The following is a 72089-nucleotide window of genomic DNA, read 5'->3' on the forward strand; positions in this document are numbered from 1 at the left end:
ACGAGGAATTCTGACCATGATAGTTCCTTTCAATTGGGTGAGTAGCTAAGATATATTTATAGAGGTTTCATTTTGTTTGCAAAGTACACCCTGTTGTTGTCTGCAATTAAATCATTGCTTGTTAATTTCTTCTGAAAGTAACAAATTGGATATAATTTGCTAAGGCCTCAAAGCTAAGTATATGCATCAACAATGCTAGCTCATGTGTTATATAAATGTGCTGGTAATACATGCTTCTGTGTTAGGTGTGAAAAGTAATTAAATTGTAATTGTCAGACAAACTAGATATAGTGGTGAACGATGTTTATTGTGTAATTGACATGTCTTAATTGTTGTGTAGTAATAAATTAACAAGGCTACCAATGGCTACATAAATTATTTACTAGTGTCTGTTAATATATAAACTATTTAAAGGTGCAATTTTTGATTCGTGTGATCCAGGTTGCGTTGGGTATTTTAGGCCTAAAAAGCTTGAAGCCAGTTCAGGTCACAGTTTTTGGTTATTTAGAGCAGAAGGATCAATTTGGCAATAATGAAAGAAAAGGAAAAAAAAAAATGTTGATACTAAATCTTCTCTGTAAAAGAAGTTGGGGTTTTCTTTGATTTCAAAGCCATTAAAGGGCACAACATACTAATTCCTTTTCTGTGATTTTGGTCTTTCATTGCCAACTCTGGCAAAGCCAGTAATACACTAATACCTTACAACGTTTTCTGATTGATTTATTTCTTTAATTTATGTGGCAATAGGGATGATGCGTCTTCTCAAGTGTCGAGCAATAACCTTATTAAATCTGGTTTACTATACATGATTTTTTACTTTTTAGTAGTACTTTTGTGTTGTAGTGTCACAAATTTGTGTACTTGCTTTACTTTATGGTTGTACTTGTAGGTGCTTTAAGTCGGGCTTTTACTTAATATCATGCAATTTAGGAATTTGGCTGTTTATAATGCTCTTGCTTGTTACATATTTAGTTTCTATCTTGATATATTGTAATGGTTATGATCACTTTGATGTTTAATTTTCTTTTCTTTTTTTTGGCTATTCTTGCTTGCGGTCGTTATTTTGAGCTTTGATGCAATGAGGTTTTTATGATGACTGGAGTTGAGGTTGTTAGCTAGATGAAGTGAGAATAGCATATAAGATCTGCAGAGAGAATTTTATTAAAATGAAACAAGCACGACTGACTTGTGCACCATAGTTTTTTTTTAGAGGGAAATGAAGGAGATAAGCTGTTGTAATGAAGACACTATAAATCTAATTCATTCTTCAATGTTAAATTTTCGAATCTTCTGAAGACACAATAATCTAATTTATTCTTCGTAAGAGGCTCTTTTAGGAAATTATTCATTGGTTGCAATGAAGTTTGTTGGATTTGACTTGATTGAATGTATAACGCTTGTGGCTCAAAGAGTCCGGTTCCAATAATTTGAGGATCAAGCAGATCAAACCATTTGGTTTGGTACAGTAAATTCACAAATTGGTTTTTAAGTAAAGAAAATAATAAATGCACAACAGAGAGCGCACATAACTTTGGGAAATTGTAGGCTTGTAGCATTTAATTTAAGTGAGGTCAAATATTCAAAGTCCCCAAAAAGGAAAAAAGAAAAGACAAGTAATGCGGCCGGCGCAAGCCCACTGGATTTTCAAGATTTCATAGGAATCTCTTTCTCATCTCATCATGGCCCAATGACACGGCCCATCTCCACTCCTTACCTCTTTGTAGTCCTGCTGATTTTCTCTGGAAGGGAAATTTTCGAAAACAATTCAGTTACCACCTCAGAAAATCAAAATTAATTGATTGTCACTCTAATCAACATATTTTAAAACATATCACCTACGTAGATTCAGTTCACGCATCAAATTGTACTGATGCACAGATTGGAAATGCGCACCGATTTGGTGCGCATACTGAGTTGGCGCATCAAATTGATCACTGCTGCCCAGTATGCGCATAAAAAAACACCAATTCAATATGCACACCAAATCAGTGCGCATCCCCAGTCGGCGCACCAATTCAATTTGGTGTGTGGACTGGGTCCGCATGGATGGTAGGAAATGAAATATGGTCATTAGAGTGGTAATCGATTTATTTTGATTTTCTGAGGTGGTAACTAAAATAATTTCGGAATTTTTTTATAAAATATCTTTCCTTTTTAAATCAACAAATAAAATATTTCTTTCATAAAATTATTAACAAAATTTTCTTGTGGGCCTATCCTTTCCCCCTGTTCCCCTCCCTCCCTCCTCTCCGTTTACTCAACTTATGTCCTTCACTTACAAAAAAAGGATACTTTTTTGGCTTAAGGATACCAAGGCGGTTGTTCTGCAATTTAACTTTTGCATTTTACTTGGTGAATTTTGCTAGAGGCAAGAGGCTAGAGGATCATCCATGTGACATACTCGTTATTTTTCAAAAACAAAGATTGACATTATTTAATTATACCTCCGAGCATTACTATGCAAAAATGGTGATCATGAATAATAATTATCCAGCTAGAAAATTATCCTGTCGTTCCGTACGGATCCACATCTCTAATTTTATTAGACAACTTTTTAATTGTAGTCTTATAAACATACAGATACTTAGAATGAGAAAATTACTTCTATAATATTAAATCAATTTTGGGCATGCATATATTTTTTCAAGTCGTGTAAAATAATAAATAACACGATTAACCATCTTGTAATTCATATAGATGAGCAAAAAATAAATGTATTATTTTAAGGAGTAGGGTTAAAATGCACCATTGGTTTTGTGCTCCAACCATACCCCACGCCTCTATCTCCGTTTACAAAGTTCAAACAAGTAAATCAGGCTTCTGATATATATATTTCTTACAAGAAAAACCAATTGTGCAAAAGTGGCCTGAAAGAACTGTTGCACAAGAATCCCTTTGACAACGCAAGGCAAGCTAATGATATTTTTCTGAGCTTCTTCCTGGCGCATGTGCAGTCGAAATCGCTCTATTTGAGATAACAGTTGGTAAATACCACCGTAAATCCAATAAAGCACGATTGGCTCAAAGGTTCCCATCGTTTCATCCAACGGAGGCATGGAGCGGTGGAGAGAGGAGAGGCACCAAAAATTGTGCTGGAGGCTTACTTGGAGTGGGAAGAAATCGCACTGGAGGTTTGCTTCGGTGGTTAGGAGAGGGAGAGAGGCGTCGTGAGGTCTTGGGGTGCTCAACAATAGTGAAGACGGAGGCGGCAAGGAAGAGAGAGAAGCGAAGGAGAGGAGAGGAGAAGAAGAGTAGGAGTTGTAGACAGGAGGGTAAGAAAATAAGAAATTTACTGACTATTTTACCCTTCTGAAAAAATATTCAGTTTAATTTAACATCAGATAGGATAACAAAAGTTAAATGGACTATGTAATCTGAATTATTCAGACAGATAAAATTAACGACTGTGATTTATTTTGATTTTGTTGCACTATAGCCAAAATCACTTTGTTGCACTGCAGACATCCCCATATAATTAATGACGAGTTATGAGTTAACTACAATTGTTGTGAATTCTTGAATTCACGTAATAAGATATCATGCTCTTGGGCCCAATATGAGTTTTTCTTTCTTTTTGTTCCTTTAAGATTTAATTAGTGAATGCTTGAATACATATTACAAAACTATGTCTATAGATTATATATCACGAGAATTTTGTGATATATAAGCTAAATTCTCTCTAAAAGTGTCAATCCGTATCGGCCTCTCATGCATTGAAATAAAACTAATATATAATGCTACCAAGTGCCTATATAATGATCTCTTTTTCTGGCTTAAATACACATAAAATCAAGATATATATATATATAGAGAGATGGGCTACGGTGAGTTGCGAAGTAAAGCGACTATTTTACTTCATACTCATGTTTTACGATTTTAAAGATCAAAACGTCGATCCGAACCGTTTATCTTGTTCTCCATATTGAATTATGCTTGGAGACAAAATTTTACATTTTTTGGAATTTTTTTACTATTTATTAAGCAATTTTGAAAGTCGCTGATCTGATGGTTCAGAAAATTTTACTGTTTTTTTACTGTTTACAGCAAAACAACAATTTTTAAAAATGCTTAATAAATATTAAAAAAATTCAAAAAAATGTAAAATTTGGTCTCCAAGCACATTTCAATATGGATTAAACATCTAACGGTTCGGATCGGTCGTTTGGACTTTCAAAATAAAAATACGGCGTGAAGTAGAAACGCGTTTTACTGCGCAACTCACCGTAGCCCATCTCTCTCTCTCTCTATATATATATATATATTGTTTTGAAAGTTAGCCGGTTTTATGTCTCTAACAATTTCATTAATTAAGAAAAATATTTACAAAGCAAGATGTAAATTAAGAGTAGACAAGCTTCACCTTACCTCACAACTATAATGCTGACGCCCAAATTGTAAGGATCAAATGGACTCAAAATTGATTAATTAGTTCCTATAAATTGATTGAACTCAGCATGTCAAATTCTAGTCTTGTTACAGTACTATCTAAGCTTGCCACTGAGAATTGACAAATGTAATATTGCGATCCCCACTTTCCCTATGTTTCCTTTGGCTGCTTTGTGATACCCAGCAGCTTGACTCAAAACACGATAGTCAAGCAAGCAATGCTGGCATGCAGCCTTCATGACGGTTGTGGCACTACGAGATGGGCATCGACCAACGACCTCAACTTATATTAAAGACAATTTTCAATTCAAAGTAAAATTAAGTAATTACTGATTACTCCCAATGCTTAATTTCTCTACAAATTTTAAGCTTTCCATAAATTAAGTAATTACTGATTACTCCCATCAGACACAAACCAGAATCCGGAAGATTACTCCTTTCCAGTTTGTCTTCAAATCTACATAACAGTTCTAGAATAATCTATAAAACAATTACCTAGGTTCGTCTCACCATTGGTAGCACATTTCAGAGACAAAGAACAAAGGGAAACAAGTAAATCAGGCTTCTGATATATATATTTCTTACAAGAAAAACCAATTGTGCAAAAGTGGCCTGAAAGAACTGTTGCACAACCAATAGTGCATTTTAACCCTACTCTATTTTAATATACATCAATGTGTATATCACATGTCTTTTAAATCAATTTGTGCTTAACATATGAATGGCTTTTCTCTCTCTTAAGTTTGCATCAATTATTTTTATACAATTTTTTAAGGGAAAGATATATTAGTTCTTTTGCAATCGAAGTTAACCAGGGTTTACTATTTTACGTAATTTCACATCCACATAAACCATAATTTGCATACTGATAAAAAAAAAACTAAGTAAAAACAATGACCACACATACAAACATAATTTTTTAAATAGCTTCCGTATGACTGTTAGATTTAAAACCAGGCTACTGTATCCATTTTTAGTTTTAGCCAAAAATTATATAATTTTACTTTGAATTGAAAATTGTCTTTAATATAAGTTGAGGTCGTTGGTCGATGCCCATCTCGTAGTGCCACAACCGTCATGAAGGCTGCATGCCAGCATTGCTTGCTTGACTACCGTGTTTTGAGTCAAGCTGCTGGGTATCACAAAGCAGCCAAAGGAAACATAGGGAAAGTGGGGATCGCAATATTACATTTGTCAATTCTCAGTGGCAAGCTTAGATAGTACTGTAACAAAACTAGAATTTGACATGCTGAGTTCAATCAATTTATAGGAACTAATTAATCAATTTTGAGTCCATTTGTGATCCTTACAATTTGGGCGTCAGCATTATAGTTGTGAGGTAAGGTGAAGCTTGTCTACTCTTAATTTACATCTTGCTTTGTAAATATTTTTCTTAATTAATGAAATTATTAGAGACATAAAACCGGCTAACTTTCAAAACAATATATATATATATAGAGAGAGAGAGAGATGGGCTACGGTGAGTTGCGAAGTAAAACGCGTTTCTACTTCACGCCGTATTGTTATTTTGAAAGTCCAAACGACCGATCCGAACCGTTAGATATTTAATCCATATTGAAATGTGCTTGGAGACCAAATTTTACATATTTTGGAATTTTTTACTATTTATTAAGCATTTTTAAAAATTGCTGTTTTGCTGTAAACAGTAAAAAACAGTAAAATTTTCTGAACCATCAGATCAGTGACTTTCAAAATTGCACTTCGATAAGCAAATAATATTGTAAGCAATTATTATTGGAATGAATTACTAATTTTCTTTCGATAAGCAAATAATATTGTTTCTTGCTCATTGCACTTCCTCTATTACGTTTAATTCAGAAAAGATTAACTCAGCAACCAACTTATTTCAAAATAAATCCACATCGGCCTATAAAGTAAGCCACACAAGTTAAAGTTCTCATAACGTGAAATTATACTGGCATTTGAAGAACATACTCGTTCAAGAAAAAAACAAATCAATATACATGTGAAAATGATATTTTAATGTTATCTCGATCCCAAAGCTGCATATATTTCAAACAAAAAATGCCACACGAAATCTTGATGGATACGATCACAAATATGAGGTATATATAATTTAGAATCAAGTTAATTTAAAAAATTGAAATATAACTTGTTAATCATACCCATCGTCTTGTTAACTTTTCTGGTGTCAACTTGCCTTTTAACAACAAAGGTTAAAGATGGTGAGTTTCATTTATTTGGATAATTAGCATGCTTGTTCAATTTTGCATATTTTAATAACAATATGAGTAGATAACACAATCTCTCTCCACAGGCTCTGAACAACTGTATTCAGTTTTCAAAATTGCTCAACTATTTATCAGATCATCAAAAAGAATGTATAGAGAATTTAGGTTTAGGTTCAATACTAAAAGTACCAGCCATACCGACATTCCGTGTGTTGATTATCGAGTTGGAAAAATTCTATTGCCCTACAACTCGTTCCTTTCTAATCCGGGATCAACATATCCTACTTACAACTAGAGATGTCCATTGCATCATGGGTTTGAAGGATGAAGGAATAATTATAAATAAATACATTCACAATAAGATCCCTAAGAGTCATCTGCAAAATCAATTTGAGGATCAAAAACTTTTCAAAATCACCTTGGACAACCTCAAAGCTATGATTAAGAGAATAAAGGACAATGACAAAAACTTCATTCGTTCTTTTGTACCGATGATGATTGGAGCCGTCATAGCAACAAATTGTGAGAGGACTGTTAAATACGAGTACTTGAATGTAGTGGAATTCATACCACTCATACAGAAATTCAATTAGGCTTAGTTCACAATTTCATTACTACACAACAGTCTCTCAGAATTTAGAAAGTCAGGAAGCATGAAACTCATTGAAGGCAGCCTAGGCTTTCTTATAATAAGTAAATCAACTCGGACTTAGTATGTTCAAATGCTTAACATTAAAATTCCTTAACTCAATTTTAAAAATAATAATTTACGGGATTTTTCAATTTTTCTATATGGAGCACTTTCGCATAGACCACCTTAACTATGAGATGACACATATTCATCCTCTAATGCCCAATTGGGACGAGGACAAGATTCGGAGGACAATGTCATAAGACTGCAGTCATCGTCATTTCATTGGAAAATTATTGCAGTTTTTAGGATGTCCAGATTTGGAAACATCCAAAAATACGGAAAAAGAAGAAATTAAATGTACACCCAAATCCAAAGTCAAGGTGTGATTAGAAATATTTATATTAGTTTTTATTTTATTTCAGAATTTTCTGAGTCATTATTATTCCAATCTTCATCTAACAATTTTATTTGTAAATTAAAATTGACATGATGTTGGAATTGTTGAAATATATGGTGTCAAATGTCCATCAATTTGCTGAAAAGTGCAGCAACAATATCTCCTTATCCGAGCAAAAGATTGTGGTAATTTAGGCCTCCTAATTTTGTAAAATATCTATAAAAAAATTCTTAAAGTTTACATCTAAATAATCTAAACTATCAGGATGATGCATAGACTGAAGATGCAGTCAAGGCCAATTCTCCAACACATGAAGGGTGTATCTTCAATGAACCGCCAGAAGTTGATCTCACTCATAGTGCTTCTACAAAAACCCCCAAACAGGTAAACTGAACAAGTAGTTGTATGCTTACTAAAATTCAATTTATCATTTTATACCATTACAATATGTACTATTTTTTGTAGGTGAAAAAGAGAGATTTCTCCAAGGAAGGGAGAAATGAAAAATAAAGCAAACAAAGTAACAGTTGAACAAACCAAGAGTGTTAGAGTGTTGAAACAACCCTGGATGATGTCCGAATTCTCCTCATTCCTTTATGGAAATGATTCAAGGAAAAGACAGAAAACTACAATAAGTGTGGGTGCACAACCATTACAAGCACTGGGTATGCAAATTCTTACATAGTAGTTGAAGCTTTAATGTTTCAATCAAATTCTTACAGCAGCCCATTTCTTAAGCTAAAATATTTTACAGTATCGTAATGTTGTATTATGAATTATTTTAGGATTAACTTTTGGTATGTCCTCCAAGAATTTTTCTAATTTCTTATATAGCCCTCCACACTTCAATTTATGTAATTTATCCCGTAACTCCTGAAGCTATTTTATAATATTTGTTAGATGCTATCGAAATTGCCGTCGTGCGATATGTGAGGAACAACATGCCTTACAACAGAGAGTTGGTGAGAATTATGAGTTGTAACATTTTTTATGACGGTTGTTAGGACGAGGATGTGGCTTCTGTTGATTTTATCACGTTGACTGCTGTCACACCCCGGAAGAGGGGGTCGCGCAGTTTTGTTTTAAAATGCGGTTTTGTTCATGCATGCGGATTTATATTTATATTATTATATTTTTATGTGGGTGGGCCTGATTCTATTAGTATGCGGGGGGTGGCAGGGGGGCGGCAGCCCCCTACGAGCGTTGTTTGAGGTTACGAAGCACCGCTCAATAGAGCACGGAAAATTTTATTTTGGAGAAGTCAAATGGTATGAAAATCCTTTAACCGACGACCCAAATTAGTCAAATTATCATATGATTTGAATTAAAACAAGTTTGGTTCAAAACCGATTTAATTTGACTAAGTTATACCCTAAAACAGCATTTTTCAGAACCCATTGCGGCCCGTAATAGGGCTGTTGCGGCCCGCAACACTTCCCAAAATTTCCAGCCTTTGAAATTTGCCTCTGTCTCCATTCATTGCGGCCCGCAATGAATTTATTGCGGCCCGCAACAAATTCCAAAATTCCCAGCCTCTGCACAACACTTCTGCCTCCATTCATTGCGGCCCGCAATGACCTGGTTGGCTTTTTAAGCTGCGAATTTTTCTCTGTCTACTCTCATTGCGGCCCGCAATAGGGTTATTGCGGCCCGCAATAAGGGTACTGTTTTTCATCCCTTTGCCCATTTTCGTGGAATTTCACCTCGTTTTCAAACCCGATCAAATCCCCGTATAACTAAACAATTATTCCCCATTCACTAGAAATTTTAATGACGTTTAACATGCAATTTCAACATTTAAATCATAACAACCATTTAAAACATACCGTTAGGGTTTTATAACATAATACGGTTCGATAATAACCTATACATCAAAATAACCGACTACGGGTTCAACTACACATTCAAAATGGCATAAAAAGGGTTTGGCATAACCTATTAGCCCGGCCTATACTCACGTGTCGAGCCCGAGTCCCACTTTACTCGCGTTTACCTGCACATATCAGTTCAAAGGGAAAAATTCCCCAAGGGGAGGGGGTGAGAAAACCTGTCATCCGTTTTCTCAGTGCGGAATTTAAAGGGCTACTGGATTTGTGAGAAATCCATCACCAGAACTAAATACACTAGCAATAGGGCATCTATTTACTTATTCACCAATAATAATAAATGCACATGTACCGGGAATAGATTCAAACGGATTTCAATTCACATAAAATCAACATCAATCAACGAATTTCCAGAAAGATTTGGTTTCATAGATATAATATATATAAGTCTGGTTATGAGGTACAGATATCAACTATCGGTCACCTCCGGCTTAACAGTTCTATTTTCTGGTTTCAAGTCATACAATCTCATCAATTCATCACTTAAAATATACACGGGCATATTCCGCGAATATGCAACAGAATATCACTTTTCTCAAAAAGAAATCACTGATACTTTCACTGAATCACTGAACCACTGAACCACAGTTCTACCTAAAATTACACTGCACTTCCCTTACCCAACCGGTACTGGGTTCACTAGGGCCATTCTCCAGATGCGCATAAGGGTCCTGGATGAAAGTCTAGTAGCTAGCTAGACTTTCCACTATGATACACTGTTCACTTCACACAATCAATCCAAGTCATACTGTGGTTCCACTCACTTATTCAAAACGACAGATCAACAATTGATAAACCGTACCAACATGAGAATCATAACAGTTATACAATTCAATTTCACTAATATCACAATTAATGCAATGCGGCAACAAATGCTTTCAATCAGAGATTCAACATGCTATGCACAGTTTATTTAAATCAAGCAATCAACATAAATATAATAATATACACCGTTATTTAGTTCTACGAATAAACCCCAAAACAGATCCCGTGAACCCCCGCACCTGGTTATGTAGGGCACGTAGAGGGTCCGTGATCTCGTGACTCGGTAAGCTCGTCAATCCCGCTAGCCGTGCTCGTTAGGATCTATCCATAGGTCAATTTATTAAATTCCGACACTTTTACAATTTAAACCCTAATCAATTTTTTTTTTGGGAAAATCCGTAATTTGGAAATTTGGTTGCACTTTGGAACACGAAATCAATCAATTTACACTTTAGAAACAACAAAGGCACGGAATAATCAATTTGGTACGATTCTACGGGTTTTCACCGAAACCCTAAAAACACGGAATCGAGAAATTTGGGAAAATCCGTAAATTGGAAATTTAGTGGCACTTTGGAACACGGAATCAGTCAATTTACACTATAGAAACAACAAAGGCACGGAATAATAAGTTTGGTACGATTCTACGGGTTTTCACCGAAACCCTAAAAACAAGGAATCACGAAATGAGAGAGAAATAGAAAGGGGAATTACCGATGGAACGGATGGATGTACGAGATTTGAGCTCCTCTTCCTAAATCTCCGTTTTCGTGAAATACGGTCACCGGGGGGTTTAGATCTCTCTCTCACTCTCTCGTTCTCTGTCTCTCTTGGCGGAAGCAAAGGAAAAGGGAGGGGGCGCAGGAAAAGAAAGGAAGGAGGGGAAGAGAGAAGAATGACAAGGGGCCCCCACTTGTAAGTGGTCTTTTTGCAAAATAAACCCTCCACTTGTTCGATATTGTTTAAATGATTTATATAACACCTATTGTTCCTCTTTCTTAACACAATTAATCGTATAATTATTGTTCACCATCCACGTCACTAATTTCGTATATACGTATATATATATATAATTCGATTTAACCACTTATTATTTTAATTAAATCTGAATTTTAAAAGTTCACAGTGTTACAACTGCAAAACAAATGGTGTCTCTTACTTCTCAATATAGGACAAATACCATCGATAATTGGCTAATAGATGATGTAAGTTTAATATACATTTTATTCTAATTTTTGAAGTAAAAGTAACAAATCTTATTCATTTGCAATCATTTTGACCAATCATATTATTAATTGCTACATGATGATTATGAGTGAGGGGAAAAATAAGAGGCAACATATACATACGATGGATATACTGGTGGTTTTTTGGTTGAAACAACATGGCAATTCATACTACGAGGACTTCAAAACAGATAATACATGGAAGAGAATTGCAAGGACGGGGGACATATATCGTCTATGCGAAATGGTAACATCTTTTATTCTTGATTCAAATTCTATATTTTTTTTCAACTTCTTAATTATTGTAGTCTGACAATCTTCTTTGTAAAGATATTTTTTTCCTATCAACATGGCTAATGCTCATTGGTACACCGATGTATTAAATTTTAGAAGAAAAGAACTTCAAATATTATATTCTATGAAAGGCAAAAGCGATCGTACGGAATATGAAAAAAGATACAATAGATTTGATAATGAATAATAGTAATTTCCATTAAAAAGATTATTACTATGATAACTTTGTTTGCGAATCTATAACATATTATTTTATTGCACAGATCTACGGAATTCAAACGTGTTTGGGTTCAAATTTTAAAGAAAAAAGATTGGAAGACAAACTAGAAGATATATTAAGTTGGCTCATCAAAATAATCGACAATATTCCAAAACAAGACGATGGATATGATTAATAAGTTATATTTCAATTTTTGAAATTAACTTGATAAATTATATATTTCTCACATTTGTAATCGTATCCATTAGGATTTCGTGTGGCCTTTTTTGTTTGAAATATATGCAGTTTTGGATGGAGATAACATTAAAATACCATTTTCACAGGTATATTGATTTTTTTTTCTTGAACGAGTATGTTTTACAAATGCCAGTATAATTCGAAGTTATGGAAACTTTAACTTGTGTTGCTTACTTTGTAGACCGATGTCGATTTATTTCGAAATAAGTTGGTTGTTGAGTTAATCTTTTCTGAATTAAACGTGATAGAGGAAATGCAACGAGCAAGAGACAATATTATTCGCTTATCGGAAGAAAATTAGTAATTTATTCCAATAATAGTTGGTTTTTGAAGCTTCTTGTTATTTTTCAATTTGTGTTTAGTTTAGGATGATAATTTATGTTTACTATGTGTTACTTTTAATTTATGTTTCGTTGTAGTTAGATGATTACCAAAAATTTTAAAACATAATTTTGAGTTGCTTTTTGAATCACAACAATAGTACAGAAGTTAAATATTGATTTTATCTTGAATGAAAATTTACGTACTTATTTATAAATTTTTGTCGATGGTTTTAGCTAAGACCAAAATGGGGGAATTTACTGTTATATAACGAGAATATGTAACTGCTGCTACTTTCTTAATGGAATATACAGTAATATGCCTTATTTTCAAAAAAAAAAAACATTACATTTTGTTTGGAATGTTCTCCATACATTAGTCAGCTTTTGATTGAAAAATCATGAAAATATTAAAGATGATGAATCTGTAGCTTGTTACATCAGAAACAAACAAAATGAACTCCAAAATCTAGTGAAAAATTTATACTTTGGTTAAATTTGTGTCAATATAATGCCAAAAAACTGGCCAGTAAATTGAGAGTGCAATGTCTTTCTGTTCTGGCAACTAATTAAAAAGAAGATTAAAAAGTAATAAAAAGAACAATAAGAACATTTTGCCAAATATAACCCTGTAATTGATAATCAATCATGTCTTCATCTCCCAGACTGCGTAATCTCTTCCATGAGCAACTAATTTGAAATTGTGAGGAACAAGATTGCCGACATTGTATCTTGGTCCAATCTTTACAATGATCTTTTCATCGATAAATCCAACGTATATATTAGACTCAACAGCTATTATGCATAGAACACTAGCCGAGTGAATCATGTTTCGTCTCCAGATCATTACCAGGTCGCGAATCTCGTCTCTCAAAACCCAATCAAAGTAATGATCATAAAACTTAAAAAAAATTAAAAATTAAGAGTGAATTATAAAGTATTATAATTTTGAATTTCAATACTGGTTTGGATCAGGTGTTGGTTCTAGAACAAATGAGCTGATTAAGGTGCTGGTACATGGGTTTTGTACCAATGATTGAGTACCAATAAGCAATAAATATTAAAAAGCTAATTTAGTTCTTGACTACTAATTTAATTATCAGATGTATTCAAATAAACTGTGAAGTTGTGTGGACAAAAAATGAACAGGGGCTTATAAATTTATAATTGCTGCAAATCAACAATAGCTAAATCAGTCTCATGTTAACCATCAACAAACCTGAACCACGTCAATTTCATCAGGTATTATGGTAGTCCTCATTATCAGTTATTACACAATCTTCACTATGGTACATACAACTAAGGATTAAACTAAGAAAGTTCTAATATTGCTTTCTCATATAGTGATAAAAAAATCCGATATTTATCTTATTGGAATTAAACTTACTATGTATGGAATCCCTAGATGTGTGAGAATATATGCATAACCTTGCATGACCTTATCAGCAGGAAACGGCCACAACTTCTATGTCCAGTATGGTGATTATCAACAAAACTAACTACCTTCTATGACCACAAACCTGACATTGCAGTGGCTGAGATATGGAGACCACAAACCTGACATTGCTCGGCGATGACCTTTCTAGTGTATTTTAAAAGCATCTTAGATTCCCTTTGAATATTTATTCTCCTTTGCTACTTCAGTCTTTCTCAGCACCAAATCAGTGTTAGCCACAATAAAGCTATACATATATGAAAAATTTAGACAAATCAGATCCTTCAACTATAAAGTTGAAAGCTTGGACCACAAACTTGTAAATGTAAATTTAAAATTAATAGGATTTAGAAATTGCTTAATTTCTCTACAAATTTTAGGCTTTCCATAAATTAAGTAATTACTGATTATTCCCATCAAACACAGACTAGAATTCGGAAGATTACTCCTTTCCAGTTTGTCTCCAAATCTACATAACAGTTCTAGAATAATCTATAAAACAGTTACCTAGGTTCGTCTCACCATTGGCAGCACATTTCAGAGATAAAGAACAAATGGGAACAAGTAAATTAGGCTTCTAATATATATATTGTTAGTGTAATAATCTAGAAGTCAATAATACGATAATTTATCATAAAGCTTTGTTCATGAATTAGATGATTAATATCATTTTGTTGCCTTGAGTATTATTGAATTTATGGATCATTTTGAGTTCATGACTGAAATTGTGAAATTCCATAATATAGATAATATATACTCTTAAAAAGTCACTGACCAAGGAAATTAGCAGGAACACTAATTACCGCGATAAGGTTAGTATGTGGATTAAAATATGGTTAAGTTTTACAAACCACCTGACACGAGATGTCATTTTAATCACATAGATACATGTTCTAGGAACATGGTATTTGACAGACCCCGAATGAAACATTAAATAGAATTGTGTTCGTGTCATTTATGTTTTCATTCAGTGTCAAGTTCTACAGTATGAGGTATTCATCTTTCCTACTAAGAAATGTATATGTGTGATTGTTATCAAACGCTGTCGGTAAAATGCAGTTATAACGGTAGCTCTTCGGTATACATGGCTTAGCTGAGGTAGTGATGGTTTACCAAGAATACTATTTGTCTCTCGTATCTCTATACGAGCTATAGCATCACTGGGCCCCTTAATAGAGTAAGATTATCTGCTAGCGGTATAATTACAAGAGTAATTATATTTGATAATTTGCTCAAGATCAAGAAAAGATTCAGTTAGCAAGGATGACACACATCTACCTTGAAACTGATCTGATAGCTATGAGACAGAAGAACAGACACAAGTAAATTGTTTACTGGATCGTGATATTGTACTGTACAGCATCATCTGTGTAATTGGATGGTCATGATGTGTTGCCAGATGCCGCTCATGATTATAGAAGTTAAAACAGTTTTAACTCTGTTTACCAACATAACACAGATCCTATTGGGTCACACCATATAGGAGTTAATCGGAGAATCTTATTGTGATTGATTATAAATTGGTTATGATCAATAGTAAGATGGTTATAATTAATTATACGTGTTATAATTAAATTATAAATGTTATGTAAAAAATAACAAGCAAAAACATTGGTTAATTTATAAACGTGTGTGACACGTTGTATAAAAGTTAACCGGTTAATTTATAAATGTGCAGGACATATTGTATAAATTACCGAAACAACAACCGCAAGAAATATATATATAATTGTTCAGAATAATTATACGAATATTATTTGTATTCGAGCCGAGGGCATTCGGGTCTTTTCAGATTCGTGCTTATCCGCATGACATGTCATTGATCCTATCCAGATGACACGTCATCGATCTTATCCACATTACATGTCATCCTTATCCATTCAATGGCATATCTTGTAAATAGGCCGAACTTGGAGGGCATTTTGGTCTTTTGGCAACCGACCCTAAACCCTATAAATAGGGGTGGAGGGGTAGAGAGAAATTTGCTAATTCACTCATACCGTTTCGTGTCGAAACGGATCGGTATTTTCTCTCTTTCTCGGTTTCTCTCCCAAATAGTGTTTCGGTTGAGAAAAGAAAGTTATACGTAGTTGACGTATAATCTTGCGAGTTGTTGTGAAGTATATTTACGGGATCGATGAATAGTGTTTTACCGAATTTCGCGGTATGTCAGTTTTGCATATTGATAAAACTGAGCAACCGAAAATTCGTGTTTACGGGTTTTCGTCCTTTCCCCGTGAATAGTGTTTTTGCAGAATTCCGCGGTTTACGATATTTCGGGCAGAAGAAATAAACTGCTCTCCGGTTAGTCCTGGTGGATAACCGATAGAGGTATCACACGTGTGATACTCCGAGTCGATTCCTTCCCTGGTGAGGCTCTACTCACTCGGTCTGCATTCCAACTGTGATTTGGAAACAAGGTATAAATATGCTATATTAATCTATTTAATTGGTAAGTAGATTAAAGTTTTAGAAATCAATCATGGAGTAAATCTGTAAAAGGATTAAATTGGGTTTTGATGCCAAAGGAATACTGAAGGTGGACCGCCTTGGAAAGTTTCCTGACATACCCCGTTTAATCATGAGCTTAAGTTGGCCGTAGAAATTTTGTTCTACGGTCATTCCGCAACTTAAGCCTAAATGGGTTTTTGGTTATAGCACCGTTAAATCCCAACATATATTTCTTACTAGAAAGAATTGTTGCAAAAGAATCCCTTTGACAATGCAAGGCAAGCTACTGATATTTTTCTGAGCTTCTTCCCGGCGCGTGTGCAGTCAAAATCGCTCCATTTGAGGTAATAGTTGGTAAATGCCACCGTAAATCCAATAAAGCACGATCGGCTTGAAAGTTCCCATCGTTTCATCCAACAGAGGCGCGAAGTGGTGGAGGGAGGAAAGGCGCCAGAAATTGCGCTGGAGGCTTGGTTGGAGTGGGAAGAAATCGTGCTGGCGGCTTGCTTGGGTGGTCAGGAGAGGAAGAGAGGCGTCGTGAGAACTTGGGGTGCTCAACAATGGTGAAGGTGGAGATGGCAAGGAAGAGAGAGAAGCAGAGGAGAAGAGCAGGAGACGTAGACGGGAGGGTCAGAAAATAAGAAATTTATTGACTATTTCACCCTTCCGAAAAATTATTCAGTAAAACATCAGATAGGATAACAAAAGTTAAATGGACTATCTAATTTGAATCATTCAGACAAATAAAATTAATGACTATGATTTATTTTAATTTTGCTGCATTACAGCTAAAATCACTTTGCTACACTGTAGACATCCCCTAATTATATACCAAAAAATTGAAGGAGAGTAACTGGAGAGGAGTAGGAGGGAAAGAGAAAAAAATAGAAGTCACGGAGATATTTTGTTAATAAATTTTTTTTTGATATTCAGGTAGCAACTACCGGATGTTATTTTGTTAATAATTTTTAAGGGTGTATTTTATTTGTTAATTTGATGAGAAAAGCTGTCTGATCTAAAACGAACGGTTCAAGATCTGGTGACATCGAACTGTGAGTTCGTAGAAATCTGATTTAGTGTTCATAGTTCAGAGTCAGACCAATACATACAAAATACAATGAATTCACTGGACGCCTGATCTGAGATTCGCACGATTCGCTCTGAAGGCGGGGCCCGCGTCTTCTTCACTGCTCTCTCCTCCATGCTCTTACTCCGGCGAACCGGGGTCCACATCTACCTCAGCCGGAGTCGATGCGCCGGCCTGGAACTAACACAAACCGTAGCTCCAAAACCCTCGTTCTCTTCTCTAGCGTCGACTCCGAACCTGTCGATATGGCGGAGGAAGAAGGAGATGGGGAAGGAGGGAATCTTCGTCGTGCAACAGATGAAGCGCCTCGCCTCGTTGCCTTCAGCCTGCGCCTCCGCTCGCCTCGACCAATTTGTGCGCTCCCATGTTTCCCGCCTCCTTCGCACCGACCTCCTCGCCGTGCTCGCCGAGTTTCAGCGCCAGGATCTCATCGTCCTCTCCATGAAGGTCAGAATTAGAAACCCTATTCTTGCTTTTTGTTCTAATATGTGATGTATATGCAGCTGCCAACTGGTAGTAATTATTGGGGCAGTGATGTCACGGAGTTATTACGACGTGGTGTATTTCTGTTTTGAATTATTGTTTCTAATTCAAAAATAATTACAATGACTGATCTTTCTGTTAGGATTAGATGTTGTTCAAAGTTCATTTCCTTGGTTGTAATGCAAATTGGTGGTCTGCAGAAATAAAAATTTAATTGGGCATCATTTATCATGCAATTGGTGGTCTGTAAATAGAAATTTTTAATTTGCATCAGTATCATGCACATTGGTGTTTTGAAAATAGGAAAAATGAAATTGGCATCATTTATCAGTGGATACTTCTGTTTTGTATATCACTAACTCAGCCTCTATTGTAGATATATGGCGTAGTGAGGAAAGAAATATGGTACCGGCCTGACATGTACTTTTACAGAGACATGCTCTTCACATTAGCACGAAACAAGAAGCTAGAAGAGGCACGGCGGGTCTGGTCTGATCTGAAATCAGAAGAGGTTCAATTGGACAAGCACACGTATGGTGACTTGGTAAGGGCATTTTGTGACAGTGGTTTAATTGATTTTGCGATGGAGTTGTATGACGACATGAGGGGCTCGCCTGATCCACCTCTGTCGCTTCCTTTTAGGGTTATTTTAAAGGGGCTTGTGCCTTATCCTGAAATTAGAGAAAGAGTGAAGCAAGAGTTCTTAGATTTGTTTCCTCATATGGTTATTTATGACTCACCAGAGGATTTGTTGGATGATGATGATGATGAACGGATATGATTTGATTTTTTTTTTAATTATCATAGAATATTACAAATAGATTACTTATTTTCTTAGAGTTCTCTTTGCAAGGGGCAAGTGCATTTAATTTAATTATTTTCATGTTGGTACTAATGTCTTATGTGTTTTATAACGAGTGTGTATTTTGCATCTGCTCAATTGTGGGGTGCTGCTTTTACATGTTCCTCTAGTTTCTTGAACTTTCTGCAACTAGTGAAGAAATTTTAGAGGATTATGTAAGAGACTAAGAGTAAGGCTACGGTGCTATGGGTTGCATAGAGGGTTACGGTGCTATGGCTCAATATTCGAGTTTTTACAATTCTAATGGTCTATCCGAACTGTTCATCTTGTAATGTGTTTGGAGACCAAATTTTATATATTTTTTTAAAATTTTATTATTATTTTTGATAGGTAGAAAATCAAATATCTGAATGGTGCATAATTTTTCAGATCAAGTGATTTTCTACCTATAAAAAAAATAGTAAAAAATGTTTTCAAAAAATGTAAAATTTGGTCTCCAAACACATTAATATGGAGAACAAGATGAACGATTCGGATCGACCGTAAGAATTTTAAAAACTCGAATATTGAGCCGTAGCACCGTAACCCTCTATACAACCCATAGCACCATAGCCTTACTCATAATGTAAAATCTTGTTCTCCATGCTGAGTACTGGTTACTGTGGAGGCTAATTTTTTGTGCTTATTTCCTATTGGGACTCATGCCACAGCCACACATAGTTTGCTAATTCCGTGCTTTTCCATGTGGACTGCGTGCCCAGTTTAGTTTATAATTAACATGGGGGTTTAAAATACCTTTTTTCTTTGCCTCCATTATGTCTCTACTTCCGAAACTGCAATAATTCAAATTCTAAATTTAAATATTCTAATGAAACCATTCGATATGATTTATATTACCTATTAATTAGTCAAACACAAAAAAAATTATGACATTTTACTTTTAATTTGATTGGCATTTAACACTTGCATAAATAAAAATTCCACTGTTTTAGATAATTTTTTAACGTTATTTTTAATTCTTCATTTTCAAAAAGTAAAATTAAAATATAATGATTTCAATTTTTTAAATTTTCAAAATGAAGGCATATAATGAGGCACAATGGAAGCATTGGACCCTCTAATTAATATTTCTAAATGACTGAATCATGGAAGTTCATTTGAACTCAAACGAAATGAAAGACAAGTAACAAAAGAAGAAGAGTGAGTTATGTAACTATGCATATTACGATTTGTTACCGTGCTACGGCTCTATATTCGAGTTTTTAAATCCTAACGGTCGATCCGAATCGTTCATCTTGTTCTCAATATTAATATGTGTTTGGAGACCAAATTTTACATTTTTTGAAATTTTTTTACTATTTTTTTAGATTTATTGAAAATCACTGTTTTTGAATGGTCCAAAATTTTCAGATCAAGTGATTTTCTAAATATCTAAAAAAATAGTAAAAAATTTCAAAAAATGTAAAATTTGGTCTCCAAACACATATTAATATGGAGAACAAGATGAACGGTTCGGATCGACCGTTAGGATTTGAAAACTCAAATATAGAGCCGTAGTACAGTAACAACCCGTGATACGCATAGTACCATAGACTCACTCAAATAAGAAAACTAGAAGGGTGATAATGCTGTATTAATTTTTCTATTTCAAGGCTTGAGGATACTGCTGTCAAAAGGGAAAAATATATATATATATATATAGAGTGGCTAATATGCATTCAGTTGCATATGGACCGAAGTGCTTACGGTTCAAATTTGATTTTTGAAAATCCAAACGGTCGATCTGAACCGTTCATCTTGTTCTCCATATTAATATGTGCTTGGAGACCAAATTTTATATTTTTCTGAATTTTTTTACTATTTATTAAGTATTTTACCAAATTGTTGATCCAACGGTAGCTGCTGATTTTACTGTTTTGTTAAGCTACCGTTGGATCAATAATTTTGTAAAATACTTAATAAATAGTAAAAAAAATTCAGAAAAATATAAAATTTGGTCTCCAAGCACATATTAATATGGAGAACAAGATGAACGGTTCAGATCGACCGTTTGGATTTTGAAACATCAAATTTGGACCGTAAGCACTTCGGTCCATATGCAACCGAATGCATATTAGCCACTCTCTCTCTCTCTATATATATATATATATGGAATATGCTAGCATGCTATGCATAGCATAGAGCCCCTTCATGCAACGCCTTGGATTTCAACTTTTTAAAATCCTAACGGTCGATCCAAACCATTCATCTTGTTCTCTATATTAATAAGTATTTGGGGACCAAATTTTACATTTTTTGAAATTTGTTTACTATTTCTTTAGATTTATTGAAAATCGCTGTTTTCAGCAAATCTGGACCATAAAAAAACAGCGATTTTCAATAAATCTAAAGAAATAATAAAAAAATTCCAAAAAATGTAAAATTTGGTCTCCAAATACATATTAATATGGAGAACAAGATGAACGGTTCGGATCGACCGTTAGGATTTTGAAAAGTCAAAATTCAAGGCGTTGCATGGAGGGACTCTATGCTATGCATAGCATGCTAGCATATTCCTATATATATATATATAGAGAGAGAGAGAGAGAAGAAAGGGGAGGTAGCACAATTGGCTAGAAAAATGTTCTAGAGTTGTTATACCCAAAGGTCGAGAGTTCGATTCCCCCTCACGAACCTTGGTAGCTACTACCAAGTTTTCAAAAAGAGAGAGAGAGAATGGAGTTTGTGTTATACTATGCGCGAGCAACATTGCATTGGCGCATTGCTCATGAAAAGTTCATTAAACCTGATCTTATTAGTTTCTTATCAAAACCTGAAATTGCTGGTTTATCCAGGTCTACAAATTAAATAATAGAATGAAAAAAAAATCCAACTCTTTTCATTTTTTTTTAATAATAATAACTCCAATAAAAAAATGTATAATACGGTGACTTTGTTATTGTTGTGCCGCACAAAACGGTCCTCGTCTCCCCCCCCCCCCACCGGCACCCGACAGTAGAGGGAAAAAAAGGTGTTGTGTCATGCCGTGCCATTGTTAACACGTGACTTTGGTTTCGTGTCATGCCATATTGTGAACAAGTTAATTTTTCATGTGCCGTACTGTGACTAAAATATCAACGGGTGATATCGGCATGCATGCAAATGTCATGCCATGTGAGTCACGCCGTGCCCAAACGTGTCTCAACTCGCATGACCATTTAATCATAATAAAAGTTAGTTTATTCAAGATTCACCATTTAATCATTATCTAATGGTCCTAATTACACGTAACTCGCGTGACTAAAACTTTAAATAGTTGACAAGATTTGCAAGACAATATGATAATTGTGTTTTTAAAAAAAATTTTAGTAATGTGACTTTTTTTTTTTTTAATTTGATGTTTACTAAACAAGAGCTGAAATACTGAATATGGTTGCATGAACTTGGTGTATATGAATTGGTTTGTATGAACTTAATTCACATTAATTTTAACTTAGACTTTTCATTGTATTTCATGAACTGCTCTATTTTGAATTTTTTATGTATTACATGTGATGTACATGTGTGAATAAGTTGTGCTGACTTGTCATAACTTTAAGTGATGTCAATTTGTGATGATTAAGTTTGTTTCCCAGTTTAGCAACTGTCAATGCATATGAATTTTGACTTGAAATTTGAAGCCCTGAACTACACAATTTTGCTTGCAACCTACACTTGGTTTCACGAGTTGGAGCTATTAATCCAGTCAGCACACAAGCTAAAGTTTTTTAGTTGACAAGTTAAATCGAGCTAGCTCGACTTGTAACAAGTCAAATTCAAGCCAGGCTTTTTAATTAGTTGAGGCTACAATCAATTTCTCGCTGGCTCAATTCATCACAATTTATAAGTCTAAATCTAGTTAGGTCTAACTCATTTGTATTCGGAGCGGAATCAGAAAATTGAAATATAAAGATCGGATGAATAAGTGTTATGTAATTTTTTGTTACAAAGCAGATCATGTAATAATAATTTTTACAATAAGAACTAACAATTTTAAAGGATACAATTAAAAAGTTTCAATTCATAGAGGAGCTAAGCTCTCTTTTCCTAGTACATGCTTCTGCCTCTATTCATACCGGGTTTGTTTGCAATCTTGTAAGGAAATAAATTTATGTACGAATTTCAATGAAATTTTTTTCATATACGAATCTCAAAAAAGATCAACAGTTAAGATCAGAATGACAGATTCCTGCTATTCTAAAAAAATAACGGCAGATTTATTTCCATCCAGTAAAGTACATGTTTTTTTTCAAATTCATACACAAATTTAATAAATTATTAAGTATATTTTAATGAGTTTTTATTGAAACTAATAAGCATTAATACAATATTAATAATTGTAAATTTATTTAAGTCTTGAATTAATGTTTCATATTTTACAGATAAAAAATCAAAGATTATAATGATAAAAGTTATCATAAATAAATATGTTTTTTTAAAGAAAAATATGAATTCATTTTCGTAATGCACGTGCGGCTCGGAGGTGAATTGGATCATGAAATTACGGATATCCATTTACCCCCGCTCTGTATGCCTAAGGGCTTCAACTGTCAAAAAAAAATACCCCCGCTCTGAACTCTGACCTTGCTGTCTTGGGATTAAGTTCTTATTTAAGACGCCACGTGCTCCCCATCTCGTGCTTCCAGGTTCCTTAATGCTGCTCATCCAGTTACTCTCTCATTGGTCGAACACGTAGGTGGTGGGCCCCACGAAAACTTAGCCGTTGGAGAACGTGAAAATTTCACCTAGACTTGGATCAAAAGATTTCCTCGTTTTAAATGCTCTCGAATAACTTGGTCTATCACGAACCGGGTGTTGTTTCTTATTTCTAGTGGGGTTTCTATATACCACCTGCAGCTTGGAGTTTGTCTTGGAATCGGAATCCATACGGCTCATTCTCTTCAATCTTAATCTGGCAGGTACGAAATATACTGTTTATAAATTCGCTACACAAAGGACAATAGTGAAAAAGAAATGTAGGGGAATCTGCGACAAGGAGAGGTCGTCTCGTTCTTTAACTCACTTCCCCATCAGTTACTGATATAGGAGCACTGAATGAGAAAACTAGCCGTTAGTTAGCATCTTAATTCTACCTCTGACCAATACCGTTCCTGTCTCCGAGTTTGTCTCCCCAAATATTTAACAAAGTCAGAAATCCCATCTCACTGCTCTTCTTAAACCCTTTGACACCTCCTCCCTTCTCTTTCAAGCCTCTCCTTCGCTCCTCTCTCTCTCTCACTCGCTCCCTTCTCTCCTCTAATCACCAGTTTGTAACACTTTCTCTACGCATAAAGGAGAAAGGAAAGAATTTCTCTCTCTTTCCAACCTCCACCCATGGCTAACCACCATCAATTTCGAAAGAAACACAAAAGCATAAACAAATGCTCCAGCCTTTTCTTTCTATTCCTCCTGCTACTACTCCAGTTGACCAATGTTTCGTCCCAATCTTGGGATGGGGTTGTGATTACACAAGCTGACTTTCAAGGCCTCCAAGCGTTCAAGCAGGGGTTAGTTGATCCATTTAATTACCTTCAGAGCTGGAATGGCACGGGTCTTGATGCGTGCTCTGGCGCATGGACCGGTATCAAGTGCGTACTGGGGAAGGTGATTGCGATTCAATTGCCATGGAAGGGGCTAGGCGGCCACATTACAGAAAAAGTCGGTCAATTGACTGCTTTGCGCAAGCTCAGTTTACACGACAATTCAATTGGTGGTCAGATTCCTCAGTCCCTTGGCTTTTTGCGTGATTTAAGAGGTATTAATTTGTTCAATAACCGGTTCTCCGGTTCAATCCCGGCTTCTATTGGTAACTGCGTGTTGCTCCAGACCCTCGATTTAAGCAATAATTTGCTCACCGGTTCAATTCCCTCCTTTTCAAACAACACAAAGCTCTATAGGATTAATCTTAGCTACAATAATCTTTCTGGTGAGATTCCTGTTGGGTTAACCATCTTTCCTCCCCTTACATTTTTGTTTCTTAATAATAACAACCTATCTGGCTCAATTCCCGATTCGTGGGGAGAGGCAAACAAGTCATATCATCTCAATACTCTGTATTTGGATCATAATTCCCTTTTGGGTAGTATACCCGCATCCATTAGCAACCTACATTCGCTCGAACAGTTGTCGCTTAACAACAACGGGCTAAATGGTACTATTCCTTCAGAAATTGGGAACCTCTCTAAGCTCCAAACCTTGGATCTTTCTAAAAACTTCATTACCGGTGATATACCAGCAACAATTGGAAATATCTCAAGCCTTTTCCAGCTTGATTTGTCAGGGAATAACCTAACTGGAGAGATTCCTTTATCCTTCGATAACTTAGCCAACCTTACCTCTCTCAATGTCTCTTACAATAACCTCTCAGGCCCTGTTTCTCCTCTCCTCTCCAGGAAATTCAATTCCAGCTCTTTTGCTGGAAACCTCCAGTTGTGTGGTTATAGTGCCTCAGTTCCATGTCCTTTAGCCCCTTCTCCTACTGTTATCCCTTCTCCTTCAACACCTAGTAAACCGGCAACTCGAAAACTAAACACCAAAGAATTGATTCTAACCATTGTCGGCATTTCACTTCTGTTCTTGCTCCTATTATTCTGTGCTCTCATCTCATTCTCGTTCAAAAAGAAAAGTAGTAGTGATAAGAAAGGCACTGATTCAGTTAAGAAGAGCACCGCAGTTGCTGGAACCACAGCAAAGGGTGGTAAAGCTGGTTCCACAACAGGGAGTGATGTTACCTCAAGTGGCGATACCGGGGGTAAACTGGTACATTTTGATGGGCAGTTAGCCTTTACGGCTGACGACTTATTGTGTGCAACTGCTGAGATAATGGGTAAGAGCACTTATGGGACGGTTTACAAGGCAACCTTGGAGGATGGAAGCCAGGTCGCGGTAAAGCGGTTGAGAGAGAAGATTACAAAGAGCCAAAAGGAGTTTGAGACAGAGGTGAATGCTCTTGGTAAAATACGGCATCCGAATTTACTTGCACTTCGGGCCTATTATGTGGGACCTAAAGGCGAAAAACTCCTTGTGTTCGATTATTTGCCCAAGGGAAGCCTTGCTTCTTTCCTCCATGGTATGTTGTTATCTTCCTCTGATTTTGATTTACCTGTTACAGTTGCTATCATTGAAGTTCTTATTATTGCTTTCAGTCCTTGATTGGTATAGTTGGTATTAATATTATAAGGGATAATTTCACTCAATTGTTTGAATAAATTTCAAATTGAATATATATTTCACTTGATTCTGTTAAACTTGTATAGTTAGAATCACTAAATATTGCAGGAGTTATTTAGTGAGCTCTAAAACAAATCCCCATAAGCTACTGTTTGACATAATGCTTAAACCAAATCTACTGTATCTAACATACCAATTGTTGCCCTTCCCTTTCAACTTCAGCCCGTGCACCAGATACCCCAGTAGACTGGCCGACAAGGATGAAGATAGCCATAGGCGTCGCCCGCGGTCTACTCCACCTCCACTCTCAGGTGAGCATGGTCCATGGCAACTTAACGAGCGCCAACATTCTTCTAGATGACAAATCAACTATCAAAATCTCAGATTATGGCCTCTCCCGTCTCATGAGTGCTGCTGCAAACTCAAACATGATTGCAACAGCTGGTGCCTTGGGCTATCGTGCCCCCGAGCTCTCCAAACTAAAGAAAGCCAACCCCAAAACCGACGTGTATAGCCTCGGTGTGGTTATTCTTGAGCTCTTGACAGGTAAATCGCCAAGTGACACTACCAATGGTTTGGATTTGCCACAGTGGGTTGCATCTGTGGTGGAGGAGGAATGGACAAATGAAGTTTTTGATCTAGAATTGATGAAAGATGCCGCAGCCGGGAGTGCTACTGGGGACGAGTTGGTCAACACATTGAAGATTGCATTGCACTGTGTTGACCCGTCACCAGCAGCAAGGCCGGATATGCAGCAGATTCTTAAGCAATTAGAGGAAATCAAACCAGAGGTGGTAGAATCTAATGAAGGTCCGTCGTCCACCGGTGAAGCCGGTGATGTCGATGATACCGGGGGCGATGAGGAGGAAAATTAAGGAGAAAAATTGAGTGATAATTTTGGTAGTTATGTGGTAGGTTCCTAGTTCTAGTTTTTCATGTTGCTTTTATTTATTTATTTATTTATGATTTATTTATTGTTTTTCATTTTGTACATAGTGTAGTAGGGTCGTATGGATAGCTTTGCTATCTAGTTATGATGTTCTTTGTTTTCTAATTTCATGTGTAACTCTCTTTGTTATCGCAAGATGATATAGCTGAAATTCGAACAATTTTTATCTTAAGAATTCGGACTAAACTATGTTTTTTTTTATTGAGAAATGTTTAAATCCACTTCTTCAATGTCTGTCTCTGAATTGCATTAGTATACTTGGTCTTTTTAACATGTATACAGTACATTTAGATATTTTATTATTTGTTTTTAACGATGTAGCTAGTTGATTTCAACATATAATGATAAAAAAGATCAGATAATTATGTGTCACGGGTTGTTACCATGCTATGGCTCTATATTTGAGTTTTCAAATCCTAACGGTCGATCCGAACCGTTCATCTTGTTCTGCATATTAATATGTGTTTGGAGACCAAATTTTACATTTTTTGAAAAAAATTTACTATTTTTTTAGATATTTAGAAAATCACTTGATCTGAAAATTCTGGACCATCCAAAAACAGTGATTTTCAATAAATCTAAAAAAATAGTAAAAAAATTTCAAAAAATGTAAAATTTGGTCTCCAAACACATATTAATATGGAGAACAAGATGAACTCAAATATAGAGCCGTAGCACAGTAACAAATCGTAATATGCATAGTACCATAGACTCGCTCTTAAATTATTTACTTCTAATGTAAATATTGTTCTTACAAACAATTAGCTAATTCTTTTAAACATTTCTTTAACCACTCATGTGCTTTAAGAATTGTAACTATGTGTGTTAAAATAAACTAAAAATGTTAAAAGGACTGGAACTTGTTTACAAAAATAATATTTTTGTCAAAACTAACTCAGTCAATATTTAAAAAAAAATACACAGCCACACGGTCATATTTTTCATGAATTACATGTTAAAAATAATTTGTTTTGTGTTAAATCTAACTATCTAATATTTAAAAGAAATTTGAACTAGATACATTTAGGAGGTAGCACAATTAGCTAGAAAGATGTCCTAGAGTTGTTATACCCAAAGGTCGAGAGTTCGATATCCCTCACGAACCTTGGTAGCTACTACCAAGTTTTCAAAAAAAAGACTCCTCTCTCATGGCTTTTTTTTTTTGCTTATTTATTTTTCCTTCATGCAGTACCGTTTGTCAAATTGTTTCATCTACATATTTGTATACTACATCATTGGATTTTGGTATGAACTCCAATTAGCAAAAGGGAAATTGTCTAGAAATTAGGACATTGTCCTGGTAACCCCCTTTTTACAATCTAGTACCTGTAATTTCAATTTTCTGAAAGTGAAGTAACTTTGCCTTTCAATCTTGCTTTTGGTCAAGCATAAATCAAGTTAGTTGAATGTAGAGAATTGCCACTTAATAGAGAAATTCTATGAGGCCAGAACAGAGAATACCGCCAATAAATCAATTCCTCCTTAAAATTAAGGACTTCCCTAGAAGAGATAAATTGCCAAAGAGATAGATTGAGCTATTAGCTATACAGTGCAATTGGCTTTAGTCACGCCTTAATTAATTACTGACAATTACAGAAAATATTTGTCGGCCAAGCTTGTTATTCACAGGAAATCTAATCTTTTGATGTTAAAAGGTGATGTAGCCACAAATTAAATAGCCAATTCAACTTGTAAAGAGTCTTGTTATGGAAGAATGACTACTGTTGGCTGCTGCATGTCACATTGCTAATCAGTACTCAGAAATCATATACAGGCTAGTAGTCGGTGCACCAAATGGTAAGCTTGACCAGATTAGAAAAAAGAAAGAAAAAAAAACAGATCTATGCTCAAAAATCAAAACCTAATCTTCCAAACCACCTCAACCGACTCTCTTCTACCTATAAATAATATTATTCACCATCTGAGCTTCAATTCTTTACTAATTCATTTTGCTTAGCTACAAAGAGGTCCATGCACTTAACACTGTCATGTTCAGCTCATTTTTATCAAGTCTGCTCCTGTTGTTGCTTGCCGTTGTCTACGCAAATGCAGAGATACAATATCAAGACTTTGTGGTGAGTGTCCTTTGTCCAATATTTGAATGACATAGCACTTATGTCCAATTTTCCATGAACTCTTTTTCATTGGTTTATAGGTTAAAGAAATTTCAGTGAAGAGGCTGTGCAAGACGCATCAGGTAATTACAGTGAATGGTCAATATCCAGGACCGACTCTGACGGCAACCGATGGGGACACATTGGTAATTAAAGTGACCAACTTGGCGAGATATAACATAACTCTTCACTGGTATTCGCCCCCTTTTGCCTTAGTTATTCCCATTTAATGAAGCATTTGTTTTACAAAAAAAAAAATGTTGCTTCAAACATGGTCAAAGTGTGAGATAGTGTGAGATTATTTTTTCTTTTGATGCCATATCCAGTTGTTTATGGCTCAAAAGAGATCTTCATATGCATTGGTTCATCTAATCTAAACAATTCGACAAAAATATATCATTTAAAATGAACAAAACAAATGTTTCCATGGTCTATTCCATAGTGTAAAATGAACAAACACTTTATTTTTGCTTATTTCTTGACTTGATGATTTAAAGATCGATGTAGCAAATTCTCCTTTTGATGATTTCAATTTTGATCAGGCACGGAATCCAGCAGATTAGAAATGGCTGGGCAGACGGGCCGGACTACATAACGCAATGTCCTATTGTACCAGGAGCTACCTATGTGTACAAGTTTACAATTATAAATCAAGAAGGTACACTCTGGTGGCACGCACACGCATTGTGGCTTCGAGCTACCGTGCATGGCGCACTGATCGTCTACCCAAAATTGGGGAAGCCATACCCGTTCGATAAGCCACAGAGGGAATATCCAATTATACTTGGTAACAAAGCCGGCCTCTAATGTGCTTCGGTTTCTTCTTTTCTTACCTAAATTCAAATATTTTATCACAAATTGACAAGTATGTGCTAAAGTTACACTAGTTGAATTAGCTCTTAGCATTTGTCCACATGTTGATGTTTTTTTCTTTTCTAAATTTAAGTGCGTGTTATTTTTGGTCACATAATGATCAGTAGGTGAGAAATTAGTAGTCGTTGAAGGGGAAAAAAGAAGGTGGTTAAGAAAGTTCACATATATTTCTTCTTTCTACAACTTGTTTGTGATGTCTGAAAAGTAGATTATAACAGCCCATGGGCCTTTCATGAAAAGAAAAGGAAATACTAATTAAGTAGACATTTCGCTCGTACAACCTTTTTTATTGGTCAACAAGTCTTAACTATATTTCTGATATTAGTGATGCAAATTACGCACCTCTACTTTATTATTATAGCTTCTTCTTTTCCCTAACCAAAAAAGTTTGCTTAATTTTCAAGTTCCTTTTTATAGAACGTCATAGTTTACTTGAAGATGGCCATGATTTGGATATTATACATTTATTAAGTTCAAAGCAAAAATTAGTTATGACTGCGGTGCAGTTAAATTCACTACCCCATGCAAACCTATTTTGATCAGACACAATTCGGATCAGTTCAAGCACAGCGAAATATATCAAAAATTAGGAGGGGAAATTGTATTATTATATAAATGAAATATGGAAAAGATAAACCGTAGTATAAAGCAACACATATACAGTTTACAAGGGGTTTATGTGTACCCAAATTCCAATTCAAATTAAATAACCAAGAACATTATGATTTGCAATTGTTACATGGGGAGCAGGAGAATGGTGGAACCGAGATCCAAATGAGGTGCTAAGACAAGCAACCATCACCGGAGCGGGTCCTAATGTATCCGATGCATACACAATCAATGGCCGTCCTGGTGATCTCTTCCCATGCTCCAACCAAGGTATACTCCCTGACTCCCATGCATTGTAAAAATAAATATATATTTTTTTTTTCCTGTCCATGAGGCATAACCAAAAGTATTAATTATTAGGTACATCAATTTTTCCTGTGGTATCTGGCGAAACCACATTATTTCGTATCATCAACGCGGCGATGAATACGGAGCTTTTTGTCTCAATTGCGGGCCACCACATGACTGTTGTAGCAGCCGATTCTGCCTACACAAAACCCTTCACAACAACAGTCATATTGCTGGGCCCCGGGCAGACCACTGATGTTTTGGTCACAGCAGATCAACCGGCAGGCCGTTACTACATAGCTGCACGTGCTTACGCAAGTGCACAGGGTGTCCCCTTCGATAACACCACCGTCACTGCTATTTTAGAGTACAAATTTTCCAGTTGCACGGCAATTCATGGTGTACAAACCATGCCTCCCCCTCTTGTACCGCTTTTACCAGCTTATAATGATACTTCCACAGCAACCGCATTTTCAGCCGCTTTACATAGCCCTGGCCCGGTTAACGTCCCTGACCCAGTCAATGAAACTTTGTTTTTCACGGTTGGATTGGGCCTGCTCGGCTGTCCACCAGGTATGGTTTGTGGTGGACCCAATGGGAACCGATTCGCTGCTAGCATAAACAATGCTTCTTTCGTCCTGCCAAGTACTTTGTCCATGCTACAAGCATATTATTTCAATGTTCCTGGGGTATACACTGAGGATTTTCCACCGGAGCCGCCTATCATGTTTGACTTTACCGCGAATAACATCAGCCTGTCGCTACTACAACCCGTGCAGGGAACAAAGGTATACAGACTCAAATATGGCTCGGCAGTGCAGATAGTTTTTCAAGGCACAAATATTATTTCAGGGGAAGAACACCCCATGCATCTACATGGGTACCAATTCTATGTTCTAGCGACCGGGTTCGGGAATTTTAATCCAGATGTCGATACAGAGAAATTCAACATGGTCGACCCACCAGAGAGGAACACAATTGGCGTGCCGGTTAACGGGTGGGCGGTGATAAGGTTTATAGCCGACAATCCAGGTGTGTGGCTTTTGCATTGCCACATTGACGCGCATCTTATGTGGGGCCTCGCAATGGCATTTATTGTAGAGAATGGAGAAGGGGATGATCAGAGCTTGTTGCCTCCTCCGTTGGACCTGCCCGTTTGCTGAAACTAGTAAGTGCCGACCACGCGTTGCCGTGAGAATAAAAATTATGTTTTAATCACTTTTTTTTAAATATGATTAATTTAAGGATTAATTGTATAATTATGTATTAGTCAATAATGAGAGTAAATGAGAATCTTAGTATTTGATTCTAAAAATATGTCAAGAATGATTACACATTTTTAAAAGAAATACGATGAACTTTGTAATAGTAGAAAAGAGATTCAAATGAATTCGAAAACAAAAGAAATTGTTGGGAATGAAGGCAGTCGATTGGCTCAGTAAATGGAGAAGAAATGAGCAGCGAAATAATAGAAAATGAGTACCTAAAAGGTAAAAGAATCTACATCCGGGAAACTTAAAAGAAATTAAATACAGTTGTCTTGGTAATAATAGTAACTAATTCAATTTTTATTACTTAATTAACTACTCTATTTGTGAAATTAGTTTTAATTTTTAGCTCGGGTTACGAACCAATCAGAGAAAGACGATTTCTGAAATTAGTATTTGTGAAACCATTTCTTCACTTTTTTTCTTTTATCAAATTTATCTTTTCTTCTTTCTAGTTTCTTAGCTATGAAACTTCAACTAAAACAAGAAATTATTTGAAAGTAAAATAAATAGAAAAGACGACTTAAAAAACATGAATATTGCATTGTAAAATTGACAGAAAAATTAGTTGCCCCTCTGTTCATTGTATACGGCCACCAAAAAATATTACAAATAGAAAACTATTGTTCTTTTCACAAAATAAAAAACTTTATTTAATAAATTATTCAAATCAATTATTCAAAAATGCTATAAAAATCAAATACTTAATAAAGTTGAAGTAATACAGATGCTTACTTCCCACCTAATGTAACTACGATGAAGTGGATCTCTAGCATCAAAGACTCATTTCATAACAAAAGATGTTCCTTCCACCTAATCTCAATGTTCACTTGAGACATAACTCGATTATTGATGAAAGTTCTTCCGAGACATACCGATTGTCTCAAAGTTCACCTAAAACTCGGTTGGTTTTTATTATGTTTATTGTCTTTTATGTAGTACTCGATTAGCTGTAACCTTTCTCTTGAGTCAATATACATGTGGGCCAAAACAAAAAAAAACACCATTTTTAATCGAAAAGTAGAACAAAAATGTAATATTTGCAAATCTAATCAAAATTTTACTACTTAGCAAACAACATATAGCATTCGTGGTAATTCCAATTAATAACAAATATTTTTTGGCCATTTGCATATTATTCTCAACAGTTAACATCAAGATCAAGTTAGGATTATATCATGTTTATTAGTGGAAAGTTTTCCCCATTCCTATTCTTAATTTGTCTTTTAGATTTTCGCAAAATTTTATAAACAAAATAAGTACCTCATTCAAGACAATCATGTTAAAGTTCTTGCGAACACAAATGCCTTTCTTGGTGAGGTCTATATAATTAATAATTGGTATTTGCAGTTAATTTTGACAGCATTGACATTCCTGCCCCTGGCAACAGATCCTTTGGTGCTTACATTGCACCAGTTCAATGAAGCTCAGGTGAATAGCTCAAATCTTTCTTGTAAATCTTATGAGAGAAGTACCTGATACTTTCATAATTTGACGCAATGGATAAGAATTAGCGAAATCAGCTAACTTCTCTAATGATGCATCAATTATTCATTATAATGACGTATTACAGTACAAGTTTGAATATCCATTTTCTTTTTTTGGGATAATCAGACCAAGGAAATGGAAACAACTTGATCCTTTTACTTTTACTTTTTGTTGTACCACTATCAAAAATGCATCAGTTTTTCTATTCATTTTTGTTGGATTTTGCTGGTCATGTGTCCGATGTTTCACAGATAAACAAAAGGATATGGATAAGTTAATGGAAGAGGTACTACAGCAAATGAAGTATTATAACAGCACAATGACTCATGGAAGGCAACAACCACATGTGAAAAACAGTGGGACTGGTACTAAAACTAATACCGGTACTGGTACAGAACTAAGGAGGCTGAGAGAAGTTACTACAACAAGGACACATATCGAGATAGATACTGACATGGAACTTGGGGGTTTGGGGACAAACATTTCTTAGAAATTAAATTATTCCAATCTTTCTTAGAAACCCTTGGCCTTGACATTTATTTTCAGTAGTTTCAAGCAATTAGCATATAACAAGGTTTTGATCAAGTTTGGATTAAAATTACCGTTTTGTCCAGAAACGATAAAATTATCGACATAGCAGTGGACGGAAAGCCAAAATGCAAGTATTAGAAGCCCAAAGGAAATCCCTGCTGTGACATCTATAAGGCTTGTGCATCCCAAGGTATATTCTCCCTAATACAAAAAATTGTATTCAGTTATAATTATGCTCTTTATTGATTTACATAAAGCTTGAATAAATTATTTTAAATTAAAGCCCACAAGCAATCCTACATTTCCTCTATTTTTCCTATCCGACCATCCCTTATTCCTTTCTGATTTTTTCCAAGGCTACTTTTTGAAATGCAGCCAAAACCCAAGATATTTATGCGGACTAAATTGTAACAATCTTCGGCCATCAGCAGATTTGTTTCCCCCTAACTATAGTTTCCCCAATCAGATTCTCAATCTAATTTTCATCCACAAATTTATTCTAGCACCAAAGCATTAACGCTTATTCAATATAACTTTCCAAAATTAACACCACGGTTCAGTTCAGATTTATCAATTATGATACACAGCTTATGTAACAAGAAATTTAGCACATTTACCAAACCAAAATCTAAAAAATGCAACGAACCTCGTCATAATCCTCTAGAATCTGAAGAATCTTTAGCTCGAGTGTTGTATCGTGCCTCTGCACAAACTTCCAGCCATCTAATTCCTGCACGGCCAAGAAATCCTTCGCCATCTGCTGCATGCATCGCTGGTAGAGCCTTGGTGCGTCACACAATTCCGTAAGCTTCAACACATCAACTGCTTGTCCGGTGTCAGTTGCACAGCCACTGCTGCTTCATAGCTTCTTTTGAGCCACGGTACACGGTATTTGTGTGACATGGCGAGGAGCTAGAGGCAGTGCTGAGACCTTCTCTCTGTCCTTCGTCATTTCAAATTGGGGAGAAAGCAAATGGAGGAGAGGTGGAACGGAAGAGAGGAAAGCAAAAGGAGAAACGTGTATTGGTGGAAGGGAAGAGAGGAAAGCAAAAGGAGACGGGCATTCTGGAGAAGAGGTGGAACGGAAGAAAGGAAAGACGCGTATTCAGTGCGTTGGGAAAGGAAAACGGTGGGGAAAAAAGCAGAAAGAGATACAATTTTCATGTGACTTAGTATGTGGCGAGTCAGTTTATAATTAATTTCAAACTTATACACAAATTGATACATAACATGCATGTATAATATTTTATATTCAACATAATGGTCTAGGACTGTTGGATTTGCTCAATGGAAGGCTGAGATTCTCTCTGGACAGATACACCATTCAGTCCCCTTTATTCCAACGTGCTATTATAGGAGTTCTGATTTTAGATGATTTTTACATTTGATATTTTTGTAAATGAACTTACGATGGCATTATTAACTTCCGATTATATATTTTTTTTTAAATGAACTTTCTTTTCCTGGACTGCATGTAATAAAATAGGGCATATAATAGAAAATTTAAATTAACCCATTATGAGAGAGAAAATAGTCAAATTGGAAAGAAAATGGAAATTAAATAAAAACTAATTCTTTCAAGAAAAAATAATAATTTAAATTAAGTAAAAGAGGCCGTAGCATTTTTCAAGTATTCTTTATAGGGGTGTCAATGGTTACAGTACGGGTCGGGTGGTGGCATTTTCATATCCATACCCATTAAAATTGACTTTATCCATACCCTACCCATACCCATTAAAAATTGACTTTACCCTACCCTATCATTACCCGTTAATATTATAGGTTAACGAAACGGTAGCGGGTAATAACGGATATTACTAATATAATAATTAGTTTTATAATATTTTACAAATTAAACATCAAAAACTAGGGGTGAAAACGGAGCCGGATTATCCGGCGGATATCCGCTCCGTATCCGGATAATTTTCGAAAATCCATAAAAGATCCGGATTCGGATACGGAGTCCTAAACGGAGCGGATATCCGGATTATCCGGATTCGGATAGTTTGGCCAAACCCATATAAAAGAGGAATAAATATTTGCTATAGGTGGGATTTGAACCCATGTCCTCCCATCTCAATGCCTTAAGACTAAGCTTCAAACCACTACACCACAACATCTTTTGTTACCATACACTTATTTGATATATATATATTATATGAATAGATTATCTTTCATCTCTTATAAGTTCATTAATATTTATATTTAATGTTTTAATTAATATTTGTATTTTAGAAGTTCATATATCTTAATTATCCGACCATTATTCGTTTTATATCCGTATTCGAATCCGTATCCGTGGACTATCCGTTCCGTATCCGTATCCGTTTAAGGCGGATTTGGTTTTGAATTTTGATATCCGTTTACTATCCGTATCCGTATTCGTATCCGCTCATTATCCGACGGATGCGGATATGGTATTAGCATTATCCGCTCCGTATCCGCTCCGTTTTCACCCCTATCAAAAACTCATTAATTTCACATATATGTAATTGTATTTTTAATAAAAAATAAAAATAAATATGCAATCAATTCCAACTAAATTGTTTTTCATAAAATTGAATTGAATATATATATTTAGGGGTTTGAAAATTGAATTGAATATATATATTTAGATTTTATAATTACCCTATAGGGTAATGGGTACGAAATAGTTATTACCCATATCCTTACTCATTTGGTTAAAGAAAAAAATTTCTTATCCATACCCATATCCGATAAGCTAACGAAAAAAAAAAATTACCAATACCCACCTTATCGAATACGAAACGGTCGGGTAAACAGCTAAAAAGGTGCCATTGACACCCCTAATTCTTTAGATCTCTCCGCTATCATTGGAGATGTGATATCGTGCCATTTCAAATGGATTTCATTTCTTTATTTGGGCTTATAAAAAGCCGTCGTGCACTTGCATCTGTGGTGGGCCGATCAAATTTTTATATTGATCGCTCTTTGCAACTTTCACACACGCAACCAACCTTTATCTCTTCAAAATTCAAAATAAAATTAAAAAAAACTTAAGAAACGTTTTTATTTCTCCCCTTAATTTGCGCATCTCTAATTCTCTTTCATTCTATATGTACCAGCTTTGTATCAGAAATAGAAAATAAGAAATACTATTTTTTTTTTCCTTTTTCCACAGAGAAATGAAAGACCGTCTCTCTCATCTCGCTTGTATTCAAGAAAATGAAAATCATTTTCCATTTTCTCTCAATTTAATTAAACAAGGGAACATAAATCTAATAATTTGAACAAGGGAACAGAAATCTAACACAGCTGGAGCTGCGTGCGTCTCACTTATCCTATCTTTAATTTATCTTTCATTTACAGGAGAAAGTGGGAACTAAACTTGGGTTCTTAAAATCAGGAATAACAGAAAACGCTTCTTCAATTTTTTAGTTTGATTAGATATGAAATTTTATTAGTCTTCGAGTTTACAAATATTACAAATAAAGATTTTAAGCAAATATATTAAAAGGAAATTTTTTGGCTTTACAAACTTAAGTTTCAACATTATGGAATATTGTAATTTGACAAAAGTCACAAAACAACCTCTTGTGTAGTATAAACTATAAACCAGCGACTTGTTATTATTTTGTTTGTTTGTTTGTTTGTTTGTTTGTTTGGTTTCTGTCAGAAATTTGATTTCTGGTGTTATATCATATGCGTTGGTTAAATTGTATATATAAGATTTTTTTTTTTTTTTAAAGCATTACCTAAGTCTATCATCAAATTCTGAAAAATTATGACACCATCGTAATTACAACTTTTTTTTTTAAATCATCTTCACCGAAGATAATCCTCGGTATTAGATTTTGAAAACCAGACTCCATAATCGGTGTTGAATTTGAACATATTTGAACCTCTTTTCTTCTTATTATGCCACAGAAAATCCAATAAAAAAAACCAGACATGATAATCGGTTTGTAGAATTAAAAACCAAAAATCATTCTCGGTTTGAGAAAATTAAAAAACCGGAAACGTACTCGGTTTGATGAGAGAATAAAACCGACTTCCATGTTCAATTTTGATTTTGAGGTCCTACTCTCTCATAATTAAAATACTTTAATTATTTTAATGTTTTGAAGTTCCCATCTCTACCTTTCATTTTTTTTTTTTTATCTTTTATGTTTCTTCAATACAACTAGAATGAAATCTAGTTCCTTGTTTGAAGAAAAAGAGAACCTTTCCCGATTTTTTTATTTATATCAAAAAAAAATATAAATTTAAAAAACTAATCAAATCTCACGTTAATTTCAAAAACTAACCAAACTGGAAAAAAAAATTCCGGTAAATGAATATTAAAACCGGAATAATTTTTTCTGGTTTTAGGATTTTTTTTTTTTTAAAAAACCGGAATATTTGTTTCCAGTTTTAGGATTTTTTTTTAAAACCGGAATAATTTTTTCCGGTTTTAGGATTTTTTTTTTTTTTAGGAAACTTTTTTTTCCGAAAATTTTGTTTTAGGAAATTTTTTTTTTTGAATTTTTTTTGTTCATTTTTCAGTTTTTATAATTTATTTATTTTTTGTATTGAAGTATTACAAATATTTAATATATTTTTTTTAAAATAGATGGAATACTATATAATTTGATTTATTCAAAAGACTGCTACAAATAATCCGGATCAACATTTTTTATGCCGGATTTTTTACGGCCGTAAGAAAAATTAATATAATATAATATATGTATATGTATATGTATATATAATATAATATATGTATATGTATATATAATATAATATAATATATATGTTAAAATGTGCTTGCATATCAAATTTTATATTTTTTTGAATTTTTTTACTATTTATTAAGTATTTAACAAAATCGCTATATTCAGACCATTGAATTTTTGTACCCATCTTAATAAATAGTAAAAAAATTTAGAAAAATGTAAAATTTGATCTGCAAGCACATTTTAAAATATCCATCATGTTGAACGGTTTGGATCGAATGTTTGGACTTTGAAAACTTTGAAAATACCGATCGTTAAATGCCTACCGTTGAACGAAAACTTAAACTGAATTTTGAGGCACTAAATGAGAGTTCACTAAACGAGAGTTCCAATGTCTCATTTTTTTTATACCTCATCATACCTCTTATTTTATATCTTCATTTTCTTCATATTCAAAGTCTAAATTGTCGATCCGAACCGTTCAACATGATATCTATACTAAAATATGGTTAGGGATGAAATTTTATAATTTTTGAAATTGTTTTACTATTTTTTAAGATGGGTAGAAAATCACTGTTTTTTGAACGGTTCAAAAACAGTGATTTTTTATCTATATTAAAAAATAGCAAAAAAATTCCAAAAAATATAAATTTCATCTCCATGCATATTTTAGTATAAATATTTTGTTGAACGGTTCGGATTGACAATTTGGACTTTGAAAACGAAAATATAAAATATGAGGTATGATAAGGTATGAAAAAAATGAGGCATCAGAATTTCAAAAAAACGTCGTTTAGTGTCTTAAAAATTCAGTTTAAGTTTTCGTTCAACGGTAGGCATTCAACGATCGGTATTTTCAAATTATTTTCAAATCCGACATGAAAAATGTTGATCCGGATTATTTGTAGTAGTCTTTCGAATAAATCAAATTATATAGTATTCCATCTATTTAAAAAAAATATATTAAATATTTGTAATACTTCAATACAAAAAATAAATAAATTATAAAAACTGAAAAATTAAAAAAAAATCCGAAAAAAAAAATCCGAAAAAAAAACTCCTAAAAAAAATTTCGGAAAAACATTTTTCCTACAAAAAAAAAATCCTAAAACCGGAAAAAATTATTCCGGTTTTATTATCCATTTACCGGAAAAAAATTTTCCAGAAATTGGTTTTGAAACCGGAAATTTTTTTTCCGGTTTGGGTAGTTTTCGAAATTGACGCGAGATTTGATTAGTTTTTTAAATTTATATTTTTTTAATATAAATAAAAAAATCAGGAACCTTCCTCTCTCTCTCTCTCTCTCCTACTCTTTTTTTTTTGAAAAATACTTGACAGTGGCTACCAAGTTCTCTCTCTCCTTTTTTTTTTCTCTCTATCACTCTCTAAATGAAGGACCCTTCTTTTTTGAGAAAATGAACAGATTCTCATCCAACACAGTCATGTAATTTTTTATTTCAACCTCTCCACTCTTTTTTTTCAATTAGATTAAAAAAAGTCTCATATCTATAAATTTCGTTGAGTATGTTTTTATTTTAAATAAAAAACAAAAACAAATGGAAGTAAGAAACCATCCTTGCTATCTAGTTTGACAAATTGGAAAAGGCAAAAAAAAAAATGAAAAATCGGCCATTATGTTCGGTTTGACAAAAAAAAAACAATCATCATGTTCAGTTTGACAAAAAAAAAACCAGCCACCATTTTTAGTATGATTTTAAATTTAGAATGGATTGTGTTCTTTGTAATCTTGTGTAGCATTCACTATCAAGTATTATATTTGTTTTTAAGATTTTCATACCGAGAATTATCTACGGTAGTGATGGTTTTTTGTAAGTAATTCTAATCAAGTTGGTTTCAAAACTTTTGATGATTCGGTGATATATTTTTTTTAAATCTATATATAATTGTCTTTTCTAGCAGGTTAAAGTGCATAAAATATTAACCTAAAGAAGCAAAACTATTTGGGGCATATTACATCCAAGTTTTCTTTTTTGAACATACTCAAAACAAACAATTCAACCATGGAAGTTTTTTTGAGAAAAAATAAGGATCTAGCCCTAATTTGCTTTATTGATCATAAAAGGTTTCAACATGAAACCAAGTACAAAAACACAGTGTTATTCAACTTAGTTGAATATGAAGAAAACCAAAAATTGAAAGATAAAAATAGAAAAAACAAAAACAACAAATTGTCAAAAAGCAGGGTTTAAAGTGCAAAAATTGCAAAACTCTTCTTGTCAGTGAAGAGATTTCTTCCATCAAAAAGGCATTGCTAACAATGATACCTTCTTTCACTCTACACCGTCCGTTTCTGCATTCCAAACTGGTTGTAGCTTTCTTCGTCAATTTCTGTTTAGACTTTCCGGCTTGTAATTGTTACTGGTACCGACCCTTGTACCAGTACCCAGTGGTGTTCATCTACTACAGCACCATTCCACCAATTGCAAAACCAGCCCACAACCAGTAAAGGATGTAAGTCAATCTTCATTTTGTTTGTCTTCTCTTGTACCAGTAAAGGATGCAAGTTAATCTTCATTTTGTTTCTCCTTCCTCTCTTCTTCCTCAATCAATGAAGGAACCTCCATTGATCTTGCACTTCTTCCATTAGCTCTTGTACTCCTTTGGATTGATCTCTAAAGATTCTAGCACAACGCTCTCTCCAACAAATGAAAATTGCCAATAAGAGAACTTCTTTGGATTTACCATCTTTGTGCTTTTTCACAATCCATCTGTGTGCACTTTCTTCATCGAATTCCCTTGACCAATTCCTTATTGGTAACTGAAATCTATGAATCAGCATTGTATAAACCATTAAAGAAAAGGGGCAATCAGAGAATAAATGTCTGATAGTTTCTTCACTAACTCTGCACAGTATGCACATGCTCGGTAGATTCCATCCTCTCTTTTTTAAGTTTTCTGCCGTCAATATCTTTTCATGATATGCCAACCAAGCAAACACTTTTATTCTTGGCGGCACCTTCATTTTCCATACCTTGTGTATTCGAATTGTATTATCAACTTCGCCCTTTAATCCTCTGTACAAAGATTTGACCGTGAATTCCTTTGTGCTTGTCAGAGACCATTCTACCACATCTTGTGCACCTGACAAAGGAAGGTGATTTCTAAGAATATCTTGCATCTGTTGAATTTGCACCAGTAAAGTTTGTTGATGCGTCATTCCTGTTATGATACACAGATTTTCAAAATTCTGGTTATACGCTTGCTGTACTGTCAAATTCCGATCAGCTGCCTGTTCATATAAAAGTGGAAATCTTGTGGAAAGAAAACCATGTCCCCAGTTATTATCCCAGAACCTTATCCTTGCACTATTTCCTACTACTCTTATCATGAATCTTTCACAAGCTTCCTGTGCCGATTTTAAAGTTTGTTGAAAGAACTTGCAATTAGGAATATCAGTTTGCCTTTCCATCTCAAAGCAGGTTATAAAAAAGGATTTCCATAACCTTGTCTCCGGTTTTGCCCAATACCAACACCATTTAGCTAGAAGTGCCTCATTAAAAGTTCTTAGATCAATAATTCCTAAACCACCTATTTCCTTTGGTGTACACACTAAGTCCCAATTCGCCAGTGGTATCCCTCTATCATCATTTGAATTTTTCTTCCAAAGGAATTTTCTTCTTGTCTTGTCAATTTCGTGAATCACCCAAACCGGCAATTTAAAAACCGACATAAAATATGTCGGAATGGAAGACAGCACAGCATTTATTAGAACCAATCTTCCTGCAATTGATAAATTCCTAGCAGCCCATCCTTGTAGCCGATTATTTATTTTTTGGAGTAAGGGAACATAGGCCGTTTTTGGAAGTGATTTGTCAGACAGTGGCAACCCAAGATAGTTAAAAGGAAAGCTTCCCTTTTTGCAGCCCAACACATCTGTCAATTGTTGTGTTAAATGAGGATTGTCGAAAGTAACCAGTAGTTCAGATTTCTCCATACTCACTGCCAAACCAGAAATTTGCTTGAAGACCATTAAAAGAATCTTCATTGCTTGTGCTTGCCTTATATCTGGTTTCATGAAAAATAAAGAATCGTCTGCATACAACAGACAAGGCCGCAATTCCAGAAAAGGGAGCTGCCATGCACCTTCTTGTACCAATTTTCAAGTCATCTCGGGATGAAGCCCATTGCTAGTATAAATAAGAGAGGGGATAGAGGGTCTCCTTGACGTACGCCTCTCTTCAATTGAATTTTTTTCCCTAATAATCCATTGATTACTATCTGTGAGCTTCCTCTTAACACACAATTTTCCATCCAGAGGATCCATTTTGGTGGAAAGCCAAGTCCCTCCAAGACTTTGATTAAAAATTTCCAATTCACCGTATCAAATGCCTTATGAATGTCCGCTTTAAATAAGGCTATTGGAATTTTATTTTCCTTTGCTATCTGAATCACTTGCTGTGCATAGAGAAACCCTTCAGTAATTTGTCTCCCTTTGACAAATCCCGTCTGATTGTCCTTGACTAAGTGTTGTATGTACGGCTGAAGTCTGTTAGCCAAGATTTTAGAAACCATTTTTTGTATCCCATGCAGTAGACTGATAGGTCTAAAATCTTGCGGTTTCCTTGCTTCTTCTTTCTTTGGGATTAACACAATATATGAAGAATTAAGAGAATCCAAAGTTAAACCTTGCTCCAGTGTTGTATTGATCACCCTATGTATGTCCAGTATGAGAACATCCTTGAACTCTTTGTAAAATTCCCTTGTAAAACCCTCTGGACCAGGGCTTTTATTGGACGACCAAGTATTGATGACAGCAAGCACTTCCTCCATTGTTACCGGCTCAGTCAGGTCTTGTAGATTGTGATTTGCACTGTACAGATTATTCCAATTAATTCGTGGCATTTCTTCTGATTCACTCCCCATCAATTTGACATATAAATCCCAGAAAATTTGTGCTTTCATAGCTTGAGTTTTATGTAGCTGTCCATCATGCTCGATTGCTTGAATTGTATTTGCCCTTTTTGAGGATGTGGCAAGGGAATGAAAATATCTGGTATTACGATCTCCATTCAATTCCCATCTTGCCTTAGCTCTCTGTTTCCACATTTCTTCTTCCATTATAGAGAGTTGAGCAAATCTTCTTTTGAGTGTTATATGAACCCATTTCTCCAATTGCGTGATTCTCCTGACTTCTTGAACTTTGCCAATCCAGTCCATAAAATTCCTGCAAATTAATATCTGTTCCTTGATGCTTCCGATTCTATCCCTTGTCCAGTTCTTTATCTGAAATTGCAGATTGCTGAATTTTGTGTGTAGATCAGAGGGAGAAGATGCCAATTTCATTTCCTGCCAAGTGTTTCTGAAAAATTCTCTAAAGGAAGCTGATTTTAGCCAAATATTTTCAAATCTGAAAAATATTGACCTTTTGAACTGTGTGGAAGCTGTGTATATTAGAGGTGTGTGATCAGAAGAGGTATTTGCAACAGCCTCTTGTCTTGAGTTTGGAAAAGAATTGCTCCAACTTGGTGAAATTAGGAATCTGTCCAGCCGAGCCATAGTTGGATTTTCTCTAGTATTTGACCAGGTATAGCTTCTTCCTCTTAAGGGCAAATCGATAAGGTCCAATTCCAGTAATAAATCATTGAACTTGATTGATTCTCTCCAGTTGTTGTTATTTAGGTTGGTCCTGTCTCCACTTAATAAGGTGACATTAAAGTCTCCACATAACAACCAAGGCTTTCCATCAGGCGGTTGAATATCTTGAATTTCTTGGAAAAAATCTCTTCTTAATTGGATAGATGTGGGGCCATATACTGCTGAAATTTGAAACTCATCTCCATTGTGTTCTAGCTTTGTTGTGACAGTATAAACCCCCTTAGAAGATTGAACTAGTTTGTATTTTTTAGCATTCCATGCCAATAAAATACCCCCCCCCCCCTTGTACCCTCTGCCTCCAAGCATACAAACTCCTTAAATCTCCTTCCACACACTTGTGAGACAATCGTGTTGTTGATAACATTCAATTTTGTTTCTTGCAAACAAATCACATCCGGTTTCTCAAGAAGAATTGTTTGCCTCACCGCTAGTCTTTTATCCTTTTCGTTTAAGCCTCTAACATTCCAAGTTAAAACCTTGATTTTTGATGCACAATCCATTAAAAACTGATAACTTCTTCATTAAAGAAAAAGGGGTCAACAGACTCCTTTACAAAACTTTCCTTCCTTCCTTTGACAGAACAAAATAAAACTTCTCCTTCTTCTACCAGAGACCACCCCTTCTTTAAACCAGAATTCATACTAAGAAAAGAAAACATCTTCATCTTGCATATCTCATTTCCCTTATCTAAAATACCCAAAATCTGTCTCTGACATTTGACAGATACACTAAACACTAAACAGTAAAATTTAAAGAAACCCAACATATTAAAAGATAAAAACTTCATCAAAACAACTGACTTCAACTTCCAGAACTTCTTCTGTTTTTCAGCCGATGACTATCTTAGCCACCTCTTCATCAATCCCTCCTTGTATCTCTATTCCTGCCATTTGCACCAGAACTTCAGCCATGGAAGTTACTTGTAGTTTTATGGGTTTTAACCTTGATGGCATTATCTATATTATTTTAAGATGAAATGACTAATTTACCTTTCTTTTCAAACGAACACATTCTTACTGTTCAACTACGATCAATATTATTTTGTATTATACTCAGTCAAATGTTGAATGCTAATGTACAAATTTAGCTACGTACAGAATATGTATTGATGGAAAAACTAAGTAAAAAGCTCAAAAGTTTAAATTATCTATATAATCTGTGATCTTTTGAAATTTTCAAATTCGGAAAATTCATTTACATTGTCTATATTATATGGGCCAAAATATTGTCGTTAGAAACTCTATAAATTCTCAACAAAATAATTTAATTATGCATCATCATAATCATCATGTGATCTTACAAACTAACTCAATTTATCTAAGCACCTCGTAAATCTAATTTTGAATTATGTTCAATAGTTGTTTGCTACAAATATATAGTTGTATTATTAGGTTTGCTTAATGAGTTTACAATGTCATGCCTTTGACACTTATGTAAATACTATTGTTATCTTCTAATTAATGAATGCCTCTAATTTATGTAGTTAATGAGGAAATAAATTTTCATTCTGACACAGTATTCATATTCACTTCATTATACATTATGCAATTTTATCTCTCCGACCGCAAGTTCCGCAACACGTGGCACTTGAGTACTAGTTGAAATTCATTGTAGAAAATTAAAATTGCAGTATGAATGTATGTATATTTTCTTTTCTTTTTTTAATGAAAGAGAGGTCTAGCCTCTAATGAAAGAGATGTAATTTTCTATTATCAATATATTGTCATGGCTTTCGCCGTGACCTTCAAAAAAAAATGTTCTGGTACACAAGGGATGTTACAAAACAGGATATCAAAAGGTAAGAAAAATAGTCTAAGATGAAGCTCAAGATAAGCATTCATAGGGTGCCTAAAAACAGAAGTAAATAAGACATAAAACAGAATAATAAAAGTAAACTAGAAAACACTAAAGGAAAAACGCCATTGGTCCCTTAACTGCATCATAAGGTCCGGTATTGTATTTTCAGAGTTTCTGAAAATTCGTGCACATATTGTATTTTCAGAATGTATATTTTCTTAGATGCTTCGTCTCCACTCTCTGTTTGTGCACCAACAGAAACAAGTTGTTATCAGAACTTCTTCAAACATATTTTTCAGATTGATTCATACTTCATCTGAAATGCCTAGTTTAGATTGGAATTATTATGGTATTTTATTGAAATGAAATTTCGTACAAAGGATGAATTGACAAGCGAATTGACAAAATTCTTCTCAATTAAAATATATGCTTATTTTTTCCGATTTCAATTACTTTTCATTATAAATCTCATTGTAAATCCTAACAATTTATCTGTATTTTTTACCTTTTCTTACCTGTATTTTTCCGTATATCAATTTGTAAAATCTCAAAATCATGAGATTCCAAAGAAGAAAAAATATGCATTGTTCCAATCGTCAATTAAAATTATTGCCAAATTTTAAACGTGCCAACGAAAACAGAGACCCGATTGCGAATCCGATACCGATTTCTGGGAACCAAATCGTCTGCCCCCCTTTGGGCAGGATTTTCCTGCCCCCAAGTATAAGATGGAATCTGAGCTGTTGGATTTTATCAAAATTCGTGTTGAGAGATGTCCTGATTAGCGACTCCGTTAATTAATCAATCAGGGACTCCGTTAATTTTCCTCCTCTTTGCTTTCTCCGTCTCTCTTCGCTTGAGTCTCTCCTGATTCTCAGAAAACCCAAGCGTTTCAACAGTTTCGCTTTTCTCCCGGCAACCCATGGATAAGCTCCATGTCTGAATCGATTTTCACCAAGACGAAAAGGTATCTCTCTCTTTTATCCTACTCCCCTCTCTCTCTTTGGTACATGATTTGTATATCAATGTTTCTGTAATAAAACAGGCGCAAAGCCTTTTATCCAAAAAATAAGCTATAGTAGGTCAAAAAATGACAGTGTATCATTTTCGATAGAAGATTTATCAAGTTCATTGCTTGAGATTAGTTCATCAGATGTGGAGGTACCACAACTTCGTAGGCGAAACTCAGAATTCAACTTTCTTATGCAATATATGGATTAAATAAGAGTTTGCTCGATTGAAGAGCTAGTTTATGCAAAATTGAAGCAAAATGTATGTAAATTTGAACTTGTTAATTTTTTTATTATTTTTTGTGAAGACATGGCTGCATAGGCCAAGTGTGCTTGAAAGGTTCAAAGGTCTTGTGATATTTTGCCCAATTATGATGATATAGTTAAAAGCTTGATCATTTTGTTCGATAATTATATGGGTTTGATGTGAATCAAATATTATCTGGACCATCTGATCTGCTATGATCAGCCTCAGTCAAACACAACCAGAGAAATTCTCATTGATCACAAGACAATAATTTTATGAGCAAGAAATAACTATTAATTTGTGTTTTGCTTGATATATAATTTGTAGTCGACAAAGACAATATGGTATAAGGTGTGACCCTTTTCTTTCATTGACTGTGTTTTTCTTGATATTTTGAAGTTTGTAATTTTAAATATATGAGAAAATAGGTGTGATTTTTTCTTAAAAATGAGATTTGTGTTGTTTGGAGAAGATACAGAAGGCTCTCCTTCACATAACAACTTGATCATATATAATAAAAAAAATTATGCTCCTTCAAATAACAACTTAGATCATATATAATTAAAAAAAAATATGCTCCTTAAAAGGCTCTTCTCACAGTTCCTGATATGCTCCTCAAATCAATAATTTTTTCAGCGACTTGTATTTCACAGCTCCTGATTTGCATAATGGATTAGCAATCAGTTCATCTAACTTGTATTTCGTACCAGTACCAACTGATCTTGATCTGTATCAATTGGTCTATACCAATATCAATTAAAAAGCGTTAAACTTGAATGTAAACAAAAAGAGATATGAGATATTAAATTTCAAGATTGAAGAACCAATTTTTTTTGAAGGTCAGTGAGCTAGAATAAAAGTCATGTACAACTCAAGATTGAAGAACCAATTTTTCTATCTGACATTTTGTATTAAGAATAAAAGACATGTACAACTCTGAGCTAACCAGTAACCCTCAAATTCAGTAAATTATATACAACATCACTAAGGCAACTAGAAAAAATAAATTACAAAAGAACTCTCCTGTGTTTCCATGTCCCTTGTACTCATAACAGCGTCATCCACAAATGCTTGTTCTCTCATACCAGCAATGCCGCCGGTTTGCTTTCATTTGAAAATAAACGACTGTTTCTCTCACGCCACAAGGTCCAAGCTCCTACTGCCAAGGTGATCTCCAATGGGCGCTTGACATCTGCCGAGACTGTTGTTGGATGTGAGTACCATGTTGTAAAAGAAGCAGATCGCAGCGTTCAATATAGGCAATATGATTTTTTTAACTAACAAACTTTTCACTGTGATAATAACCTAAGAACACAAAGTCTAGACTTTACACCAAAATAACACTATAATTTCTTTGGGTTATCTTTACCTTTTGACTAAGCTGATGACTCAACATAATCTAATTAACTTTGAAGGTCTGACAAGGCATAAATTTAACCTTGACAATGAACTAACAATTGGATCAATACCAACCCAAAATTCAATCCATTTTTACCTGATAGCTAAACCTAACCAATCACACAGCTTCAAACTACTCAATAGAGTGTATGACTGAGATTGAAAACTGTATAATCCAATATCAGTCAGAGGAGTTGCTAATCAAAAACCAACACATAGAGGTAATGAGCCACAAATCGATCTGACTTAAAATTCCCAATCGAAGCAAAATAAATCCAGTTCCCTTTGAAAAACCTCGGCATTTTACGGGAGGAGGGGAGTGGGGTGAGAGAGAAAGAGAGAGATAAATACCTTCTCGTCTTGGTGAAGAGAGATCCAGACATGGATTGTTAGAAGAGAAACGCGCCGAAGCTATTGGAACGCTAGGGTTTTCTTTCTCAGGAGAGACTCAAGCGAAGAGAGAGAGAGATAACAGGAGGAAAATTAACGGAGTCATTAATTAACAGAGTTGTTGATCCAGAGGATCTCTCATCACGAATTTTGATAAAATTCAACAGATCAGATTCCATCTTAAATTTGGGGGCAGGAAAATCCTGCCCACTGGGAGGCAGAGGATTCGGTTCCCGATTTCTGTATTTCAATTTCATTTCTTACCACTTTCCAAAAAAATGTTCTCTTTCTTTCCAACGAGTCAACACGCCCCCAACACGTGACAAGTGACAACGCACGTGCTAACATTGGATGAAATCATGAAATGAAACAAGGAAGCTTCATAGAAAGAGTCCCGTGTAAAACTTGGGATCTTTTGCAGCGGAGATTAAACGCCACAAATGTTGTACCAATGACTGGTGGGTCCACAAACCTCTAAACCATGTAGTTGTGTATTCGATAAAATGGAGGGTGGCAACACTGAACCGCTCGTGAAAATGGGTAGGTGTGTGTGAATTCAATCTGAAGCTGGAGGCGTTAAAATAGATTTTTACTCTAATCTCAACAACAATGAAAAAGTAAAAAGAAAGAAGACTTGAACTCAAGTTTCCAGGTTTGATTCGTCGGATTGCTCTGTTTTTCTGGTACGTAAATCCAAATGGACCACACGAGGGTCTTCAAATTACGAGCCCGCCATGGCAGTTTAATCCTAATTCTGACGCGGAGAGAATTTCGGGAGATGCTCTGTTTTAAAATATATATATATATATATGAGTACGGCTAACGCGCTTCCTCAAGCATATGGACCGAAATATTTTCGGTGGAAATTTAAAATTTCAAAATCCAAAAAGTCGATCTGAACCGTTCATCTCCTTCTCCGTATTAATATCTGCTTGGAGACCAAATTTTACATTTTTCTGAAATTTTTTACTATTTATTAAGCCACTTTGAAAATCACTGATCCAACGGTGGCTTAACAAAACAGTAAAACCTTTGGATCAGCGATTTTCAAAGTGGCTTAATAAATAGTAAAAAATTTCAGAAAAATGTAAAATTTGGTCTCCAAGCAGATATTAATATGGAGAAGAAGATGAACGGTTCAGATCGACTTTTTGGATTTTGAAATTTCAAATTTCCACCGGAAGCATTTCAGCCCATATGCTAGAGGAAGCGCGTTAGCCGTACTCTATATATATATATATATATATATATATATATATAGGCTACTTTGCTATAGGAAGCACTTCGACCGAGGTGCTTACGGGGCTATATTTTATTATGTGATGTTCAAATAACAAATCCAAACCGTTAGATGTTTAATTTATATTAAAAATCTACTTGGAAACCAAATTTTACATTTTTTGAAATTTTTTTACTATTTATTAAGCTAGTTTGAAAACTGTTGTTTTCAATGCTGCAGAAATTTACTGAAAACAGCGGTTTTCAAACCAGCTTAATAAATAGTAAAATAATTTCAAAAAATGTAAAATTTGGTTTCCAAGCAGATTTTAATATAGATTGAACATCTAACGGTTTGGATTTGTTGTTTGAACATCAAATACACTAATATGACCCCGTAAGCACCTCGCCGAAGTGCTGCCGACAGCAAATTAGACAGTCTCTATATATATTATCTAAATTCGTAGGATGATTTAATTAAAGATTTTAAATAATTAAATGATCAGGAAGATCTCAAATTAAGACCAAGCTAAGCAAAAAAATCTCATGAAATCTCAAAATCTTACAATATCATCTTTTATTATTATTGAGATGAAAGTATGCTTCGTAAGTTGAATTTATTTTTGTTAAGATTGTGTGGATCCCTTGCAAAATGATTTTCTCAAACTTTTACATGCAATGAAATCCTATAAAGTATTATCTTGTCATTGTACATGATGTTGTCCTCATTATTTTTCACCGAAATCTCTAACATCCTATAAAGCCTCTCAACTTTTCCTCCATTTTATATTTACCAATAAACTTCGGTTAAGTTGTTTTGTCTTGTAAATTAACTCCAGGTTTCAATCTAATTGAACGGGCATTTTATATGCCTTTTATAAAAAAAATATATATTTACCAATAAACGGTTCAGTTTATCTTATACATCCTTTAAATTTAATTATCTCAAATTTAATATGAAGTAGAATTCAGTATTAGTTCATTTAGTTAATATACATCAAACTTATGGTATATGAATTATTTGAAAATAAAATTGACATAATTATCCTCTTCCTTCAACCAAAATTAATTTTCTCTAATATTTTTTTGTTTAGAAAATACCTTTAAAAATGGGCAACTAGTCGAGAACAGAAATTCGTTTTCAAGAAGATAATATAATAAGGTCTTAAAAAAATGTTTAGTTAGAAAATAAAATTAATTTGTCAATTTATTTTTAAAGTATATGTTTGATGTCATTGCACATATTTATTAATGAATAAACCCAACACGGGTCCTGGCAACCAAAATCATTCCTAAAAAATAGTTTTCTCTAGCGATGTTTATCAATATGAAACATATGCAAAGTTCATCCGAAGAAAGAATTTGCTTAGCCGTTAAAAAAAATTAAATGCGAGCAATGGTTGGATATAATTTAAGAACTGTCTATGGTGAGTGGTGACTAGGGGTGGCAACGAATTGAACCGAACCGAACTTATCTTAGGTTTGAGTTTGGTTTGAATTAATTTCGAACCGAACCTGGTTTGATTCGTTTCGAACCGAATCCATTTCGAATCGAATTAATTGCGAACTACACATTTTTCGAATCGAACCTGAATCGAATCACGAACTAAATTATTTTTTAGCAGTCCTAGTTATACCGATAGTTTATACATTAATTTTTTCTCGCGGGACAATTCACATGGCTTCCTTTTACCGGTATAAACTATGAAATGAGTGTTTTGAAGTTGAAAAATTGTTATTGAAAAAATACATCAGAGACGGCTTTCCTGGTATAAACTATGAGAGACGACCGAAGAGAGAGGAGTGACAATCATCTAGGCCGGAGAGAGGAATGACAGCCGGAGAGACAGCCAATCGCCGAGAGCGTCGGCTAGATTTTAGAGCTAGAGGGAGAGTGAGTTAGGGAGAGGTGGAAAGAGAACTAGGTTATTGAGATTTGAGAGCGAGGGAGTGTCGGCTAAGTTAAATTATGACTCTCTATCTTGGATTTTAATTTCATCAGGTAAATGGACGGCCGATGTTATTATGAGATTCGAACCATAAAAATGATCAAACTCATTTCGATCGAACCAGGCTAGGTTTGGATTTGGTTTGAATTAATTCCGAACCGAACCTGGTTTGGTTCGTTTCAATTCGAACTCATTTCAAATCGAATTAAACTCAAATCAAATAACCCGAATCAAACCCGAATCGAATCACGAACCTCGAATTTTTTTGCCAGCCCTAGTGGTGACCATTTAAATAAATCTGGCCTCTCTTATTTATACATGTAAATTGTAACATACCTCAACTGCTTTTATCTATCAGTCAATAAAATCCATAGATTTGTTTTCACTTTTTTGTTGGGACAGCTGTCAAGTAATTAGTTTTTACAAGTTGGATGCACACCAAAGTTGACTGCCCTTGCATTATAATATTATTACTTATTAGAGATACTAATTATCGTTAATCAATTCCTATGTGGAACAAAATCATCCTTACTTCAGGGAAACCGGTTATTGAAAATGTGAATAATGTCTCTCCAATTGTAAATCGTTAAACTGCGATCTGACGACTGAGAATGATTTTATAGTCCTGTAAAGGAATTCCTGTTGTATATAATGGTGGCATGCATAAAATGTGGGACCTCATGCTCTCATAGTGTCATTATGTATGTTTTTAATCCTAGATAACTATCAGTATCATGGCCTTATAATTTTGTAGTGAGATTCCAAGTTTCTGGGTTCCATTGAGGGATACCCCATTGGCTGCACCCGGTGTATGGACCCGGTGGCGAAACTAGGAATGAAAATTAGGGGGCCTAATTAGTTTCTCTTACTCTTAGGATATCAATTTTAGTTTCATGTTACACGATTAAATGATAAAAAAAAATTCAGCAATTATCGATTGTCATAATCTTAATTTTACTTTTAAAATAAAATATTTAATAAAAATAAATGTTAGATTAAGTAACAAAGCACCTATTTGATAAATCGTTCTTCATGTCTTGAAGTCAAAACAAAATATCAAAACAACCTACATAGAAAAAATTAAAGAAACAATCTTATAATGAACCTATCTCACAATCATAATGATTTTAAATTTTCAATTCGAAAACGTACCACTAATTACTAATTTGAGATAGTTGAATTTTTCGAGTCTTCATGTTTTGAAAACGCTGCAAAATCCTTTCATCATGAATAGCAGCAAAAATCTCTCGCTCAATGTAGCAAACTATGTTGTCATTCATCCATTCATCGGCCATCTTATTGCGCAATTCGGTCTTAATGATTTTCATTGCTGAGAATGTCGTTTCAACTGTTGTTGTTGCTGTTGCCACAGGTAAGATCAAGACCAACTCAATGAGGCGATATACCAAGGGATAGCACAAATGTCTTTCGGTTTGAACCATTAGGATAGCAAAAGTTGAAAGATCATGACAAGCTGAAAATTATGTACTATTTCTCACATCAGAAATGAATGTGCCGAGTTCACTTCTTAAAAATGTACAGTCAAAGGGTGAGAAGTCCACAGGATAAATACTAGCAAGTTCAAGAAGTTTGTCATGATCAAATTTAGAGAAAGAGTCATTCGGATCAAGACAAGCAATGCATTTCAACAAATTAGTAGATGCTTCACTAAATCGTTCATTCATCTCAAAAAGAAGAGAGTCAAGCACAACCAAGAAAATATCAACGTGGTAGCGATGTGAATACTTTACCATTTGACCATCACGCCTTGAATGACCTCTTGCTGGTATCTTATCATCCATATTGGGCACAGGAATTTCCATCTTCATACAAAAACCCTTAACTTCTTCCAATAGTTCATCATATCCATTGTCTTTCATATGTTGCAAATTTTGCTTTGTAACCACAATCAAATTAACTGCCTGAACGATATTCTGATCTTTCCTTTGCAATGCTCGTGATAACTCATTAGTACAACCCAAAACTTTTAGCATTAGATGCATTATAAATGCAAATTCAAAGCTTTCCATTTTCTCTATCAAACCTGCAGCTGTGGTTTTTGTGTCTGATTAGTTGCATCATCACTCACATTCTCCAATACCTTCAATACTGAATCCCACATTGTAAAGAGGCAAACCAAAGTTGTGTGATGTGAACCCCACCGGGTATCATCTGGTCTTGCAAGACTAGTTTCTTGATTTTTTTTCCTCTTCCTGTAAAAATATCACCACTCTCTAATTTCATCACAATCCTGTCATGATGATCTTGAAGTAATTGATCCCTTCTTTTGCAAGAGGCGCCTACAGTATTGACAATTAAAGTGCTATAGTTAAAGAAATCAGCTACAGATGAACTACACTTTGCAACAGCAACTACCACCAATTGCAACTGATGAGCAAAACAATAGATATAAAAGGCATAAGGATTTTCATTCAAAATTCGTCTTTGCAGTCCATTGAATTCTCCTCTCATGTTTGAGGCGCCATCATACCCCTGCCCTTGTAGTCTAGAGATGTATAAACTATGACGAGCAAACAAATCCTCTAATGCTACTTTTAATGAAGACGCAGTAGTATCAGAAACATGCTCAATACCAAGAAATCTCTCAATCACATGCCCAGTCTGGTTCACAAACCTACATACAACAACAATAAAGTTAAGAATGTTACTAACAATAATAATAATTAAACTTGAAGCATTAGTTACTAACCTCACAACCACAACCATTTGCTTCTTTATCGATGCATCACGAGACTCATCAATAAGTACAGAAAACAACTTATCTCCAAGCTCATCAAGAATGACAAGTGAGGTCTCTTGTGCACAAGCCTTCACCATCTCTTTCTGTGTGAGCGGGGAAGTCATCTGATTATTTTCAAGAGCATTTTCATAAAGCACTCTAGCAACTTCGGGATTTTTTTCTTTATACCATCTTAGTAACTCCAAAAAGTTTCCTCTGTTGCTAGAACTAGAAGTCTCATTGTGTCCACGAAAAGCAAGAGCTTGCAATAAGAGAAATCTTGTAACATGTAAAATAGAAGTGAGGCAAACTCTATATGCAATCTCGGCTTCCTTGCTATGTGAAGTGAACACGTGTGACACACTCTGTCTCTGATTTTTGAAATCTTGACAATGTCGTCTTGCATTATTGTGGCAAAAATTTACTCCACCAACATGTTTCTTGAAGGCGTCCAATGCTTTCCTCCAATTGTTAAACCCTTGTCGTGTGAAGATTTCATATCCAAATTTATCACTCCTTACTAGTTGCTTAAAAAGATAACAATAAAAGCAATAGGCTGAATCATTTTGTACACTATATTCTAATCAATCAAACTTCTTGAACCATGATTCTTGAAAACTCCTGAAATGATCTCCTTGTTTTTTACGAGGAAAAGTATGGCCAATTGGTTGAGTTGGATTATTCAACAAGTATGCTCTTCTAACTTGATCTCTAATTTCATTGTCATACTCGTCAATTGGTTTGCGAAGTCCTAGATCGGCAATTATATCACTTGGACTCAACTCGACACGTACTTTCTTTTGCGAACTACTTTCAGTTTCACTGCTTCTTGACGTAGGTTTGTAATACTTCTCCATTCCTACAGTTTTACAAAAAAAAATGACAATGAATAAACAAGAATCGTACAATTCAACAGATAAAAATAAAACCATTAATGACATATGTAAGTCATAAAAACAAATATGAGACTTTATTGTAGATCGGCAAGATTGATTTCAACCAAAGTACGGCTTAATCTTAATTTCAATCTTCAGTTCTCTCTCACAGATTTCAGTCAGTTCATATATAATTCACAATTTAATTCAAGCACAATTCAATGCTTTCAACATTTCAATTCTCAATTCAACAATTCAAGAATGAAATTGAGAAAATGAGTAAGGAGTGAAATTCAAGAATTCAAGCAATAATTCACCAAATCATTTCAATTCTACATGAATTATGCAAACATTAATTCAATTGATTAATTACAACTAGAAATTGAGATCTTACCCCAAAAAAAAAAAAAAAAAAACGAAAGAAGAGGAGAAGGGGCTACTGTGGTGCTGCCTACTGGTTCGTGTGTTGAGTCGAAGGAATGAGGCTCTTCTTTCTCCAGTGAAGAAGCGAACTTTCAGCTTGATCCCAAGCTCCCACCGGCTCAACCAAATGAAGAAGCGAAATAGGCAAATAGCGAATGAGGGTTTTTTTTTTTGTTTTGCTCTCTGAGTCTCTAACCCCAGCGGAAACAACCAAATGAAATGAAGCCCTTTTTTTTTTACTCCTTTGTCCCAGGGGCTCAACAAAAAGAAAATATTTTTTAATTAGCCAAGATGACAAGATGCGAACTGCAGTCGAAGATGCGGCAGCAAAAATTTTTCTCTCCGGCGCAACGGGCTGAGGGTGCCAAGAGCCCATAAATAATTTAGGGGGTGCCAGGCCCTGGTTCCACCCCTAATGGACCAATAATTAAGATGTACATGCATGTTGGGTCCCATTTGATGATGTTGTCAAACTGGAATTTAAGATGAATTCCATTATGTTTGCTCTATTTACTCTTTTTACAATTTACATCCAATTATTATGGAAAAATATCAAAATCGCCACCTTTCTTTTTAATTAATTACTCGCATGCCTCTAGCCTTCTAAATCACCTGACAGGCTGACACCGCCACCAAATCATTTTTCATCCTTTATATTTTCCAACAAGTACTAATTAATTATCTCAGAGCTCTAAAAGAATCTTTCAAGCATTCAAACAAAATCATCGATCTCTCCTAGAAAGACAGTTTCGACTTTCGACCTTTATATTATTGGGAGATTTAACAAGATTTTTTGGAAAAATCTGAAAGGTACCAAATTTAAGATACTTTTAAAATGTAATAGTACTTTTTATTTGTTGATGCAAAATCTGATGTCTAATACTAATAGTGACCCTCGAATCTCACTCTATTATTCGTCACAAGTGCTAATAACAATAATTGCAAAGTTTTTTTCTCTCTGTTTTTTTATAAAAGCCACCGTACTTTTCTTCAGAGGACTCAAAAAAAAAAATTATTATTATTATTATTGTTGTTGTTGTTGTTGTTGTTGTTGTTGTTGTTGTTGTTGTTCTTGTTGTTCTTATTATTATTATTATTATTATTATTATTATTATTATTATTATTATCTAACATTTTTAGAACATTACATGTCTTTCTCACCTTAAAAATATTCATTTAATACAGTCCTCATATATCATAATCATATATTTGAAAGTATATGAAAAAAAAAAAACTGCGATCAAATCGGATCGATCAGTAAATTACGAACTGACCCGAAGTTTTACCAAATTGATATCTTATTATGTTCTCATAACATTATTTAGTTAATTATTGTAACCACTAAACACCTCAAATATTGATTGGAGAGTTTGGCTAGTATAACGTTAGTGTTATTTTAACGATTTACAATTGGGGAGACATTATTCATAAGGTAATTATTATACAGATTGGAGAGTTTGGAACTACTAATTAAGAGAAGAGGAGGGTTCAAATGCCCCCATATTTTGTGCCTCCATCATGCCTCCATTTTTAAAAACTTTAATAACTCAAAATTTAAATCTTAAAATTCAAAATAAAACCGTTAGATATGAACTATATCATTTTATCTATGCACATGTAAAAAATTATGGCATTTCAACTTTGTTTTGATTGTCATCTTGAGCTTGTAAAAATGTATACAAATGTGGATAATTTCTAGACGTTGATTTTTCAACTTATTGATTCATATAAAAGCAAAATCAAAATGTGATAATTTTTTATGGGCACATAGAGAAAATAACATAGATTACATCTAACGGTTTTATTTTGACGTTTAAGTTTTAAACTTTGAGTTATTTAAGTTTTTAAAAATGGAGGCATGATGGAGACACAAAAAATGGAGGCATTTGAACCCTCATCTTAAGAGAAATATAAAAATATAAAAAAAATTGTGTGTAAACGCATCACTCATAAACTAAATCGGTTTAAACAGTTTGGATTAATTATTTGGAGTCTATTTAATCAATTTTTAAGTTAGTGTCATATGACACCGATGTTATACTAACCGGACTCTTGATTGAAACTACTAATTAAGATAGTATTTCTACCATTGAACTATATATTTACTGTGTTTTATTTTCTAAAAGCCCCTTCTAAATATACGTATTTACAACATACCATGTAGCCTATTGATTAAAAGTTGGTGTTGTAAAGCTCAAGCAAATACTTATTAAATATTATACTAACTTTGATTATAAGCTTATTTAATTGGGAACGCCAGTTTATGCATGCCCGCCTTTTAATAGGGAGCAGCTTGGGTCCCATGCACATCGGACCCAAATTGAGTTTGATGCCTTGCGCTGCCGTTCGATTAAATTTCAACCTATTTCGCTTGATTAGTGGATCCGAATCTCACACCCGTTTTTAAACCCGTTTTTTATTTTCTCCAGTCTCTTCGACTCTTCGTCTCCTCCGTTTTTTTTTTTGCATATAAGGCATGTAGGCCAGTACAAAGTCATTACATTGATTTCTATTCTAAATTACCAAGCATATTAAAAGCACCTAACGTGGGGAAAAAAGAAAATGAAATACCAGTATAACAACAACTCTCAATTCTATTCTTGCTTCCTTTTGAAAAAAATAAGAAAAACATCAAAATTAGGAATAAAGGAAATGTAAAACCAGTATAACTATAATCGAAATAATTATTATAGTTCCAAGTAACTATAATCAAACAAAGGCTATTTTGAAATTGAGGTTATGTATATTAACAAACAAGACCGTAATAAGCAATTTAACAGAGTTGAGATCTAGAAATCTGAAACTGGAATCTTGTGTACAATTTGCCCAATGGAGGAGAACATTAGACTAAAGTCTAAATCTCTAAAAAAAATTATTGTCAGCCAATTGAACTCCAAATAAACAAAAACAGATGCACGAGTGATAGTCAGGAGTTACAAGTGTTGTGAATGGAGGCTGCACGGTGTAGCCATGATAGAGGAGGAGCTTGGCGAGCTACGATAGAGGCGCACATGGTGGAGCCACGATCGTGGAGAAGTTTGATGCGCACGGAGGCTCCAGTCAGTCAGAGGCGCTCGAGAAGGGCGACGGATATCAATCTTCTTTGATTCTGAAGCGGGCCAGGAGAAAAGAAAAAACGGAGGAGACGAAGAGGACGAAGAGTCGAAAAGACTGGAGAAAATAGAAAACGGGTTTAAAAGCGGGTGTGAGATTCGGATCCACTAATCAAGCAAAATAGATTGAAATTTAATCAAACGGCAGAGCAGGGCATCGAACTCAATTTGGGTCCGATGGGCATCGGACCCAAGCTGCTCCCCTTTTAATATAGGATTAGAATACCATCGATGGAAGCAACAGCGCGTCAAATTAAACATTTCTACGGCTAACAACATGCATTCTAAAATATATTCCACTGCTTTAGGATATATGTAATAGAAAAAAGACAAAAGCAGCATTTCCTCGCACTAGACTATAGAATACTACCATCTTTATATAAACTGCATCAAGAGCATGATGAAACTAAACCTTTGAGACATTGCAAGAGACACCATAGAGAGAGATTAGAAATGGGCAACACATTTAGGTGCTGCCTTGCTTGTGTACTTCCCTGCACTGCCTTCGACTTGATTCGAATTGTACACCTAAATGGCCAAGTGGACGAGTATGTACATTCAATCACGGTTCGTGAAATCTTAGCCGCTAATCCAAACCATGTATTATCATGGCCATGCTCACAAGGCGGGATTCGTCGAATCATGATAGTCTCGCCAGAATCGGAGCTGAAGCGAGGGCAAATATATTTCCTGATTCCTGCTTCGACAGTGCCGGAGAAGAAAGGAAAGAAGCACAAGAAAAGGAGCCTCTCAAGATGTGGCTCGGTCGCTTATAATAATGTGTCAAGTGGAGATAATTACTTGGCCGAGATTCTGTCAGAGAATAAGCGGGCCTACTGCCACCGCCGAAGGAGCGTCAGAGGTGCCGTCTGGCGGCCAAATCTCGAGAGCATACCTGAGGAAAGTTGAGAGATTGTCACTCCATTATTTCTTTTTTTATCTTTTAGTTTTTATTTTGTACATATTTAGGAAGTATGTGTTTGGGATTGAATGCAGGAATTGAACCTGCTTAAATTTAGAGGAACCAAATTTTGTTGATGGATATCATTACCTCTTAATTGACCTAAGGTTATTCTAAAATTTTATTGATATATAGAGTATAAAGAGAGAATTTTTTGGTAGGTTCATTAAAACATTCGAAATTGTCTATTTTCTTATCATAATACTTAAATTTTTGTATTTTTCATTTTAAATTGAGAATTGTTGGCATATCTAGGGCTGCAAACGAATCGAACCGAATCGAATTTACCCTAGTTTGAGTTTGAGTTTGAATAAGATTTGAATCGAATTGGTTTGATTTATTTTAGAATGAACTAATTTTGAATCGAATTAATTACGAACTACAAATTTTCGAATCGAAGTCAATTGAAGTACGAACTACAAATTTTTTTTGGCATCTCTAGTTATATTGGTAGTTTATGCATTAGTTTTCTTCACACGAAACAAAATTCAGACAGTTTGCTTTACCTTTCACGAATTCACACTGATTAATTATGGAACAGCTCAAGATTCCCCTACCTTTTACGCTGTTGGATTGATTAAAATCACGGCATGGATCTAGTCGAATAGAACTTATTCCATTGTTAATTTGTTATGCTGCTGAAACATTTTCTTATTATAAGTTACCATTATATTAACAATTTTAAGCTCTAATATAAATTTGGTTCATACATTATTAAATATTGATGGTTGAATCCATTAGTTGCATTATTTGAGATTCGAATCTAAATAGTTTGTGAATCAATTTCGAACGAAGTATATCCAATTTGAGTTTGATTTGAATAAGATTTGAACCGAACTAGTTTGATTTGTTTTGGAACGAACTAATTTCGAATCGAATTAATTGCGAATTTTTTTGAATCGAACTCAAATCAAATTAACTACGAAGTTTTTTGCATCCCTAGGCATATCCATTCAAAATATTCTAAATTTGTCTATTTTTCTATATAAAAAATAAATCTTAGAAAGAGATAAGAGTCTTGCAAGTCAAATGGGCGTGTCTATCTAAAAATAGACAAAACATGTATTTCAACTATTAAATAGAACTAAATAATTAATTATTATTTTCTAGATTTAGAGAAATAAAAAGTCTTTCATTTTAAAATGGGAAATAAATAATTTAATATTTTGACGGAGGAATAGATAATTTAGAATATTAAAATGGGTATATCAGTATTGATATATAGTTGAAGCCAAATTTAATGAAACAGTAAATCAGTCACTGTTGTACCTTCAGTCATAGCTGAAAAAAATTAAAACAGAAAAGGTTCGAAACAATTTAAAAAATCGGACTAGAAAATGTACTTGTAATCGTTAGTTTTAAAATGCGCACATTGAGATATGCGAGTCTGGAATTTTTGTATGAAACTTAGCATGGGGAAAGCAGATGAATCGGCTCGAGGAGCAGGAAAGAAGCGAAATTATATTAAAAATGTAATATCGTTTGTAATGATATGGATTAGGTACTTAAACCAATGCAATTGTGTTTCCTCTTGTCTTATTTTGATGCAGTCAAAGTTCTATTTGAATGTTATTTACTCAAGCAACTAGTATTTTTATATTATTTTTAAAAAGTAAAGGAATATAAATCCATCACCATTTTATTGTTCGTTTGATGTAGGGGTACGTTTTCAAAAATAACGTGTTAATTTCAAATTCAGAATAGTTGCTAATTTAATATTTTAATGGGTCAGTGAAATAGCGGTTAATTAAATATTGAGAATAACTATTTTTTTCACCTAAATGTGAAATAGTCGCTAACTTTAATTTGAAATAGTCTCTAATTCAACTTTTTCTTTAGCACCCAAATGCACCCATATTGTAAATCAGTTTATATTAATTATCAGAGTAGAACTAGGGTGTTCTTAAGTTCACCAAGGCTCAAGTCTAAAACTCATCGAATCAGTTTCAAATGACGAATTCAAACTGTTGAAATCCACCTACCTTATGAGTGATGCGTCTACGTGTGAAAATTTTAAACATTCAAATTAGTTTAGTATAAAGTCAAGCACTCAAAATTAGAGTGTTAATAAATTAATTTTAATGCATTCGTTTTTTGAACCTTTTTTTATCACTTGACTCTATGCAAAATTAATTTCAAAATTTAAAAAAAAAATTTACATGGGGACATACTACTCGTAAGGTAGGCGGAGTTCATCAGTTTCAGATTCATCATTTGAGACTGATTCGATGGATTTTAGACTTGGTGAACTTAAGAACACCTTAGTTCTACTATAATTATTGTATGTACTATTGGCATGAGTATGAGGTTCTCTATTATTAAAAGTAATAACAAACAATAATCATAACAACAATCAAGTCTTTAATCCCACACAAGTTAAGGTATAATAGAAATAAAACCTAATCGAAATCACAAAGTCAAGATAGATAATAATGATGATGATGACAGTAGTAATAATACTAATAATAATAGTACCAATAATAATAATAATACTAACTATATTATACCTACATTATACATTATAGATCGTAATAAGAAAGTAAAATTAAATGTGGTATTGAAAATCAGATTTTGATCTAACGACTAAAGTCTAAAGGTAAATACTTTATGAGTGAAGGATGTAGATTCTAAATTCAGTTGGAAATTGTTTGTGAATATTTAAAGTCCAAAAACTTTATTTTTTCCTATTTCAAAAAAAAAAATGAATGTGTTACATCCAACCAAACATTAAAGGTGAATTAATTTCAGTACTAAGAATTTTTCTTTGATAAGTTGAACATGAGTTAATACTAACGCATAAAACTTTTTTCGCTATTTTATTAAAAACTATTTTGACAATACCTAACTCTGAATTAATTCAGCTCCTTTGTAATTGTTGAAATATACTGGCCATGCACCTTTTATTTCAATAATTATCTTTTTAGTAATAGAGAACTACAGAGCTCAAGTAAACTATGTCAAAAATTAATATTCATACAAGCATCAAAGCAGAGCAATTATAAAGAGTTATAATTATAAAGAGCATTATAGCCATTAGAAGATAGGGAAATGATGAATGGCGTACATTCCAACAAATATTTGTTTCTTTTACCAAGGTAAACGCCATCTAATAAACAAAAGTAACAGTTCATTTCTCATATAATTACAGTTGATATTGCTTTACAAGTGTTTGCTACTGCGCTAGTGAAGGCGTTACCAGTTACCACCGTGCAATTAAGTTCTAGACTCGAGATAATTGTTATTTAATATTAAGACTTGGAAACCCTAGCAAAGAAGGGCCGAAAATTGAGTAGAATCTCCATAGAAACCACGATCATATCTAGTAAATTATACAAACTTTTACATTACAGCTGTAAACTAAAAGTAATAGAAAGAAAAATGAATATTAAAGAAGTTGACTCTGCATCAGAATAAGGAGCCTAATAAATTTAAATGCTTGAACAATTGAAATAAGTGTGTTCATTTATTGTAGTTGAACATCAAATGATCTTAAATGATCTTAAAAGAATAAAAAAAAGGTGGAAAATAAATTTCTATTTTGCACTATTTTAGTTTTATTCAATTAATGGTGAAATAGTAAAAAAGTGAAAAGGTGTTGATGAATGAGTTAATTCTACTTTTTAAAAAATATCAATTCTTCTATTTTCATTATATCCACGGAACAGAGAATTGACTAGTGGTAAGATAATGAAGAGATTTGATTGCAAAAATTCAAACTCAATACTATTTTTCTAATTTTTATAATTCCACTCAATTTCATCCTTGTCCAGCTAAAATAGAAGCTTTATTCCAATCAATATTTCTTTTTCTTCTCCAACCGAACAGGTTTAAAGGAAAAAAGATTCACTCAACCATCGTAGTGATGAAAATAAAATAAAATAAAAGAAGGGGAAGCAAAGGAAGAAAAAAAAAACACTTAAAAAGTCCCGAAAGATTATAACAGTTTATCATAGATGATATTGTCTTTGCCAGTAAAACAAATTATCACAGTTTGTTAAAACATAATCTCAAAAATCAAGGAATGTACTTGGTTCTAAATTCCGAGCGAACTTACTAACATATCAATAACAACTATAATATATTATAATATTATTATAATAATGATTTACTATATTAACAATATTAATTATTAATTATAAATTTATAAATTAATAATAATTATTAATAATAGAATACTAATTATATAATATTAATATATTAATAGCAACTATAATATATTGTAATATTATTATAATAATTATTTAATATATTAACAATATAACATATTAATTATATAATTACATATTAATAAAGTATTAATTGTGACGAGGCACTTTCAACGGTTGAAAAATCTAACGTATATTGTCAATTAAGTGGGACCTGAAGTCCTTAATTACTTAGTTATAGAAAAATAGGCCGAGAAAAGAATCTCATTAACTTGCAATTGGAAAAGATACGCCCACAATAATTTTCTTTTGATTACCACCACAGTCCACAGCTAATAAAATTAATATTAAAACTATAAAGTAAAACTGCAGGTGTTTTTCTATAAGAGGAGGGTTCTAAACTTCTAATGCTCCGACATTTTACTGATCCAATTTCCTTCCAATCTTGAACCGCCATATCCCATTTATTTATCTCAAATAATTTGGAAGGGTCAAGAGTAGAACTAGGGTGTTCTTAAGTTTACTAAGTCATTTGGTGAACTCAAATCTAAAATCCATTAAATCGATTTCAAATGACGAATCTAAACCGTTGAAACCCGCCTACCTTACGAGTGATGCGTCTATATGTAAAAATTTTAAACATTTGAATTAATTTATTATAAAGTCAAGCGGTCAAAAAATGTTTAAAAAATGAATGTATCAAAATTAATTTATTAAGCTTCTAATTTTGATCGCCTGACTTCATACTAAATTAATTCGAATTTTAAAATTTTCAGATGTAGATGCATCACTCGTAAGATAAGCGGATCTCAATAGTTCAGATTTGTAATTCGAAACCAATTTGATAAATTTTAAACTTGAGTTCACCAAGAGACTTGATAATTTAATAACATAGTTCTACTAAAGAGTCAAAGCAACATAATAAACAAGAAGTTGCGACACTGAGGATAAGCCCCTCTTGCTTTTTGTTTATTGTCAATATACAATTTTATTATAAGAGAATAAAGTTTTATTGTAGAATCCTAAATACCGAGCTGGATAAGCAATTAATGATGCCTTGGTTTCAGATCCTGTACTCTACAATATAGAATGAGATTTGCATCGTCCGTTTTATTGCACGAATTTCAAAGCTGATTTCTATAATCTAAATAGGTACTAAAATAATTTTGACAAGGTTGAATATTATTCTATTAATTTCAATGGCGATATAGCATATTCCTGACAATCATATAGGCTGCACGATAGTGCAAAGCTGATAAGCTTAGAGCCCAATTGGAGGCCCACAAAATCTCTCATGGAGGCGACAGGTTTTGAATTTATACGAACTCATTTTTTTTTCTATTTTGCAACTATAATTATTTTATTTTATTTTATTTAAAAATTCATATTTTAAAGAAGTATAAGGAAGCAAACGTCCCATCTCTTGCTTTTTCTTCTTCGTCTTCAATTTTAGAAATTTAAACTTCCCTCTACGATTTGGGACAAAATTCTAAGTTAGCCCAAAATCTACAATGTGTGGAATATATAAATACTCCCATTTTTATGAAATTTGATTACCCGACCATCTGTCCCAGTTGGTTACCGTCTTCATTTCATTCTTTGAAATCTTTTTCATTCCTTAGACTGGTAAATTGGACAGTACATATTAGGACTTTCTCAATAAATATATTATAACTTTTTAATAAGATTGTTATGCATGGATGATTAAAATTAAATTTTAGTATATTGTCTTATAAATTTGCAGCTAACGACACTCTACACAATGGTCAACAAGGGACCAAATGAAGTTACAAGAAATCGTACAATGAAAATTTACTTTTCACAAGCTTTACATGAATATGGATTAAAAAGCATGATTGAATGACGAGAATATCATATGAGAGTCTGAGATGAAGTATATAAAGAAAAGACATGTAAAAGTGTCATTATATTTGGTATAAATTTTAAAACCTTTAGTCAGACAGTTTACATCTAAGTACATCTAAGTTTATTATTTGTGTCATTATATTTGGTATAAATTTTAAACCTTTAGTCAGACAGTTTAAAAGTACATCTAAGTTTATTAAAATCTATATATTTGTATAGCTCAAGTCAATAAAGGATATTTGTTTGCTCAAGAGTTGAGAGTTAAGATATTTGAGAAAATCAAATAAACATTATAGTTATAAATTCACAAACAGACCTATTAAAAGTATTAATTATACATGCCACCAAATATAAAACCGAGATCTTTAACCCCTCTCCTCACTCTTGTTGTCGGCATAGCTCTAATGTTTTGTTCACAGGCTTAATTCAAACTCTATGGTTGTCGGTAAGGCTTTTTGTTTTATCCACGGCTTGATTGAGATTCCAGCAGCCTATTCATTGTTAATAAACTTGTGCCTTGTCCCTAGAGCTGCTATACATAGTTATAATTTTAATTAAACTTTATTAAAAACGAAATCCCGCTAAATTTCAGTTAGGACTCTTGTAATAATTGAATACAATGAATAAAGCAAGTTAATCAAATGTTGTTTATGTTAATTTGTTAATTTATTTGGATTTTCTTCTTCCTCTTGGATTTTGATTTTTTTTTCTAATCTCACAAATGTTCGCTCCATAACATCAGCAATTTAATCGTTGATGAACATCGCTTAAGATCTGATATGGATATCATGAAGCAAGTTCAATTTCCCTCTTCTTTTCTTTTGTATTTTGTACTAAGTTAGAATAGCATAAGTTTTCAGCTAGTATCAATTAAAATAATAAAAAAAAGAACTGTACAAGGTTTTTTTTGTAAGTTCTTCTAAACACCTTGTCCGTCCCACCTTTGTGCAATAGAGAATTCAAAACTGATTAAATTAATCCCCATGTGAATTTACTTGAAGAATATAGAATCCTAAACCAATTAGGTCTCCTCTTTGATTTCGATTTTTCTTTATAATATGCATCTCTCCATTGTGCACTTAAATCATAACATCATGACTGTTGAAGCATAATGTGAAAATTTGCATCTTCTCATTATGGGCATCTTCTGATTCTTTTGGAGTTTGTTTTACATTATTGCCTAGGACTTCTTACAGAATTTTGGCTGAATTTTTCACAATCAGACTAGATTGACATATTGTGGTTGATTTTATTCATGACCCCATTAATTATGCAAATTTTCATGACGTATGTTGACACTTAACACATAACTCAATAATAAATTTTTCCTCAACTGAAAGAGAATATAATAAATTAGACCTCAAATTATTACTATATCAAATATTTCTATATTTTAGATAGCATTATTATCACTCACCTTATTTCCAACATAATACACAAGAATATTTTGATCGTTTAAATAGCAGCACATTTACTATACTTACCTTATTTCCACATTCAGTATTGTATATTCAACACCACTTCACCTAATTACTATTCCTTACTGTACTATCAAACATCAACACTTTGAAATTAAATTAAGTTGTTTAATTTTTATTCGGCTTAAATTGAATTGAAGTACTTTAATTTGTAATCGGGTACTGAAACAATTATGCTCACATGTTTTCCTTTCAGGAAAAACAAAAAATTGCCTCGTCACGTAGGCTGCACGGGTGCCTAAAATATGCGCTGAAGCCCTTGAGGCCAGCCTAATTTGACATGATGCTGATGGGAATTCAGATCAGTGAAGTAACCCAATCTTTGGGTTTTAAATCGAGACTATCCGATTCGAATCCGATATGATCTATCCGAAGTGGAGTGCACATATCCCGAGACATGAATTCGAATCCCCAAGTAATCTCGATCGACGGATTTGAATCGAATGGTCTCGATCCAAAACCCAAAGATTGGGTTACTTTACCAGATCCGGACCCGTCAGCTGGTGCATCTAAATAGGCCAGCCACAGAGATTTAATAGAAGGTTTTGTCCCGTTTTATTTATTTTCAGAAAAAAAAAAACGACTGTTTCCGTCAAACGAAGTGTACTGCGAGGCATTTGACCTGCGTACCTTTAAGCTGGTAAAAATGGCCAGCCAAAATCTCACTATTGTCATGAATCATTAATCAAAAGTAAAGCTTATAGCGGAAGAATATATAAACTAAAGTACAATCTTTTCCGAAACAAAATTTTAAAATGACTTGCACAGTTGAACAATTGAACAAATGAAAATCTATTACAAGAGAATAAACTATTTTGTAAATGACTCCCAACTCTATTATAAACATTTCCAAATAATTGCCTTGTGAATCCGTGAGAGCATTCTGATACCTATGTTTTTTATGCTACACATTTCACCTCAACTCTAACAAAATCTAAAAAAATGACTCTAACACCTATTGCAAAAGTAAATTAAACCAATCATCAGAAAAAGAAAAGAAAGTAAAATCTATTGGAACCTCAATTACCAGCATCGTATCACCACCATTGATGAACAAGAACACCCCTCTGCCGAAGCGATTGAAACAAATCCAAACATTGGCCATAAGTATTTTTATACTTAGGTGACCTAACACCTTTACAACACCTCTGCCATCTGTTATAATGGCACTCTAAAAACAACTCATCAATTAAACAAATTGCACCAGTCTGAAACAGCCGCGGTATCAGGTCAAACTCTGTCCCCTCCACATCCATTTTCATAACTACATAGTCTTTCTCTGAAAATGACTGTTTTACCCAATTAGCAAAATCAAACCCCTTAATTGTGCGCACTTCACTGTGAGTGGACCCGCTAACAGGTCGAATTCGACCCATACCACCTCCACCTTTCTCATCCTCCTTCTGATCATGGTCCCGGTTTATCTCAAAAGATAAAGTCTCATTTCTTACCCATGCAGCGTATGGCAGTAGAGTGATACCTTTCCTGGATTTGTACTCATCATAGAATGAATGATCTGCCTCTATTGCATAAATTTCAAATGTATGGTTTTGTTTCGGGTACTGTTTCCTGAACCAGCTACCAATACTGGAACCGTAGCTTCGAGCACCAACATCTATGTACACATATCGGCGCTTGAAACTTATGTCAGCTAGAGAAGGGAGGTACTTGATGTTCTTTGCATTTCTCTTAAGTGCAATCCAGGGCTTTAATGGCTCTTCTTCAATAAGAGGTTCGGCTGATTCTATTAACTGCATTTTCTGCTGCTGATTCGAGCAATTATTTACTGAAATGCCGTCAGAGGAAGAATCCAGATTCTCTGAATCCTTGTCCTGGTGGCTAAGAATGTTGCTATTGTCTAATTCTAACTGTATCTTCTGTATAATGATCTCTCTTAGAGTGATCGATGAATCTGGGCCTTTGATCTTTCGTGATTTGATCGGATCATGCCCAGGAAAGAGAACTTGAAGAGAGGTTAGACTGTACAGATCCTGTGCCGAGGTAGTGTGTATGATGACAAATCCCTGGGGCTTTACAACTCGTGCAATCTCAGCCGCCAGATCAGCCGGCCGCTTGGATCTGTCCAGTGCACAACCAGCAAACACAAAATCAAACTCACCTTCAGAAAAGGGAAGGTTGAAGGGATTTCCCTGACGAACCAGAGGCAAGGATTTCTTCTTTGCAACACCTATAGCATCTGATACACCGATTTCTTTCAGCGCCAGTACTTCATACCCAACTGGCGTGTCGACACAGAGAGAATGAGAGGAAGGAGAAAGATAGCCATCAGACCTCAATCTATTGAAGACAGAAGAGTAGTACTCAACAGATCGGCGCCACTCGCGGCTGGTCCAGAGGGCACGGAGCGAGGGGGAGGCGGTGGTGGTGACTCCACCATCATGGACACGGACAAAGGCGGCTGTTCTGGCGGTAGTGGTCGCGCCGGAGCCGGAGAGAGCAAGAGATTCTTCTGGAGACGAGAAGAGACAGAAATCGCCGGAGCCGCACCCAGCTCCGCCTAGCACCACCACCACATAAGCGAATCTCAGCGCCAACGCCACCACGCCAAAAAGGAGAATTCTCACGAACAGATTTCGGCATGTGCGGGGTTTCAAAGGCGGATCCATTGATGGAGAGGATCAGTAAAGAAGGCAAATTTGAAAAATTGGCAGACTTTATTGGTTAATTGGAGTTTAAAAGGGGAAAATAAAACTAACGTGAGCAGAAACGGGCGGAGGTATGGTTAGCGCCGATGAGAGATCTTGAGAGGGGCAAGGTGTGAAAATAGAAAGGCTTCGAAGGGGCGAAATAGGAAACCATCGGAACACGCCGGTTTAGTCAGGTGGTGAGAATTGGAAAGAGCATATCTATCTTCTCGCTTTCGCTCCTCGATCCATCCTATGCATGGTAATAGGTAACTGATCTGATAGCGCTGCTAGGCACCCCGCATTTTCTCGTTTCTTCCTTCTTTTGTTCGTTGTTTAATTTCACTGTACAGCGGACTAGTGGACCCGTGGTGATGTTTGGCTACTAATGGCACCAGGAGACAAAATTATCGACGCGTAAAGTCCAAGACCTTAATCTATCTTCAGTTTATTTTTCTACGATTACATACGGAAACGGTCCACTGGTGCTCGATCTTGAACCATTCATACAAATCTTAAAGCATCTTCAATCCAACAATTGAAATTAATTGCTAAATAATGATTATAGAATTATTAGGAATTAATCTAATGTAATTGTGCAATTAATTTTAATTTCTTTCTATGTCAACATCAGTGCATCTTCCAATTTTGTTAGAGAGAGTACTAAGAAAGAATTTGAACCAATTAATTAGTCAACGTATCATTAAACAAACGATTTTTTAAAGCAAATTTGCTAATTTAGAAACTATGGTACATTCCAGCAATTACAGTAGCAATTAACACATCATATTAGCAATCTAAAAGAAATAACTCTTATAGATGCTCTTAATGTTTAATCAATATCACGGTTACCATAACAAAAGGTAAAATGACTATCAAAAGAATGATGCACATTATAGAAAACTGAAAAGAGAAGTAGAAATCAGAGGTACAGTAGTCATAAGAGCAATGTTATCAGAACCGGACCGGACATCGACTCGGTAAAGCTTCGGTTTAACGGTTTACTGGTCAGACCGGCGAATCAACCGGTTCAATTGCTGATTATTTAAATACTATGTATATAAATATACTGTGATTATTATAAAATATCATATTTTACATAGTATTTGTAAGAATTCACATATTCATATTCAATAATGTAATATAAGTCCAAATTTTAAAATTATTTTAAATTAAGCATCTAAATAAAATAATAATATTGATTTATTAAAAATGACCGAAAGTTTTTCTTTACCGTAAAGAATATAACAACTCAAAATTTAATTTTTGATAACTATTTATTTACTTATTTTATACTAACAAGAAATTATATTTCTAACGAAAAATAGATGGATTTTTATAAAAGTTGCGAAAAATAGAATGAATAATAAAATAATAACCATTTTTATTTTGAAAAAAAAA

General features: G+C 34.2%; 6 protein-coding genes and 1 pseudogene across 6 annotated transcripts in view; 5 read left to right on the forward strand and 2 right to left on the reverse strand.

The window, feature by feature from the left end:
- The window catches only part of LOC144555622 (B3 domain-containing protein LOC_Os12g40090-like), a 1744-nt gene extending 1416 nt beyond the window's left edge, over positions 1-328 (forward strand). The window contains exon 4 of the mRNA XM_078304020.1: positions 1-328. This exon is cut by the window's left edge and continues 218 nt beyond it. Within this exon, the coding sequence (XP_078160146.1) occupies positions 1-49 (49 nt within the window). The 3' untranslated portion in view covers positions 50-328.
- Positions 329-17566: 17238 nt separating this feature from the next.
- LOC144555529 (Pentatricopeptide repeat (PPR) superfamily protein) lies at positions 17567-18903 on the forward strand. Its single transcript, XM_078303909.1, has 2 exons — positions 17567-17998; positions 18411-18903. Exons 1-2 carry the CDS (start codon positions 17666-17668, stop codon positions 18813-18815), a joined length of 738 nt encoding a protein of 245 aa, XP_078160035.1. The 5' UTR covers positions 17567-17665; the 3' UTR covers positions 18816-18903.
- Positions 18904-24015: 5112 nt separating this feature from the next.
- On the forward strand, positions 24016-27145 carry MRLK (meristematic receptor-like kinase). Its single transcript, XM_078304654.1, has 2 exons — positions 24016-25923; positions 26247-27145. Exons 1-2 carry the CDS (start codon positions 24189-24191, stop codon positions 26897-26899), a joined length of 2388 nt encoding a protein of 795 aa, XP_078160780.1. The 5' UTR covers positions 24016-24188; the 3' UTR covers positions 26900-27145.
- A 1758-nt stretch (positions 27146-28903) lies between these two features.
- LOC144555743 (laccase-3-like) lies at positions 28904-35590 on the forward strand. Its single transcript, XM_078304158.1, has 6 exons — positions 28904-29048; positions 29129-29280; positions 29630-29874; positions 30711-30839; positions 30930-32029; positions 35516-35590. Exons 1-5 carry the CDS (start codon positions 28962-28964, stop codon positions 32018-32020), a joined length of 1704 nt encoding a protein of 567 aa, XP_078160284.1. The 5' UTR covers positions 28904-28961; the 3' UTR covers positions 32021-32029; positions 35516-35590.
- An 18006-nt stretch (positions 35591-53596) lies between these two features.
- LOC144555623 (uncharacterized) lies at positions 53597-56651 on the reverse strand (annotated as a pseudogene).
- Positions 56652-59949: 3298 nt separating this feature from the next.
- Positions 59950-60697, forward strand: LOC144555824 (uncharacterized). The gene has a single exon (XM_078304256.1). It carries the CDS (start codon positions 60047-60049, stop codon positions 60500-60502), a length of 456 nt encoding a protein of 151 aa, XP_078160382.1. The 5' UTR covers positions 59950-60046; the 3' UTR covers positions 60503-60697.
- Positions 60698-68776: 8079 nt separating this feature from the next.
- On the reverse strand, positions 68777-71045 carry LOC144555324 (methyltransferase). The gene has a single exon (XM_078303614.1). It carries the CDS (start codon positions 70668-70670, stop codon positions 69081-69083), a length of 1590 nt encoding a protein of 529 aa, XP_078159740.1. The 5' UTR covers positions 70671-71045; the 3' UTR covers positions 68777-69080.
- Positions 71046-72089: the final 1044 nt, after the last annotated feature.

Source organism: Carex rostrata, chromosome 6 (genome assembly GCF_964058835.1).
Source record: "Carex rostrata chromosome 6, lpCarRost1.2, whole genome shotgun sequence".
In the NCBI taxonomy this organism is placed as follows: domain Eukaryota; kingdom Viridiplantae; phylum Streptophyta; class Magnoliopsida; order Poales; family Cyperaceae; genus Carex; species Carex rostrata.

Bases quoted from the DNA above. Each gene is read 5' to 3' on its own strand.
- LOC144555529 (XM_078303909.1), top strand. From the start codon at position 17,666: ATGCTCTTACTCCGGCGAACCGGGGTCCACATCTACCTCAGCCGGAGT. The intron at 17,999-18,410 runs GTCAGAATTAGA...CCTCTATTGTAG, and splicing joins TCATCGTCCTCTCCATGAAG to ATATATGGCGTAGTGAGGAA.
- MRLK (XM_078304654.1), top strand. From the start codon at position 24,189: ATGGCTAACCACCATCAATTTCGAAAGAAACACAAAAGCATAAACAAA. The intron at 25,924-26,246 runs GTATGTTGTTAT...TTTCAACTTCAG, and splicing joins CCTTGCTTCTTTCCTCCATG to CCCGTGCACCAGATACCCCA.
- LOC144555743 (XM_078304158.1), top strand. From the start codon at position 28,962: ATGTTCAGCTCATTTTTATCAAGTCTGCTCCTGTTGTTGCTTGCCGTT. The intron at 29,049-29,128 runs GTGAGTGTCCTT...ATTGGTTTATAG, and splicing joins TACAATATCAAGACTTTGTG to GTTAAAGAAATTTCAGTGAA. The intron at 29,281-29,629 runs GTATTCGCCCCC...AATTTTGATCAG, and splicing joins TATAACATAACTCTTCACTG to GCACGGAATCCAGCAGATTA.
- LOC144555824 (XM_078304256.1), top strand. From the start codon at position 60,047: ATGGGCAACACATTTAGGTGCTGCCTTGCTTGTGTACTTCCCTGCACT.
- LOC144555324 (XM_078303614.1), bottom strand. From the start codon at position 70,670: ATGGATCCGCCTTTGAAACCCCGCACATGCCGAAATCTGTTCGTGAGA.